A 71,655-nucleotide genomic window follows, 5' to 3' on the forward strand; every position below is an offset into this window, starting at 1 on the left:
GGGGGTGCTTGATTCCCCAGCCCCCAGCAAGCCGGTGGCAGAGATTGACCCCAAACGGGACAGTCTCCCACCCCCGCTGCCAGCACTGGGGTCTTTGTCGTGTTTATGCCCTTAATAGACTCCTCTGAACTGCAGCTCTTACCCACTCACTGTGCCCTCCCGGACGGCAATTATGCACGCCCTACTTCCCGCTGAATGCTTACTGCACAGAAGTGTTATTCCTCCAACAAGGGAGAAAATAATCACTAGGGAAGGGACCATGGCAACTACTCGTTGGGTATGACCTTGACCTTTTAGCACAGGTCCCTGGAGAAGGAAGAAGGCAGTGAATTGATGAGACGTAAAATGTCTGCTCCTGCATTTGCTTTTGAACAAACACACAGGCTCAGCCAGTCAGCAGTAGGTGCTTGTCTTTCGACAGAACTTTCTATGTGCTTGTCAATCCTCCACAAGACGAGGAGGTGGCAGCCGCAGGAAGAAACCATCTCCAGGGTCAGCTTCTGCAGGCACCAGGGCTCCACGTGTGGTGTCTGTGCAGCTTCCCTCACGCAGACGGCAAGCTGAGAACTCTGCCCCCAGTGCGGAGTCCTGTGGGCTCTCGGGGTGCTGGAGGCTGAGGCTGAGGGGTGCCGGTGCAGCTTGCTGAGGAAGCCCAGGGATGCCGACCTGGTGGCCCCGAAGAACTAACTGGCCCCAGTTTGCCTCCGGCAGAGAGTCCCCCACCTCACTGCTCAGCCCCCCATGCTCTGTCCCTCTGTCCCCCTCACGTCCCAGACAGAGGTCACTCATCCTCTGCTGGCCTGGAGAACAGCAGCTGCTGGATCCCCTGCCTCAAGTTCCCAGCTTCGTTCCCTGTACCTGCCTCCCTGCCCATCCTCATCCTGCCTTCCTGGGGGGATGGGAACTTTGGGGGAGTCTAAAGCCTGCCCTCCCCACCACCCCCCCTCCAGGTTTCCTGTTGGGGACAGTAAGCACATGGAGCCTTTCTGGTCTTAAAAAATCCTTCCTCGACCCAGTAACAGCAGCCACCTCCTCCCTCCCCTCACAGTCAAGCTTTGCCTCTATTTCCCCAGTGTTCCTCTCTCCACCCAATGTCATATGGCTCCTCTTCCCAGAAACCCCAAATGTCCCTTGGCCAAGGTTGTTGAAGAACTGCACCTTCCCGCAACCATGAGCCCTGCCTACCCCATCTGCCAGGCCCCCTCTCCTCTGTGGTCTCCAAGACACAGCTGTTTCATGCTTCTCTCTTTGTCTTTCTTTCTGGAATCTTCTTCAGCCTCCCCTCTTCCTCTTATCTATAAATGTTGGCATGACACAGACTTCCACTTTGGGAAAGAGCTCATGCCTGTGTGGAGGGGGTGCTCTAGGGGTGCCCAAGGTGCTCACCAGACCAGCTGTCAAACCCAGGGGGACTTTCCTGAGCCCTCTTCTCTTACGCATCAGAGGGCAAGTGTGAAGGAGGTCACACCTGGCTCTGACCCTCTCTATGTTACATTTTGCTTGGATCAAGTCTCAGTACAAAGAAGGCAAATTAAGGAAATTGGAACCCATAGAAATTCAGGCATTCAGATATTTTTTCACAACTGTATAAGGGTTTTCAAGATTTTAAGATTACACTGAGAGTAGCAGAGTTTTCTCAATGATTGCTTTGTAGTATTTTTATATGCACAATATAGTTAAGTCAGATATTTTGAAACATAAATAATATGGTCATTGAAAATTTTCTTCTGTAAATTATCATGTGATCATAATTGAGATTAGTGTGAATAGTAACTATAATAAGAACCTCCTGAAGGCTTTGGAAAACTCTTTATATAAATGGTTAGTTAGAAAATGGTATATATTATGTAAGAACCCAAAGTTTAATACTGACGGGAATTAAGTCATCCCTTATATAGGTAGGAAATCATTCATACTGAAAAGCAATTCCTATGAAAATATTTTATATAATATTCTTTTCTCAAAGCGTTTGACTTTTTAAGATGCCAGGAATTTTGTAAACATTATCACCTGTAATCCCTCAAGTAAATCTGTAATCCCTCAACCAACTTTCCAGGTGGAAACTATTCATCTACCATTTACAGAGCAACTGAAAAGAGCTTAAAAACTTTGTCCAAGATTATAAAATTGATAGATTATTATAAAAACATCACTCTATATTTTCAGAATGACTTTGCATATCCTCTATAAACAGAGAAGTGTGTGTCCAAAGGGTTCTGACTCATTATGTTTAAATTTATAGTGTAGAGCCAATAAGACATCAGGCTAAACTCAGAGAATGAATTAAAACCCTGAAAGTGGGCTATTGATGACTGTTCCAGTTGTCTATCTCTGTGTAACAAATTATTGATACTTAATAGCTTAAAATGACAACCAGTTCACTATGTTGCACAATGTTGGCATTAGAAATTTGGACAGGGCTCAGCGGGGTGATTCTTCTGCTCCATATGGTGTTAACTGAGCTGACAGGTGGAATTCAGCCAGCAGATCTGGTCAGAAAGCCCAAGGCGGCTTCCCTCACATAACCAGTATCTTGCTGGGGAAGGATGAAAGACAGGCTTGGCCAAGACTCTCGACCAGAGATCCTACACATGGCCTCTCTGGCAAGACAGTCTCAGGCTATTCCAGCTTCTCTTGTGGTAGCTCAGGGCTCCCCAAAACGGTGTTTCCACACACAGAAATTAGAAGCTGCCTGTTTCTCAAGACCCAGGTCTGATAACTTCTGCCACATTGTATCGGTCAAAGCAATCAGCAAGTCCAGCCTGTAATCAGGGGAAGGAGGATGAAATGCCACCTCTCGGTGGGTGCAGGACAGAGAATCTGTGCCCATCTCAAATCCACACACTGAGTACCAAAGCTCTTCTGAAATTTGGCCAAGCAAGGCCAAGCCCTTGGAGGTCACATCTCCAGAGAAAACGTGGATCCCCATCGCCAGTTCTGTGACATGTGCACTCATCTTCCTCATCACACTTTGTTTCACATGAAAGAACAGAGCTCCTGTTGTGCATTTGGTTTCCTCTGTAAAAACAAAGTGCCTTACATTGCATAATTAGGTAATTATACTCTCTCTCCTGATGTAAGTTCTTTGGAAGCCTCTGCCTTGGAAGAGTTTCTTCTCCTTGGAAGTCACATTAAATTTCTACCTCAGTGAATTTGAGACCACCCACTTCTATGCGCACATATCTATACCCCTTTGTTTCATACATTAAACAAAACAAAACAAAACAAAAATGCCTCCCAAGCCAACCTGAAAGAAAAGGCACAGTCCCACATGGGATCAAAGTGTGGAGCTTGGCCAATGCCCTCTCCAGCCCGGTTGTATGTGCATGTCTGCAGTTGAGGCAGTTGCTGGAGTGGTAGGTTTGGACTTGCGTGTGCTGGCTTGTCTCACACTGGCATACAGGGAGGAGCTCTGATCCTCCCCGGAGCAATTGTGACTGCTCTAGAAATAAGCCTTGTTAGTCTATTTAGGACACTCCTGAAAGATAAATTTCATAGTCTTTTTTTCCCCATGCATTTTTTCTACCCCCATCATTGGTAGATACTCACGTCCCTGCAACTGTGTCTCTATGTGTAATTAAACTATGTAGTGGAACCCTGACTATCTTCTGGTTCCTCCAATACATTAGTCTTTAGAGAGTCCCCCACCAGGGCCGACTCGGGGGCACGTGCCAGGTCCACAGAGCTGTCCTGACTATGCGACTCCTTCATGTTTATTTAGCTTCACCCCAGTCAAATTTCTCTCTCTTTTTTTCCTTTTGAGATAGAATCTCACTCTATCACGCAGGCAAGAGTGTCGTGGCATCAGCCTAGCTCACTGCAGCCTCAAACTCCTGTGCTTAAGTGATCCTCCTGCCTCAGCCTCCCAAGTGGCTAGGACTACAGGCACATGCCAACACACCCAGCTAATTTTTCTGTTTTTCGTAGAGATGGGGTCTTACTCTTGCCCAGGCTGGTCTCAAACCCCTGAGCTCAAGTGATCCTCCTGCCTTGGCCTCTCAAGTGCTGGGATTACAGGCGTGAGCCACCATGCCCAGCCAGCCAGTCAAATCTCTTATTTGTCTTCCAAAACCAATCTTATTTCCTGGATTACTAAGCCATCAACCGTCCAAGACACAAACTGTGGTGTCCAAGGAGACGTCTGTGCTTTCCAGGGAGAATGTGTTCTGGAATTTCCACTCTTCCTGGGGCCACCCTGTCATGGGCTTCTGAATGCACCAAGATACCCAGAATTATGACTAGAGTTCACAAGCTAACGTCTGCCCCCAGAATGGCAGAGGATGGGTGTGGACAAGGGCTAGCAGCCCCCACGTGCTCCAGAGGAGTCAGGTCTCACGTTGAGACGCGGTCGGTGCTAATGGGCCGCGTCTCTGTGCCGGGAGACAGGTGTGTGGGTTCTGCTGCACTTGGCATCTGCACAACCTGAGACTCAGCTGCACGCCCAGTCGGGTCTTTCAGGGGCGGCCGCCCCCTGCACCTCTAACGGCCCAAAGGCACCCGCCCCCACGGTGCTCAGTATCTGAAGGGCGAACACAATGTTCTTCCTAAAAGCAACCACTAATTTTAACTTATTACGATTTAAAAGTATGTGCCAAATGGCTTTTGGTGGTTGGAAATGTGGTGACACTAAGTAAGGATAAGTTATTGCAAAGCTAGACAAGACGTGAGTCTTCCTAAATATGGAAACTGTGACTTGTAGCTGGCGGGGCGGGTCACAGACGCGACACTAATGACGGCTGTCAGTGCCGCATCTCAGGCTTCGGGACAGGCTTGCCCAGGGGCAGGTACGGTGTTCTCCGAATTTTCTTCCAGTCTCAGTTTTAAATATGGAAAATGTATAGTTTCCCCCGTGTCTTAGCACAATGATGTTCCTAACATAAAATATGTCAAGACAGCCCCGAAAAGTTTGGGGGATTTGATTTTTTCTCTCTAGGACAGAGAATCCCCAGCTTACTGTGGTGCTGTGAGTTGCCTTCAGTCATTCTGTGCAATTTTCAATGCTTCTTTCTTCATAACAGAATAAAAATATCTTTAATTCAATAAAACAATTTTAAATGCATGCCACATATTTACAAGAATCAATTTAGTCTACATAAATGCAATCAAAATCTGCCTCAATTAAAAAAATTGTAACTAAAAAATTTTCAGTGCTAATAACAAAAACCAAACCTGGTTAGATTAAGCTAAGATGTATAGTTTATCGTAAAGGTTGAGGGTGACTTTATGGAACTTAACTACAGAGCTAGAAGCAGAAGTGGGAACTGCCAAAATGAAGGAAGGGCTGTCAGCCTCCCCTGCGGATACATGGGCTCTTGGTTAGGGTTGGGGTTGGGGTTGGGGTTAGGGTTGGGGTTAGGATTGGAGTGGGGGTTGGGGTGCGGGTTGAGGTCAGGGTCAGGCTCCGGTTCCCCGTGTGGCCCGGCCGTCTCTGCACTCTGCCCAAGCATGCGGCTCAGGCTGCAGCTGCTCCTGATGCTCCCTCAGTCCAGGGAGGCCTGCAGCTCCCTGGGATCTCCCCATCCGATGCCCACAGGAGTGGGACGCAGAGCCTGAAGGAGTTGTGGTGGGTGTCCACACGACCCAGAAGTTCTGCACAAAGCAGGAACTCTGGTGCAGCAGAGGCTGGGTGGGCCGTCCATGGCTCGTCCTTCTTCTCGGGGGAAGTCCCAGGCCAAGGACCCTCTGCCATGGAGACAGACGTGTGGCAGGGCCAGCAGAACCAAAGTAGAGTGTGGAGGTGGTGCGTGAAGATGCTGTGGCTGCCGTGCTGTGACCACGAGGCTACGATGGAGGACAAAGGCCAGCCTGCAAAGAGTAGGACGGGGCAGAGTGCAAGTGGAGAGCCTCAGGCAGTGGTGTGCTGGTAACGGCTAACAACCGGTTCTCTTTGGGGCTCTGGGGTTGGGGGTGGCCAAAGGGTGCCTAATTGCTAGTGTTTGCCAATGTTCATGGCTTTGCAACTGGGTCATAAAATGCCTGGAAAAGTCACGATTGGTTCTCGCCAGCCAGTGTGAGCCATTGCCAGCAGGCTGCCGTTCATGCCGTGTCCAAATGTGCAAAGGTTAAAAGTCAAGCCGACACTCTCCGTAACACACAAAGCGGCTTGGTCTGTCTTCCTGCCTCAGCCAGCACATCTTCTACTCACTGGAAAATTGGGGCTCTCGTTTGGAATTCTGTGAGCCAGCCCTGTCCTCACCCTCTGCTCCTCCCCACCCGAGGTGGGGCTGTGTCACACGCAGGTGGACGTCTCAGCTGACACTTCTGAGCTGGGACCCTCCCCACCCAGCAGCCGCCCTTGGCTACACATCGGCCCAGTGTAGACAGTCTGTCCCCACCCACAGCCCTGGGAGAGTCCCTTGGTGTCTCAGAGCCCAAGTTCCCTCTTCAGAAAAATAGCCATGATTCCACCTGCTCAGGCTTATTGCAAAAATCAGAGATGCAGTAAAGATCTTTGCACTTAGTGGGGACAGTAACCAGCAGCAACAGACCCTGAAAACCCTTTGGTTCCATTACCATTTGCTTTTGATAAGTCTAAGAAGAAAAAATGAGAAAACAATCATCAGAGGAAGTTCTGGTAGAAAAATGTTCCGAGATTCTTTGAGTCAGTCGGAAATACCCCACAGCACAGTGGCCGTGCAGACACGTGGCAGGGACGGCCTTGGCTCCCCGGTGGACACGGTGCCGTGCTAGGCCTGATGCTGTAGGATCTCTGGCGGGTCTGGCGGGTTTTCGTTTGTCTGCGGCGCTGCTATGGCGACTTCAGGAGGACCGTTCAGCACGCAGTGCGCTCGGGCCCCAGACGAGCCTGATGGCCGGGGTCGGGCTCCGTGGGTCACCACACTAGTCATTAGAAATTGGAGCCTATGACTCCGGTTTGGACATAATTCTGTTTCTCCCTCCCCAGGCTTCATGACTACGGCTGGGAACATGAGGTGGCCGTGTAATAATTTCCTGCTCCACAAAACACCACTGTCCTTTATGTTCAAGAATGCACAGAAAGACTCATCATCTGGGGGATTCTAAAATGTGAAGTTTCCTTTCTGATGAAGACTGAAAAGTTCCTGCAAATGTACACTTGCTTGTAAGTCCACTGGGTATGGTGATAACATCGTTCAATGCCTCCACAGTACATATTTGTAACATCCCTGTCCCTTGCACTGCTTTGTCAATAAAGCAAAATAAAATGATTGCAGAAATAATGTTTTTGATGCCAAATAAAAAAGAGGCACTTTTGAATTCTCAGAAACACTCACCATGAGGCAGAGCAAATTTCAGCCCGGCCTGGGTCTCGGCAGTGGCTTAGGCACTGGCCGGCCGTGGGGCCCTGGGCAGGCTCCGGAACCTCCATGTCCACCTGTGGTCCTGCCCCTCCCTGGCATTTGCAGGCAGCCGGGCACCACCCCAGGAGGGGCAGGCACCCACCAGTGTGCCCAGCACCCACCGGCCTTCACTGCCTCACGCGGACTCGGGTTGGGGAGCCCGTGTCAATGTGGAAACCCTTTTCCTTTTGCCCATACGGGGTTTTAAATCAACAGCAGGTGTGGGTGGTATTTAAATAACTCCATGAGGTGACTGAAAATGCTCTTAATTTGGATAGCAAAAATTCAGAAAAAATCAGAACTTGCAAACTCCCAAAACTGAAAGGAATCTGTAAGTAAAAATCTAAAATTCTTGCTGAACAATTTTCTCTGTTCATTAGGAATTTGCATTCACAGCCAAATGGTCTAAGAAGTATGGCGATTACAGTTTGCTTCAGGAGGTGTGAAGCCCCTGATCCCCCCCATCCATTTCCGCCCAGCTCAGCCTGCGGTGCAGCCGCCCCGCCCCGTGCAAAGCCCAGACATTCGAAAGGCTGGACTTGCGGTAGGTGGCGTCAGAGCTGGGCGAGATTTTCTTGTATTTGGGGGGATTTTGCACATGTTCTAATTGGTAATATCAAGAGATCAGAACAACTACGTTTCCATGGTTCTTTTGAGAAGTTTCATTTATTCAACAATTATTCATTAAGCACCTCCTGTGTAGCAGGCACTGTTCTAGGCCTTGGGACACACCAGAGAATGACGCAGACAAAATCTCTGCCAGAAGCCACACTTGCTAGAATGTCACTCAGCATCATTAGCCACCCAAGGGCAGAAGGACGCTCCATGGTGACCACAGCGAGCTCACAGCGGCAGCCTCCTCACTGGCAGTGTTTGTATCCTGATCTTCTGATTGTAAGAGATGATCTCTTGTCTGTTCTAAGTGTCAGGCGTGAGAGTGGCCAGCGTGCGCTCCTGAGAGAGGACACAGGCCATTGCTTTCATTCTCGCACCCTCCCCCACTGAGCTCTCGGCCATGTGCTTGGGAACCTGCTAATAGTACAGAATTATAGCATTTTGAACACTTTATGTGCCTATATATTATCTTTTGGGATTGACTTTGGGTATTGTATTATTTTGTATCTCACATAAGCATCATTAGGACCTAACCTATTCCACCAGATTTTATACCGGCTGCTGGTCCTTTCTACACTGCCTCCCCCCGCCCTTTTGTTTTAAAGTTGCCATCATGGTTAAATTCCTCTCCACCTGGACTCAGAAGCGTCTCCAGACGGTCTGGGGGCTTGGGCACGTGTGTGGCGGACGGTCTGGAACATGCATTCTCTTCATATGTGTGAGCGTGTGTGTGTATGTTTCCCGGAAACGTGAACAGCTTTTTGAGGTATGAACAGAATCTTTGAGATAATGGTTTTAGCCTCCAAACAAGAAGCTTTGCTGTGTTTTCCTCTGGCATTCATGTCGTAGATTAAAAAGTCTAGGCCAAGACTATTGTTGTCCCTTTAGAAAAGGACAATATCCAATATTTTATTTGTCCTCCTAAGAAAATTGTAGCAGTTTCTTCTTCTTCTTATGGTTTAAAAAGTCACCAGGAAATGGCCGAATACCAGTCGTTTCTCACAGATCGTCTGGAAATCGGAATGTTCCCGCCATCTGCGAGCTCCACGCCTGAGCCCAGAGCAGGGTCCTTCCGCCGCCTCCCTCGGGCTGTCTGTCCGACGGCTTCTCCCTCTCTGGGGGACGGCTGGGGGTCTGTGGGCCACAGGTGGCCCCAATCCCGGCAGGTGGTGAGCACCTCACCCCGTCTGCCCCGCTAACGGCGTCTTCTCCCTAGAATCCTGGGCCGGGGGCCAAGCCCTCCCCACGCAGGTTCTGCGGGGAAACGTGGGGCCAGGTGGCCGCCCTCCCGCGGTCCCGGCCACTCTTTCCCGCCATGATCGTCTTTCAACTGCACACACAACCGGGAGGAGCCCAAACCATTTGCTCTGAGCCGATTTGACAATAAAATTTTTCCTTTTTACAGAGTTGAGACGTACCAAAAATACCGACGCAATATATTGACAAGTTTAACACTGTTGTGTTTTCCTATATGCATTTTTATGACCAAAGAAACACATATTATTTATGAGTATGATATAGTCAAGCTCATTTTGGAAAGTTTTAAAGAAACATTTATCATCTTCTTAGCAAAATCACAAAAACGTTTTCTATCATGTGAGAAAAGTCCATTTATCAACTAAGATTTATCAACCACTTAAATTAATGGCTTTCCTGGGTGACACCTCAGTCGTCAAGGAAATGAGTTTGCGGACCTGACAGCGGCAGAGTTCTCGCTGACCTCGCGCTGAACACGCTCACAGTCGCGCTCAAGGCGCCGCCACTGCCCCTGCGTCCGGTCCCCCCTAAACCGCAGGCCGCGTGCCCAGGGCGCCGCCCCACTCGCCCGGCCCCGCCCCCGGTGTGCCGTCACCGCCGCACCTGGGAGTCTCTGTGGAGCGCTCACCTGCTGCCTCCATGAAGGTGAAGACGGAGAGTCTCAGCTGTGTTGATCTTGGGGTTCAGAACTTTCCGAAAAAGAACCCTCCAAAATGGAAAATCTCAGCCTACTTAACTGTGTGGGGTCGGTTATCACAGGGCCTGCTGCAGGCGGGCCCCCCACTCTGCAAACCTTCTCCATCCGAGCAAGGGACTGCCTGCCCCCCCCCCCAGGAAATGAATCCCCCTGAAATATGTCACATGCCTTAAACGAACGCCTCTATAATCGAGAGCCCAAAGCGATCGAGAACTGGGAAATAAGGGCGCTCGGTCTGCAGCGCCTCGCCAGGGAGGGGACCGATGGTCCCGACTGCTCTTCAGCTGCTGTGGAGACCTGAGGGCTGAGCCCCACCCCACCCAGGCACCCTCAGGGCAGGTGCAAGGGCCCAACACTTCCTCACGAGTGATCAGACCCGGCCCGGAGAAGCCAGGTCAGGAGGGACGGCCGCGTGATCCTTCTCCGAGGGTTTGCAGACACCCCGGGCTCTGTCAGATCCCACGTGGACGGACTCCCTGCTCCCCCACTCGCCGGTCAGGGGGTGTCTGGCCCATTGCGTGTGGGTGGAATGCATGACAATCAGGACTCCGTAGAAACACAGTCATTAATTACTAAGCTAGAATGTCTTATCAGATGCTCTTATCTTCTCCGTACATCATTTGACTTGTCATCAAACATTCCATACTTCTTGCTGTAACACAGTGAACTATTCCCCTAAAGACAGAAATGCAGGGAGTTCAAAGCGAAGGCTGAGCAGTTGTCCCTCTGGCCATGCATGGCACGCACAGGCCCTGCTGTGCTCTGTGGGGACCCCGGCCCCAGCCTCGCTCCCTCCCTTAGGAAACTCCAGACAGGTATCTGCGGCCTTGCCCCACCCTGCGCGCTGGGCACGTGCGCGGGAAGGTGTCTTTGCACCTCAAACTCCACATCCCAAACCAGCCCCGGGCCCTCCCTGGGAGCACGAGCCCTGTCTCCTGGAAAAGTCATCACCCTCCACTCGGACGCTCTTCTAAATTGCACCTGGAGTCCACACGTCCAAGTTCACCCACGTGCAGGTGACTCGCAAATCAGTGTCTGCGGCCCCCAGTTCCCCGCAGGCGGCTAACAAACACGGTCAACGCCACGGGCCTTCTCAGAGAGCTCCGTGACACATCCAACTCTGCAGGCCGAGGTGATGAGCCCTCTGTGGAGCTGGCGCCCCAGAGAGCCCCCGATCCTGGGGAAGGCGCCAAGGCCCACCCAACTGTGCAGCTGGGGGTCCGAGACGGGCCCTTGAAACCCCGATCTCAGCGCCCTGTTCCCTTCTCGTCCCCACCCCCACACCTCGCCATGAGTGGCACCACCCTGTGCAACCTGCCTGCACCGCGTGGGCTCTCAGGTGTGCCCGCCCTCCCTGCCTGGCCCTGAGTCCGTCCTCCGCAGGCAGCGAGGGGCTCTCGGAGACGCACAGCAGCCCAGCAGCCACCAGCCTGCCCCGCCCTGGGCTGCCTTCTATGGCTTCCCCAAGTTCTGGAGAGAAGACAAAATCCCCGACCGTGGATGGGAGGGTCGTGCCTGCTCCCCTCACTGCACCTTCCAGAACCCTCCCACTCTCCACACCCCCACCCTGTGTTCAAGGTGCCCCTCTTGCCACAGGGCCTTTGCACATGCCGTTCTTCCCCTCCCTCCGCACAGGGAGCTCCTTTAAATGTCAGCTTAAGTCCACTTTGACAGAAAAGCCTCCCCTGACCCGCCGACCTCCCCAGCCTGCTCAGCTCCTTCCATCTGTGGCTCCATGCAAGCTTGCGCCTCTGCTTGGTGACATTGCTCATGGACATAAGTGCACAAGAGCTTATATGACGGTCTGACATATGCCTGTGTCTCCTGTCACCTATGCATTCCAGGAGGGCAGGGACCCCAGACGTCCCAGCTCACTGCTGTGCCTGGAGCAGGGCCTGGCACACCACAGGGTTGACACATGGACATGGCAGGGGGACTCTGAGGTGCCCGAATCAGGCCAGACCCATGCAGGGAACCCCCATAAATGGGGGGCGAGAGCCGGGTCTACATCCTGAGGTAAATCATGTTTTTAGTTCCGCCAGCTTCACTTTCTTACTGCGAAAGCCGTAGGCTGAGAGTTTCACCCCACTGCTGTCTGTTAGGTGGAGATGACAATGACGTCTCTGTCATCACAGCCGTCTGACCATGATCATGTGATTGGGGAAACCGAGTGATCATCTCTGAAATCTTCTTCTCCAGGGTTTTCACCAAAGGCTTGAATGAAATGGTGGAAATGCTTTCATTTCATCCGTTGGCTGTTTTAAATGAAATGGAATAGCTGACAGAACAGCTCGAAGACAGATGAAGAATTTGAAGGGTTTGAATAAACAGCAACAGGAATCATTATTGCCCCGAGGTGATACGCAGCTGAGTGTGGACAAAGGTAAGATGGTCGATAAAAAGGAGAAATAAATAAAGCAAACAAAGAGACAGTGAGGAGAGAACACAGGGGAGAACCCAGAAGGGTGCATCCAACCAACAGCCAGAGTGTGTCTGCAACGCAGGGCTCAAACCCACGCAGAGAAGGCCGCTGGGTGCCAGGGCTTCAGCCTCGCTCTCAGGGATCATTGGCATTCAGAAGACAATCTCTGTTTTCTCACATTTTCCCCTCGTCATGAACGGTCTGTGCCACTTGACAATTATTGATCAACATGCTTAATGATTTAATCTGGTTTTGGTTGTATCCCTCAGAATAAGTTTTAGAAATGAGTTTAGTAATAATCTCAGCTAACAGGTACTTGCTAGGCTTCAGAACGACGGCAACGCTGTCCGTGTTTCTCGCATGCGGAGAAATGTGTGCGCTGACTTGGTCACCAGCGGGCACGGAGCCGGCCACGGCCACGGACTAGCTCTGAGGCACAGACCACACCCACATTTGCACACAGGCATCGGCCACACCTGGAGCAGGTGTCTGCGGGAGGAGGTTCACAGAGTGTGGGGGGCAGCAGTTTGCACACACTGGTTGGGGGAGCTCAGTGCCCGGGAGCAGATCCACCGGCCGCTGGCACCGCGGCACCCGGCTGCCCTGCGGGCACACACAGGGCGGTGCTCCTTCAGGAATGAGGTGGGCTCCGAGCCCTAATTTGAAAGAGTTGGATCATGATGTTTGCTCATCTAATATACCTTGAATTTAACGTTCACTTTTATCTTACCTTTTTCATTTCATCCCTTTACTCCTTTGAAAATTTCTAAATTTCAATTTGCTGCCAACCCCTTTTTCACCTGCAGAGAACTAGTGGTGGCCACAGCAAAACACAGGGGTCCCACATCTTAATATTTACCCTGTTTGCAAAGCGCTTAATTCCCCTTCCAGTATTCCGTCGGCTCTATCCCTCACAGAGCTAGAGATTTTATTTGGGCTTATTGAGCCTAAGCCCACTGCCGTCCTCTCCGCGGAGTGCTTGGGGCTGCGGAGAGAAGGATTCTCTAAGGAAGCAGCGGTTCACGTCTACACCACACAGAGGAAAGTTACAAATCCATCACGTTGCCGAGCACTGAGCTTGTTAACGTCCCAAAAGGCATTTATCTTAACATTTAGATTACCTTTTGCATGCTTAGAAAAGTAGTTTTGCTTGTAATTACCCCCTCATCAAAGGTAATCACAAATGACACCACAGCTCTGAAATAAACCAGATGAAACCAGAACGTTTTATGTGAAATGGAACATTCTACTGTGCTCTTTCTCACGGTACAAGCTCAAATAACATGTCAGAGATTAACTCGACCATCCTTTACTTTTGACTTTGTGCAGCAGATTTCACATTATTTAAAAAGCTTTATATGAAAGTCATTCAAACATGAGTAATTGAAATTATTTTTAATGATTGTGCCCTTAGACCCCAAACTTACATGGATCTCTGACTGACCTAGTTTTTTTTTCTTCCTTTCGTCGGTTCATTTTCCTGGTGAATTTAAACAGATTTATCTCTAATTAGATATGTACTTTTCAGACAATACTGGAGAACAGGTACCTCCAACATTTGTTCTTTGCATCTGTCATGCTGCGCTCGTCGGAGAGCAGGGCGACGCGCCTGTTCTCAGTGCGGCGGGTCTTCTCCGCACGTCCCTGTCAGTAACCCTGCCAAGAGGCTCTTGATGGCTTCTAACCTTTCATGGGGAAGAATGCACATTTAATTACCAGGAAAACGGCTGTGATGTAATAGGTCAAGACACACCCGGGCCCGCACAGGAGGGCTCTGTCCCGCGGCGTGGTGAGCTGGGGGGAAGGCGCCGTAGCCCCCGCACCCCCAGGAGGCCCTGGGTCCCGAGTACAACGCCAGGCGCAGATTCCTCCCAGCTGCAATGAGCACCTGGTTCATTAGCAAAAATAAGTGAATCATAAAGGCTATAAACATGCTTTAGACATTTAAATGCATAAATCTTATCCAATCACTAATCTTGATATAGGATCAGAGACTTTTCTTTGGATTAAAATGTCCTCCTAGCAGCAGCTATGATGTCTGATTTTCTATGTGTTTTTGTGCAGTCTAATGATTCATTAAGATATTTGCAAAGCAACCTGAGTGTAGGTACCTAGCAGATATTTTTTCAAATCTCGTGGAGTTATATGGCAGAATGTTGAAATGATGTCTTTAGAAAATATTTACAAAGCAAGCAACTTAGGTATTACAGGGGAAAAGTTCTCCTCACACTTGCTTATATTAATATTTTGTATTAGCATTATATTAATGTTGAGGATTCCCTTATGTGGTATTTAATTAAACTGTATAATTTAATAACAGGCATAAGTGGTGTGAATGGGTCTAGGAAAATCACAGCGGACACCTGGTGAGTGTTGACGCCCCACCCCTGGGGCAGGAGGGAAGTCCCCGAGCTGCCTGGCCCAGAGCCGTGGCCCTGACAGGTGCACGTGGGGTGCAGGGTGGGGGACATGGAGAGCTAAAGTTAAAAACCAGAAACTTCTGTGGTTAGGACCCTGTTTGATGTGCTCTCGCCGAAGTTACTGCTCCAGCAAGCAAAGCCCCTTCTGTTCGCCCAGGATGATCTCTCCCTGGAGGGTCAGCACACACTGGATTCCAGGGACACTTTCTTACCGCGAATCCTGCTGGGCGTCAGGCTCTAAGTCAGCGAATCACAGCTGCACGATGCAAATGCAACGAGTTTGCGCTTTGTGTACCGGGCAGGTGCAGCTCAGGGTGGACAGAAGGAGGCACCGAGACGAGGCCGCCCCAGTCTGGCCGTCCTGCCTCTGCCCTTCTGCAAAGTCCAGTAGCTGCCCCACGGCCGGGCCAGACACCGCGAAACAAATGCTGGATGGGAACGTTTGGGTTACCCTGAGTTTTGTGTATTTGACTTGTGTATGCTCGAATTCCTTTTAGGTTGAGACTAATAGTAATAAATATTTGCGTGCCCTGAAGAGCATCAGAGCACGTGGTCTGGGACACAGAGGACGTGCCCGTCAAAGGAGCCACGTGGCCCCAGCACAGGTGCTGGGGTGCAGCAGAATGCAGGGGGTCGGGGTTCACGAGCTGGGAGTCGAGTGAGCGCAGGCCGTCCGCAGAGAGGCCGAGGGGCGATTTTCAGTCGTCCTGGAGAACTGGGAGAGGTGAGGCTGCCTTTCCGTTTCCTGGGAGTCGCCCCCTTAGCCGTGTTCAGAGGGCAGAGTAAGCCTCATGCCCCACCCGTTTGTTTTCCTAAAACACTACCGCGGGTCAGAATTTAAGTGAGAAATATCAGAGTGCTGCAAAATTTAAGTGATAGATACCAGAGTACTGCAAAAGCACGTTGAGAATTTCTGAAGACTCCCTATAAAACACGCTTTGCCGGGGAACCACAACTCTGCAGCGTGCGGTGTCTTTGGTGGCAAAGCAGCACTTGCATCTGCTCGGCCCTCCCGCCTGCTCCACCGGGAATCTGCCAGCAGGAAGCGAGCCCTGTGCCCGGCTCCAGGCGTAATCACAAACACACTGCAAACCGGGTGTTTATGTGCTTGTTGAACAAGAATGTAAATCTTTCGGGAACCAGAGCTCACCATAAGGTTTGGAAAGTGAGCCCGCCCCCGCCCCTGCGGTGCCCCTGTCTGCTCCAGTCTGCCGCGCCAGCGAGGAGAGGCATGGCGGGAAGGCGTCCCAGCCTCTGAGCCTCGCGCGCCCGCAACTTGTGGAGCTGCAGAAGGCGGGCGGGAGGGGGCCGCTCTGACACCTGCTTCCCAAGGTCTCGCGGAAAACCTTGTGGCCACCTGAGCCCGTGGCGCCTGTGACTCATTTGGATTTCATTTGCTCAATCACTGCCACTTCTTGCTGGGTTTATTTTTCCCCTCCACAAGTTGCACAGAATCACCTTGAACATGAACCGTGGTGAAGTTTGTTTTTCCTTCAGGCCTCACCTGCTACCCAACGCAGGTGCGTTGTGTTCTCTGCCCCTGTGCCGTGGCTTCTCTGCAGAGGGGAAGCTGTCAGACTGGGGACTGAAGACTGAGTCCAGCCCAAAGAGAGCGGCTAAAAACAAGAGTGGGAGCAACGCTAGGTGCACATGTGCTGGGCTCGGCCTCGCACTGCACCCCGTGCCGGCCCTGCCTGTCTGGTCTCACGTGACCTCCACAGCACCAGCACGGAGTCAGCACTCGTAGGTCCCCGCTGCACAGAAATGACACCTACAGCACGTGTGCGGCTGACTGTCCAGGAGACAGAAGCTCCGAGCAGTCACATTGGCCTATTTCCATGGTGTAAATATCCCCACGATGGCCAGTGTCAGGCTTCCCGCAGGGCGTCACTGAATGGGAAGTTGGCAAGTGACGGGTTCAGCCGGCTCCAGCCACCACTGGCAGAGGTCAAGTAACCAAGTAGCCCGAGGGTGACCAACCTGAAATAGACATCAGGGGTCAAGGCCAGCAGGGCTGTTGGGGGGAGGGGGCCCCTGGGTCACCTTTGCCGGGGTGAAGCTCTGCCCAAGTGAAAAGGCAGAGAGTGGCTCGGTCGGCATCACGCCCACCACTCGGGCTGTGGTGAACCGCAACCCAGCGACACCAGCGCCGTGTGACTTTCAGCAAACCTTGGTCGGCACTGGCGGGGCACGCCACACTTCCAGAAGGCAGGAGCAGTCCCGCCTGTGGGTAATGGCCTTGGCTAACGGTGGGTTGGCAGCCTGCACATGTCAGACATGTGCCTGCCCGGGAGCGGCAATGGCAGTAGGAGCCTGCCAGATCGTCCCACGCTGCAGGGACATTTTCCCCAACCTCCTGAAGAAATGTCGTCCTCTGCATCACACGGGTGACTCCGCTCTCAGAGGGAGCGGAAAGGAAGCCCCGGGCTGAAAGTACAGGGTCCGCGTCATTTCCACGGGCAGAGAGCCGGTGGGCAGGTACCGCTGGTGCGGGCAGAAGCTGTGCGGTTAGAGCCATTCACCACTGTCTGTGTCCCCTGCTCCTCGCGCGAGCAACTTCCAAAGGAGAAATCAAGACGCACTCGGTCTCCCCTACCAGGGACAGACACCTCCCTGAGGCCGGGCTCCCCCTGCTGCCACCTGCGGTTGACACGCTCCCTGTTTAGCTGCAGAGCCACCCACGGTGTCTGGGACCGAGCAGGTGCCCCACCTGCAGGGACGACCACAACCCAAAGGTCGTCTCTCTCCACTCTACTCCCTGCCAGACCACTGAACGCAGCGGTGTCCCTGCGTGAGCGGACGCCGTGGAAGCTGTGAGGACGGAGGGTCGGTGGTAGCGAGGTCGTGACCTCGGGAGGAGTCGGTGTGCGCTTCCCCGCACTGGCCCCTCTGCCCTGCCGCTGGGTTCTGCAGGGGCCGTGGGGTTTTAAGGACATGGAGCAGGCAGAGCTCGGGCTGGGGGACCACGGGCACCAGGTCAGATGCCCGAGTTGTCACCTCGGGGTCTTGGGGAGAAGGGTTAGCTTCTCTGAGATCGAGTTTCTCCTTGGAGAACACTGAGTCTGTCATACTGAGCAGAGTTCTGGGAGGATGAAGGGAGATGCGCCACGTCTAACCCTGCGCCAGGGCTGTCCCGCTGTGGGGGCCCCAGCTAACAGGTGGCACCTGAGGCTCAACAGGGGACCCCAGAGGCAGGGACTCGGGAAGAGAAGCCCCAGGAGACCCTGGAGCAGTGTGGCCTCCACCTCACGTCCCGGAGCAGAGCGGCTCCAAGACGCAGGAAGACAGTCTGGGAAGTTATGCTGGCTTGCGCTGAGATGGGCCCGCAGCCAGGCTGTGGGTTTACCCTCTCAGGAAAGGTCGGAGGGCAAAGGATAACTTTCCTTCGAAGACACCATAGGGTCAGACGGGCGTCCCTGGGGCACCACCGAGACTGGGATCATCACTTGTCTAATGGCTCCGGAAGTTCGGTGACCTGACTCAGAGGTGGCACGGTGGGCGCGGCCCACGCATTCCTCTGCGTCTCCCTCTGCAGGGCTTGCAGTGGACTCTGTGGTGTTGAGTCTCTTTGGAGACCAGCGCTGCGTGTGGCAGACTTGACTGTAAGAGTCATTCCACACGAGGGATACGAAATTCCCACCCGGGGATGCTGGACATTGGCTAATTCTCCCATCACTTTCTGCAAATGGATAGGATGCGCTTACACAATAAATCCGTCTCCCGCAACAGAACCACCTGAAAATGATCCCAGCTTGCATAAACCAAAGAGATGGCTTTCCCATCTGCCTCACCCTTAAACCGGCTGCTTTGTTTAGTGCCAAATAAAACGCAGCTTTGTTAACTATCCCCTTATCCTCCTGTCCGGGGAGACCGACTGATTGCTTCTTGAAGCCGTGAATAGACAAAGTAAAAATCCATAGCAACATTAGTGGCAGGTTACTGGTCAATAAGTGTTCATTAAATAGTGCATTGGTTCTATTCAGTCTGTGGTGTCATTTGTTTTCTATTTTTTATTAGCTTTGATCATACAATAAGGCTTCTCTTTTTTTTTTCCTGAAGTAGTAAATCTGCATCAATACGCGTAAATCTCTGCCTAACACGAGCCGTTGCATCTTTATTAGTGTCGGAGAGCAGGGCTGCCTGCAAAGTCCTCCTCTCTGTCACGGAGAAACCCACCTGCAGGAGGGAGACGGCTCCCCAGCACTGCGTCCTGTCAGGACTTGGAGCTCCATGTGGCCTTGGCTGTCCCCAAAGGACGGTCACTCACCTGCTTAATTCCCAACACACCCGGGGCCTCGTCTGGGGGCTGTTCTTGGTCCCCCATCTTTCTTCCAGGGACTGTCAGGGCGATGCCCCCTGAGGGGAAACCCCAGGCCCCTTCTGGACCAGACTCAGACATGACGTCACCCCGGCACACTCGGGGTCTGCGTGTCTGTACCTGTGAAATGAGACTGTTGATACTCATAAGTCTCACCGTTCAGCGTGGCCAGGAGGTTAAACGAGATCGTGACCTGGAAATCAATACCAGCTTCTATCCGCTCACTCTTGGGCCTCCTCCCAACTTCACTGTGCACAGCTTGATTGTTTTTTTAAAATGAGGTGTGGTCACTTCATTGTATTATTGTATTAAAAAGAAAGATCTTATTATTTTTAGGAAAAGTTTCCTATTGTAGCACTTGAACCTCAGTTGGGAGAAATGGACATTCTTTGTTGAATGACCAGGTCCCAGCTGTTGGGTGAGTGACCCGGGACAGCGTGACCGCCTGCGGGGAGAGCTCCTCCAGGACGTGGAGAAACCACTCCGAGACCAGAGGTGAGTGTGAGCGTCTGCGTTTGGAAACAACGTACTTTTCATGTGTTCATCAAATGCCTATGTGGTTATTTTTATTATTCCTTCATTGATTTTGTTCAAGTTTCTAATGCTCTTTTGGAAAAAAAAAATAATTTACTCATTCAGGGAGACTGTAGAGCCCACAAAAATTCCGATCGATAGGAAGTGAAAGTTTTTCTTAAATGACGACCCAAAGCCCTGGGGGAACATGACTCTCTCGAGACCCTGAGGACTCCGGGAGCCCCTGGGGTCCGGGAAACACCTTCCCCACCGGAACCCCAGTGCTCCTTCTTCAGGAAGAAATCACGGCTCAAGCCCAAACTCAGAAGCGTTTTGTCACGGTGCTTACTCATCTGCTACACTTTGAGCTTTAACCTTCACATTTAGGGAGGTTTTGTCTTCTCATTTCATTGTTTACACTTTTGGAAAATTTTAAAGTTTAATTTTCTTCCTTCATCCTTGTCTCTACGGCCCCCCTATATTCTAAAGGAAAGTGCCGCCCCGATGTTTCCAGCTCCCAGGACAGGAGGGGCATCGTGGAGAGTCAAATTCTTTGGCAACGGTACCTTTATGCTTAACTTAATTTGTTCCTGTGATGCTAAATTACAAAATAATTTGGAAATTTCAGAAAAAATAACTTCTCTGACTTAAAGGTTTGATCAACTCCCGACTGTGGTGCGAAGTTATTTCTGCTCAGGAGGAGCCGCGCACTCATTAGCCTGAGTATCCGGACACATGGCTGACAGTCAGCAGGAAGAAACTCCTTAGAACACGGTGCAAGCCAGATGGGGTTACTGCGCCGTCGCGTGGTGCCGCGGCTCCATTAGCACGGGCTGCCTGTCCTGGGATGATGTCATCGCTGGCCTTAGGAAGCATTCGGCCCATGTAGCCACCCACTAAAACTGAAGTTCTGATTTTAAATTGCCCCATGCTTTGGCCTAGCAAAACACAGTTTTTAATTTTTACAAAGAAAAAACACATATGCTGGAAAACTCAAAATGCCCTTTTAGAGAGCGTCACACTTGCATGGTCTCACGGGGACAGAGGTTTATAATCCTAGCGACACCAAAGTGACCCTTTCAAGCTGGAGAGATGGTCTAAAAAGATGCGAGCCGGGTTTGCACAGAAGGAAAGGGAAGCAGCAAGTTAGGGGTGAACAAGCCACTCCCGGTGCTCCCGTTTCCCACCCGAGAGAAGACACGAGAGCACGCAGCCAAGTTTCCCCGCCCAATCCCAGCGCAGGCCGTGACCTGCTTCTCGACGACCACTGCCCGGGGAGAGTCCTCACAGGGTGAGGTGACAAACCCACCCAGCAAAGTCCCAACACGACCCTTCTGCTCCCTCAGGGCCACACGGGTTTACGTCTTCCACGAGGGGCAGGAATCAGTGAGCAAAGGTGGAACATGCCGGGCCCCACTCCCGGCTCTGGACGTGGAGCACCTTCCCACCGAGTCATCCCGAAAGGTCAGTGCTGTCCCTGTTAGCACAGGAGGAGGCTGAGCCCTGGGGTCCCCCGACGTGGAGCCCTCGAGAGTGCCGGAGGCGCCTGGTGTCTGGGAAGCATGTTCCTCCCACCCATCTCCCAGCCTCCTGCACGTCTGGTTTTCTGAACCTCCGTGTGGAGCGGAGGGTGGGAAGGGCCAGACGACACGGCCCCAGCCAGACGCCTGCGTGTGTAGCCAAGCGCCAGGGGTGGGAGGGCTCCCTGGGGGGCTGTGCCCCCGATGTAGGAGCAGGGCATGTGTGAGACCCCGCTTGGACCTCCACAGCTCCGAGAGCTCCTCCCTCCAACCAGGCTGCCCTGCCCTGGCTGTGGACAGCGGTGTCGCCAGGGCCACCCCCATGCTGCCACCCCAGGGTCCAAGGTTGACTCTGTGTCCACAGCCTCGGTGCCAGCCCGGTAGGCGTGCTAGTCTGCAGCCGCCAGCTGCCTTCCCTGCGCGTGGCCACCACGCTGGACAGCATCCCCGAGCTCCTTCTGCAGGAGCAGGTGCCCTTGGGCCACTTGCTGAGAGCCCCCCGCAGACCCCCTGGAGGCCTCCCCCTTCAAGCTTCCCCTGACGCCCCCCCCTTAGCCGGGTCCCGCAGGTCCTGTCACCCACCCCACCCATGGGTTCCACATGGTCCAACCCTAGCACTGTCTTGCACGTTTGTGCTCAGAGAGGGTTTGGTCCATTAGTAACGATGCCTTAATTCGGAGGGCAGCCTTTACTCCCTGTACGCCCGGGAACGTGGGCCCTGCTCCCAGGAGACCCAGCGTGTCTCTCTCGAGTGGTGTTGTACTAACAACACGTTGTGCTGCGAGTTTGGGCAATGTCCAGATAACCAGTTGTGACTGGCCTCCTGACTTGGGGGCTCCTTAGTGCCCTTTCCCGTAGGACTGTGCACTGCCAATCCCTCGGTGATCCAGCCCATCGTGGACCACGAGCCCCTGTTTTGAGGACCGCGCAGTGGAGCACCACCCTGCGGCTTGCGCCTGGCTGAAGACCTGCTCATCCTGCAGCTTCTCATTCGCGCCACACCCCAAGCCATCGAGCATCACGGTGACCCCCGCACACAGGCAAAGACCTCGAGGTGGTGGCTGCCGGCAGGTGTCCTCTGCTCTCAGACGGATCGGAGGGCAGAGGCTCAGACCTGGGGGAGGCCCACGTGTGGCAGCTGCATCTGCCACGTGCAGCGAGACGTGGCGCCACGGAGCCTCTCGGTGCCCCTGCTGTGCCCCCTGGGCCGCGCTCTGCCTCCGCCACCGGCTGGAGTGGCTCAGATTCTCTCTGCAGAGCAGCGGCCAAGCGGTGCCGTGGAGGTGGGGCAGGGGCGGGGCGGCACAGCCGCACTCGTCCTGCGAAGTCCCCCTGCTCCAGTGCAGAGCCGAGGTCCACGGGCGCCGTCCTGTGGCACTGCAGGTGGCGCGTGGGACCAGGGCAGCCGTTCTGGAGGGAGGGCGTGGGCTGTTCGGGGAGACCACAAACGTCAGCACGCAGCCTGCTGCCCCCACCTGAGAGCAGTCCCGCCCCCCAGACCCTATCTAAAGCCTTAAGGGGTGCAGTGCTCGCTCACCGCAAGTGCAGGGCAGACGGCGCAGCCTCCGCAGACCTGGGTCCCCACCTGCCGTGCAGGGTCCGGGAGCTGCTGTCCGGCAGCCACGTGACTGAGTGTCGTGGTCCCTGCCACATCGAGTGTCTGCACTAGGCGTCGCTGTTCCTGGAGGGCCATCGCTCCTGGAAGAAGGAGACCCCCTGCTGAGGGGCATCCTCGTGGGGCCCTGGTCATGTGACCCTCTCCTTTTGCGGCTGTGCTGCGCAAAGACCTGTCCTGCAGTCTGCGCCTCAAGGCCACGTGGCCGAGCCCGGCTGGACTCGCATCAGAAACAGTGTTTCAACTGCAGATAAAATTGAATGTCCTGAACTCTTAAAACTCAAGGGATAGAGTCGCTCAGGCATCCCTCTGAGTTACATTGAGAAGAACAAAGGAAACCCTGCTCTCCAAAGCCTTCCTTTCCCCCTGAACTTCACGATGGAAATGTTTTCAGGGGCGTTTTGGTGGGAGCAGACGCAGCCCCTCTCCAGGGCGCCGGGCGCGGCCTCAGGCCACAGCGGAGCGCGACCTGGCGTTCACAGAGGGTGACGAGCGCAGGCTGCCGGTTCTTCCGCGGAGTCGGCAGCCCCAGCCCCAGAGATGTGTCCCGAGCACACCACGCGTGAAGACATGGCTGTCACCTGCCGCCGTGGACGCGGGTTCCGTTCCCAGGGCAAGTGTGCCTTGATTAATGGCCAGCTGCGTGCGTCCCTGCCGCTGCGCCCGCGCCCGCTGCCTGGGGTCTCCGGAGACGCGGCTCCCACCTCCGCCTCTTCCCTGCCCAGGAGGCTCGAGCTCAGGTCAAAGCAAAGGCAGCGCGGCCACGCACGGCAGAGCGCGGGCTGACCGCTGGGAGAACCATAAACCTCGCAGTGTGAGGACCGACGGAGCAGTGAATTAATTAATCATCATTTTATGCCTCATCAAGCACTTTGCCGAAGCTCTCAACAGGGGCCGCGGGTGAGCCAATGGGAAGCAGACTGTTTTGTTTAGCCGGGTGAGCCTTCCATAAACAGGGGCGGCTTTGACAAGCTGATAAATATGTCATTCGTCTCTGCCGCTGGCAGCAGCTCCGCCCCACCTGCAAAGCGGTGGGATCCTGCCCGGCCTGGTGGGCAGCGAGCGACGGCAGAGCCAGGCCCTCGGAGGGGGCGCTTGGGAAGCTCCCCAAAGTCCCTTCAAGCTTCGCGGGAGAAACGCCGCACTCCTCACTCGCCAGCTCCCTCGCTGTGTCCCCCCAGGGGCAGAACGTCCCGACAGCCGTCCTTCCAGTCCAGCCTGCACCATCCGTGGTCTGCAGGGCCTCTTTTCCCTCCTGACGTCCCTCGACCTGGGGACGGATGTTCATATTAATATTGTAAGGGTGTCCAAGCAGACATCGGTCTAGTGGTAGACGGCCAATTCCAGGGCTTTGCCTCTCCTCTGAAATGCATCCCAGCAGCTCCTTGGGAAAAAGTTTCAAGGTAACCTCAATCCGTCCCCATTGGGAAAAAACCCACCAGTGCGGAAACCACCAATATTTAGGAAACTGGGTTGTGCAAAGCTAAAGAAAATTTGGCATTTGGGTGATAATGCCTGTGACCTTTTCATACGTTTGGTTCATGTCTTTAAAGCAAAATGCAAAATCCAGTACTGTCAGGGCAGATCTAGCAGCACCGAAAAAACACAACTGCAAGTTCCGCACGGATCTCTCATTTGTCAGTGAACTTTAACCTGTCCCCTACGTGGGTTTAACACGCCTCGGATGTAGTTTGACGAACACTCGTGTCAGACACGGATTCGGAGTTTCTCACCTGCAGTAACAGGGACAGCAGGTCCCACAGGAAGCGGCTTCATTCCAGGGTCATTTCTTTCCAGGATAATAAAGAAAACCTGGACAACCACAAAACCACGGTGAAAACAGCACCTCACGCCTCCTCTGCCCTCTGAGTGTAATCTTTTAAATGTCACCTTAAAGGGCCTCACGGGCTGTGTTGCTTACATTTCCTATACATTTATTTATTTTTTATTTCATCTATTTCATGCATTCTCGATAGGAGTGCCCAAAAGGGGGCTAATAATGGTTCTTATGGGGCAAAAGGAGCCTTTCTCTTTTATATAGAAAGCTTGTATCTACAGTGTATAGAATCCATCAGTAGACATCTTGTAGGTCTATAATAAAATCTGGCTGGGCATGGGCCCACCTGTAGTCCCAGCTCCTCGGGAGGCTGAGGCAGGAGGATCACTTGAGCCCAGGAGTTAGAGGCTGCAGTGAGCTATGGTGATGCCACTGCACTCCAACCTGGGTGACAGAGCACAGAGGGAGACCCTGTCTCTAAAAATAAAATAAAATAAAATAAATCTGTGTGGTTAGCATTGGGGGGAAACTCTAAAAATGAAAAAGAAGCTTGAGAAACACTGTTCGATTTGATTTGTCAAATTATGAACCAAGTGTGATTGAGACTCCATCGTAACTGCTCTCACACGCTTTCTGTGTGTCCGTTTACATGCACATGCTGCCTGGCTGTGTCACTGCCGTGCTGCTTGCTGAAACATCCCTCAGATGCCAAGCTCTTCATACGTGACATGTCACCACTATGTGATGTGGTTAACATGTCCACGTGTGGCCTTCACGGCCACTGTGTTAGGTAGAAATGTTTCCACTTCTGCTTTGATGCTGTCTGATTCCTGTGGGATATACTGACCTATATTTTTATTTTTAATCTTCTCTCATCACTTGATTTTGATGAGTTTTTCTGCAAAAAAAAAAAAAAAAACCAAAAAACAAGAACAACAACAACAAAAAAAACAAAACCAGAGCTGGACTTCAATTTACAATCCAGTCCACCACACCCAACTTTCACGCGGAGATGCAGCCCACGGCAGGTAGCTCGATGCCCTGACACCTGACAGGCAGGTCCCCCTGCACCTGTGTCTCTTATTCACCGCGGCTTTGCTGCATCTTTCCTCTTTTTATTCTGCTGTCTGGGGAGACTCCTGCCCACGCTGCTGTGTTCCGTGACCATCAGCCTGAGGTGCAGCCCAGTTAAGGAGCTGTGTCCACCCCACGTGCATTCCCCCTCTGCCCTCTGCCTTCCTAAATCAATCATCTAGAAAGGGTCACTTCCCAAATCCCTCCAACTCCCGCATTCCTGGGTTTTTCCAAAGCACTTAAACACTTGATTCCATCCCAAAGCTGCCTGTGGGTTTGTAGAACAAACCAGAGAGTGAGCTCCACACTCTTTCCGCACCTCTTCCTCTCGTCCTCTCTTGAGATTTCCCACCTGTTCGTCATCCGGCCAACGGCTCCTTGATTCCCTTCCCCACACGGCAGACAGGACGACATTCCCGCCGCCTCCTCCAGTGTCCAGAATCATTCCATGTGGCCGAGGATGCAGAGTCCTCATCACCCCGCCCCCCATGTGGCTCCGACGTTCCTTCCCTCGGAGTGACCTGCGCTTTCTGCCTTGAAACTGCCACAGCCTTTGGGGGATATAACGGAACAAGAGTGACTGAACTTTAAAATTCGCCCTCCCTGTGACCTAGCATTCCCGTCTGGGGAAACTTGCTTTATATAAATTAAGTCTCAAGTCTGCAATGATATATATCTTGTTAAAATTAACTTGAAATTAACTTAATTAATTAAAATGAATGAATTTCTTGTTTAAAGTTAACTCAGATATTGACCAATAATGGCATATAGATGCTATTGATATAAAATACAATTCAGCCTTGTTAAAAAGAGTATCTTAAATCTCTACGCACTGCTATGCGGCATAGCCAGGACACGTTTTGTGTGGGAAGGGAGGAGCTTCATCGTCACCGTGTGCAGGTCACGGGAGGATGACGGCTGTGTGGCTGTGGGCAGGGAGGGAAGGACACAGACCCGGGGCCGCTGATGGGGCGAGAGGGGCTGGGTGTTTTCTCTACATACTGGCGGGCAGTTCCCTTGCTGCAATAAACATCTAATTGTGCAATTTAAAAAATAAAGTGAAAGAAATCAAGAAGCAAATAAAGTCCACTTTAATCACGTGATTCAGCATCTGAAAACAACACAATTAAGTAGGAAAAGTCACAGCTTGTCCTGCAGGATCACTTGTGTCTGGCTCCTAACTACCTGGCCAGCCTGGTCCCCAAGCCCGTCCTGGGCTCCTTTCTCCTGCTTTTGCTCACGTGACCTGGAGTACTTGGCAAAACTGTCCACATAACTGTCCACCGCCTCGATCGAACGTTGTTTCACTCTCACCTTCTCCTAAGCCCGTGTTAACGCGCTGGCCTGACCGGGCACCCTCGGAGCACTTAGAGGATTCTTCATCCACATACTTGGTCGTCAGTTCACCCCAGACTGTCCTGTGTCCCCTGCGAGATACAGACAGCTGCCCGCAGACTATGTGTGACGTAAGTGTTCATGTGTCAAGCACCTGCCTCTCTGACCACGTTGAGTTCATGAGGACAAGGACTGTATTTTTTGAAATATCCTAGCCATAGTGATACATCATAGATAAGGGAACCAATGGATTGATGGATCGGTCGTTAGTTGCTGATGTGCTAGAACCTAGACCAGAGAGCAGGGTCTACAGTACAGGTGTTTCCTCGCATAGGGCTTTCTTGGATCATTACTTGTGCATTGCTGGGTGGATTCAACAGCCATAGCACCACCAACTCCTCTTCCCTGTGTTTCCAGCTCCAGAACACGTGTAGGAGCACGTCAAACAGGCACATTCACGCACAAGGAACAGCTATCCACCCACTAAAACCATAGGTGGATGTAGAAATACATTGATAGATGGATGGATGGATGGATTCAGCCTCTAAGATATTTTTAATTGCACAGAGAAACATAACTGCAATTTGAGTAAGCTATTCCCAAACAATACTAAATATCTGGTTCACATTACTTAGCCTGTAGCCAAAACACAAAATGGGTCAATGTCTTTTTCTTCTTTGTAACTTAGAAAAACTACATTAAACCCTTGAACTTAAAAATCTAGAAAGGAAAATAAATCAGCAGTATGTAAACAAACTAGCAAACAACTAACCACAAACCAGAAATAACAATTTCTCTAAATAAAATTCTTTGTAACCTGCCAGGGGCACTTGGTTTCAGAGGCCGAGGGACGATCCACTTGCCCCTAACTGACCTGCATCCGGGTCAACATGTTCTTCTGCGGCGTGACTTTCCGTCATGTGACTTCATGCATGACTTCTGTCTCTGATGGCTACCGAGTGTCTGTAAGTACTTCCTTTCCATGAAGAGGACACAGGGGGTTTATCTTCTGAGGCTTTTTACTGTATATGGGAATGAAGTCTGGGGCCAGCAACAGGCTTTCCTCGTGCACCCCTCGGCAGTGCTGGCCCAGCAGCTGGGACTGCAGAACAGACACGTGTGTGTGTGTGTGTGTGTGTGCGCGCGCGAGTGTGTGTATACCTTTGGGCCGCGACAGATCACCAGAGCCTGTCTCGGTGTGGGCGTCTCCAGACCGGGAATCCGCTGGTCACTTGCCCAGAGCGCTGACGGCTGGTGCTGTCGTGTATGCGGCTGCTCTTTGCATCTCAAACCGTTTTATTTTATCCGCGGCGTTTTGACGCCTGCCCTGGCGCTGCTTCTGCGTCCTTCCCTAGGCACGCCCCGGCCTCAGGTTGGGCCAGTGTGTTCCACTCTCCACAAACACCGAGTTCTGTTTTGTCATCATTTTACTTCCACTGCACCTTTCTCTGCTCTCCTAGAGACACTCTCACATGCGTGCGCTGGAACCTAATTTAATTTTTCGTGGTGTAAATTCCGTGTCTAGTTTCCTAAAGCACAGGAGGTATCTTTCCTACCAGAATTGTACTTTTTAATATTTTTAACTCATCTGCTTCTTTTAATGCCAGCTGTAAGCATGCTGCCCGCCCCACGCGTGCTCCTGTTCCTTCACGGCTGCGTTCCGTGCGGGGCGCTGTCCCGCTTCCCTGGCCGGGGGTGCTCGCACTCCGCTAGGAGTCCCCAGGGGCAAGCCAAGATTTCCTCCGATTCCCATCACAGGTCATTCTCTGTCCCCTTCCCTGTGCGGTTGTTGCAGCCCCCCCCCCACCCTGTCCACCTGTTCGCTCCGGTTCTCCACACGGTCTGAGGCCCGAGTGGGAGGAGGATCAGCCACGGGGTGCAGAGGACTAAATTTTGACCTGAGAAGGGGATGGCTACTGTGCTTTTGGTTTGGTTGTGGGTGGGTCACTCGCGACCCCTTGGTGCCATTCCCCTGGGAACCAGTGAGTCCTCTTTCTAGTACCTGCCCGGGAGCTCCTAGCCCAGAGTTACTCAATAGAGAACAAATAAAATATCTCTTTGTCTTTCAGAGCCCTGTGTTTGCTGTAGATGGAGACAGAAAGATACTGAAATGCTTAAATTGGCTGCAGCTGAAGTTTCTCCAAGAGCTGCTATAAGTTTTCTCCCTTTTCTGTGTCTCCAGTAATGCTTTAATGGAAAGTCTTGGAGGGGTGAACCGATCTAATTGAGTCCTGGTCCCTCCCCCAGACTGGCTGGTAATACTTCTTTGCCACTCACACGGACTGGTTTCCAAAACTGAGACCACTTGCAGGAGAGACCACAGCTTGCTTTAGGCCGTCGGCCCACGGACACCTGTGATGCCACCTGGCCCTGGGCGAGGACTCACTGCGCCGTTGGAGTCCCTCACCTGGCTCGGACTTTTCTTCTTGCGTCCGGCTGTGCACACCTGTCACCCAGCCTCCGATCTCGTCCTCTCGTGGAATAAGAGACAGGGAAATAGAAAGAACCGCTGATACGGTTGGATTTTGTCCCCCAAATCTCACGTTGCAGTGTGACCCCCGTGCTGGAGGCAGGTCCCTCAGGACGGGCTGGGTGCGGCTCCCAGTGCCTGTGGGACGGGAGAGTCCTCACTCTGAGACCTGGAGAACCGGGACCCGCCCTCCTCTCTCTTGCTCCTCTGTCCCCATGAGACACACCTGCTCCCCTCCGCCTTCCACCATGAATGGAAGCTTCTGGAAGCCCTCACCAGAAGCAGATGCTGGCGCCATGCTTCTGGTGCAGCCTGGGGAAGCCTGAGCCAAATAAACCTCGTTTCTTTATAAATTACCCAGCCCCAGGTGTTCGCTTCCAGCAGCACAAGCTCAGTGTGCTCACTTTTCCTTCCTTTTCTCTTTTCCTTCCTCCCACATTCATGCTCCCTCCTGGGACCACCCTCCTCACCCCGAGACCCCTGAGATGCCACGAGGGGCCGACCAGAAGGGGTCCCATCCGCTTCTCTCCTGTGTCCCACCCAACAGTCGGCATGGCGCAACCTCAGAGAGCTCTCAGCATCCACTCCCGGGCTGCGGTGGGGGTTTCGCTGAGACACAGACACTGGTGACCCTGACAAATAAAGACCAGCCCATCCCTAACTCTGACAGGGCTCAAGAATGTTACCTGCAGTTTCCATAAACCAGTGGTGTCAGGATAAAAGGAGGGATTCACATAAGTATCTTTTAAATAGAATCAAACATTGCTCAAACATCAACTGTCATTGTGTTCTCCTTGGTTTTACAACCATCCCATGATTAGATCTCAGATAAATACCAAAAATGCCTCCCTTTGGGTCAAAGGACCCGTCCTGCCAAGGTGCCTGAGCCCCCACGGTGGCCGGCAGAGCAGGGCATCTGGACACAGGCTCAACCTGTCGGGCCAAGTGCCTGGGATGCCCCGTCCTGCTTTTACTCCAGGGAGAACAAACCCTGTCCCCCACAATGCTGTGGGGAGCTGGGCTGTCCCCCTACCACTGTGGGTGCTGGGCTGTCCCCCTACCACTGTGGGTGCTGGGCTGTCCCCCTACCACTGTGGGTGCTGGGCTGTCCCCCTACCACTGTGGGTGCTGGGCTGTCCCCCTACCACTGTGGGTGCTGGGCTGTCCCCCTACCACTGTGGGTGCTGGGCTGTCCCCCTACCACTGTGGGTGCTGGGCTGTCCCCCTACCACTGTGGGTGCTGGGCTGTCCCCTACCACTGTGGGTGCTGGGCTGTCCCCCTACCACTGTGGGGTGCTGGGCTGTCCCCCTACCACTGTGGGTGCTGGGCTGTCCCCCTACCACTGTGGGTGCTGGGCTGTCCCCCTACCACTGTGGGTGCTGGGCTGTCCCCCTACCACTGTGGGTGCTGGGCTGTCCCCCTACCACTGTGGGTGCTGGGCTGTCCCCTACCACTGTGGGTGCTGGGCTGTCCCCCTACCACTGTGGGGTGCTGGGCTGTCCCCCTACCACAGTGGGTGCTGGGCTGTCCCCCTACCACTGTGGGTGCTGGGCTGTCCCCCTACCACTGTGGGTGCTGGGCTGTCCCCCTACCACTGTGGGTGCTGGGCTGTCCCCCTACCACAGTGGGTGCTGGGCTGTCCCCCTACCACTGTGGGTGCTGGGCTGTCCCCCTACCACTGTGGGTGCTGGGCTGTCCCCCTACCACTGTGGGTGCTGGGCTGCCCCCCTACCACTGTGGGTGCTGGGCTGTCCCCCTACCACTGTGGGTGCTGGGCTGTCCCCCTACCACTGTGGGTGCTGGGCTGTCCCCCTACCACTGTGGGTGCTGGGCTGTCCCCTACCACTGTGGGTGCTGGGCTGTCCCCCTACCACTGTGGGGTGCTGGGCTGTCCCCCTACCACTGTGGGTGCTGGGCTGTCCCCCTACCACTGTGGGTGCTGGGCTGTCCCCCTACCACTGTGGGTGCTGGGCTGTCCCCCTACCACTGTGGGTGCTGGGCTGTCCCCCTACCACTGTGGGTGCTGGGCTGCCCCCCTACCACTGTGGGTGCTGGGCTGTCCCCCTACCACTGTGGGTGCTGGGCTGTCCCCCTACCACTGTGGGTGCTGGGCTGTCCCCCTACCACTGTGGGTGCTGGGCTGTCCCCCTACCACTGTGGGTGCTGGGCTGTCCCCCTACCACTGTGGGGTGCTGGGCTGACTGTGCTCCTGGATGGACCAGAAGAAACTCTCGTGTATTTTAATTACAGGACTTAAGTGATAGTTAATGGAAATCTGTTATTCTGCTAGTTATCTGGGGTATCAGATTAATAGAGTGCGATAAATAATTCGTGTTTTAAGGGTTAAGAAAGCTATTGTGGACATGTGATGTGATTAGATCCATATTTTATTCAAATTGTATAAAGGTGAACCGTGTATGGGCAAAAATAATTTGTAGACCATGTTTCCAACACAAAAACCGAGAGATTGTCTGAAACGAGAATGTTGACAATGAGCTCCCTCAACTGTCCTTGTGGTTATGTCTGTAAGTGACTTTAGACACCGGGGTTGGGGGTGCAGAGAGGAGGGCAGGGTGCCTCAGGGCAAGGCAGCTGAGGAACCCTCACGGATAAGGACAGGACTTCTGGTTTCAGTGGCAAATGACATCACCGAGAACCTGGCGACTTCAGGGAATTAATTGCTCCATTGTTTCAGAGATGACTGCTTCTGTTTACCAAACCCGGAGGCCCTTTCAGTTATACCAGGTAATTTTTAAAAGATGAAACCGACTTCTGCCTGTACAAATTGAGAGGGAGTGTTTCCGCCTTTGTTCAGTAGTTTAAGCCACTTGGTTGGAGAATCTTCCGTCAAATGTGATTCCTTTTTCTCAAGTGAAGAAACTTCCTCTACAGCCAGGTGAAAGGAGGGGACAACAGAGCTTTGCTTCAGTTTTCTGGACACAGTGAGAAAAAAAATCTCCTGTAAACAAAGTTTTAAAAGAGGAACTAAACAGACAGTCAATATATTGGGGGACACATTCGGGAAAGCTGCATGTCTGGGGACGAAGTTTGGAGGTGGTCCCTGAACACCTGTGGTTTGGAAAGAGACAATGACATCCTGGGCGGCCTGAAAATCTGCGCTGAGACCTGTGCGTTCTTCTTGGGATCCAGCTAAGAGCTTGATCTTAACAGGTCAAAGGAGGCCGGAGGAGGCCGGCGAAGATCTCCTCGCCCGCAGGAAGTCACAGTGCTACTATTTCCGACAGTGCCACCGGCAGCAGCCTCCCTTGTGAGCACCTACAAAAATAGAAATTGCAATACTCGCCTTCCGAGGCGTCGGAGGCGTTGGCTAATAAATTGCTGTTAACAGATGTCACACAAAGGCACCGAGCTTCAATGGGCTGGCTTGGATTTCTGGCCGGGGACGGTTTCACTCTGCCGCAGAGCTCGGCAGATGGGAATCTATGCAAACAAGCCCCGTCAGAGGCGTCGGCAACGGCTGTGCCAACTGCAACCCACGGCTTCACCAGCCTTCCCGGGGGCATCGTCACCCCGACGGCCTTCGGGAATTTTCCCACCCCTGAGCCTCTGACTCATTTCCTTCCAGAAGCTTGTGCGTCGATGTGAGATCAACATCAGCTCCACAGTGCAGAGGAGCAGCGACTTCAGGCTTCAGCGCTGGCCTGAGCACTCATCCGACAGGCATTTCAGCTGCTTTCCCGAGGAGCAAAGTGACTTACTCCGGTGCCCTGAGAAGGGCAGAGAAAGAAGCTGATGGAAAGTACTGGAAGAATAGCAGCGCCTTACACTGCTACGCCCCTTAGAAATTCAAATCCCAGTCCTGTTGCAGATTCATCCGTCATCCCCAGTTAAGCAGACAGTGTCAGGTCCCCATGGTACAGATGGGGACACAGGGAGTTAAAGGTGATGGGGACACTTACTGTCCCCCCTGTGTGACCCACCAAATGCAGTCATCGAACCTCCCCTTCTGGCAGGGCCATCAGCTCAGCGTCCTGCAGTGCTGACCTCGGTGGATACGATACTAGGAAAATGTCTGGGAACTGGGTCATTGTTGCTGCCACTGCTGATGTATTTTATTTTTCCTACAGAGCATGGGACATGCCATCGAGCTCTGGCAGGGACACTGCGTATGGGGCTGGCACCACAGCAGAAGGGCCCGGGGCCGAGGCGGCCAGGCGGACCCTTCAGGTGGGCGACTCCCAGGAGTGATGCCAACGCCCTCGGAGAGCGGAGGGTCTTCTGTCCCGTCTCTCTGTTCCCGAGCAGGACTCGACCCCACCCCATTGGGCCCTCCCCAGGGAGACCAGGGGACGGAGCCCCCGGTGTGGAGCAGATGTCCAGGAGGGGGGCAGGGACCCCACATCCACAGAGGAGCTGTGCCCAAAGTCCACAGGGACGGGGGGAGGGGGGGACTCGGAAGTGGCCCTGCTGCCGGTCTGTTAGGGCAGCTCTGTCCACTGAGATCAAAGCCCAGATTACTGCGACCATCCCGCCGTCACACGCACAGGCCCGGTGTGCGAGCCTGGCGGGCTGGCGGGCGTGCCTGGGGCGGCTCCACGGAGCAGCGGGAGAAACGGGGCCTGACCGCACGTGGGACTTGATGTGGCTTCTCCACTCTGCCCAGGAAGCAGGAGGGTGTGACCCAGGGACAGCCCCCTGGCGCGCGTCCAGCGTGTGGTGCAGCATCTTCCTCCCGAGAGGGCGTCGGGGGTGCGGGGACCTTGCCTTTCCCGCCCCAGCAGGCGGGCGGTGCAGGGGGAACCCGTGGTTGCGGGCCCGTCCCCCACTGCAGACACCGCTGCTGCCCTCTGTCCCAGCAGGGCTCTCCCGGAGGGGTCTGGAATGTGACACGGCGAGGTCCTTACTGTGTCCCTGAAAGCCAAATCTAGATGTGCGTGGTTTATGCTGAACTATTTCAGAGTTCTGGGAACGGTCCTTAAATTTTCCAGTAGAAAGGAAAAAACTACCACTTTTGAGAATTTAGTAACACTGACTCACTGTTCTAGACGTTTCTGCACAGGGCTTTTCATATCATGCCCCACAGCCCTGGAGGGGTGTCCTGTCTTTCCACTTTGGAGGTGAGTGAGGTGAGCGTCAGAGAGATGGGTACCCCAGGGGCTCCCCAGTGGAGGGAGCATCCCCCAACCTCGGTCTCTCCACCCATGGCTCCCCGACGGCCACCTCCGACTGGGCTCCACGGTGGACTGGACCCCAGGGCTCCCCAGTGGCCCCCAGCTTACCAGGAGACTAGCCAAGACCCCAGAGCAAAGAGCGCCCCCATCTGGGCTGTGACAAAGACACTGCTCCTCCGGACCTCGGCGAGCGGGGTGCTTGGCGTGGAACGACTCACATGGAGGACAGATGGAAGGAAAGAAAACGAACTGATTTATTGGGCTGAAGTTCCATTTCCCTCTGCTTCATTGATTTTGAACTTGTTATAATTATGGAAAATTCTTTTAAACAGCCCATAAAAAGACGCGGTTTCCTCTGAGTGTGAATACCGTCCTGTTTGGAGCCGGTGGTGCCAGGCCGCCCTGGGAGGGGCTGGCGGGCGCCCCTCCCCAGACACGCAGCACCGGTGCCCCCCGCGCCGGGGGACTGACCTTCGCTGGGTCACCCCCAGACTCGCAGACTCCCCAGCCCTGTGCTGAGCACAGCGTCTTAGAGGCATAGCCATGTCTTAAGGATGAGAAGAAGAGGCAGGCACTGAACGCAATCAGATGGCCGCCGCGGTGTGGGCGGTGCAGCCGGCAGCCCAGAATGAAAGCAGATACCCGACTCTTGACAGTCTGTGCACACAGAGGCGCGCGTGAGGATTCTTACAAACAGGGACAGCAGATTATATCTTTCCAATAAAGCGAGTTTCATCTCCAAACTACCACATACCGCGACATAGCCACCCCTCTCTAATAATGGGGCTAATGAGGAGGCTTCAGGGTTACAGGGGGCCAGGAGGGGCCATCAGGGTGCACAGGTCAGAGCCGAGGGTGCGCTCTGAGCTGAGACAGCTGGTTTGATCTGATCTGCTATCCCGGCGTGTTTTCAGGAACACTAAATTGAACCCAGATTTTACAGGACGAGAAACGCATCCAGCAATTAACTGGGTGATCTGGCATTGGGTGTGCCTTGTGCGGCCCCTTCCTCTCTCTTTTCTGGAAATATTAGCCCTGCTGGGGACTCAGTCTGCGTGTTGATCCCCCCGTCAGGACGGGCTGGGGCGGCTGCAGCCGGGACTTTAGCTCCCAGAGTGGAGCCTCCATGGGCCTCGCCCCAGTGATCCAAGAGCTGCCAAGGACTGGCTTGTCAGAATTAATTGTTGTCTCGAATGTTATTAGTCGAAACACTAAATTTGCTCTTAGGGTAAAGTTCCTCCTTAATGAACTGCAGTTCTTGCCCAAACCCCCGCCCCCAGGCGTTCTCAGCAGTGCGATAGCATCGGCCCAGGTGCGGCAGCAGCCTTTAAAAATCGTAAATCTTAACCTGTCACTGAAGGGAGGGGAGAAAAAAGGTTAAACAAGTTTGTGGAAGAGGCTTTCCCAGGTGTTATTTTGCAAGAAGAGGGCTAATTGATGGTTCTGCCGTGATAGTTCCCACCGATAAGCATCTTGTAAACACTCCCTTCTCTCGAGCCAGTGTTCTGGGCTGTCCCAGGGGAGCAGCGCCCCTGCACTGAGCTGTCCCCCACACGCACACATGCACGCAGGGAGAGCACCCCCGGATCTCCTGACGAGCTCGAAGTGCCCGGCGCCAGATCCGATGGGACTCCAGGTAAAGTGGCATCCACACTGAAAACAGAAATCCGAGTCCCCAAACTCGGGAAAAGCTCCCGTCTCCCATTCCGTTCTCCAAGGTCGCACCCAGGGCAAGCAACCCTCCTAGAAACAACCGGTCTATCAAGCAACTACCTGCAGGAGCCTGAGTTTACTCTCAGGACAGTTCATCTCTCCTCATCCCAAGTTTTCTCCTAAAAGGGCTTAAGATCTGTCCCCTTTCAATTTTAGGGCTAATAATTCCTTTTTCAAGACGTAAAAGGAAAGGAAAGCCTCCCCATGGCCGCCTCCTGGAAGCAGAGAAAAGCATTTCACTCGCGGCCTCTCATCTCATCCGCAGCCTCCCGCACACGGCCCTGGGCCGCCTGGACCACGCATATAATTGGATTCGGGGGAAGGGTGGGAGAGGAGCGATAAAGCTGGTGAGAATCTTCACACAAAAGCACACAGCCCATTTCCATTTCCATGGGCTTCACAGGAAGGAACACAGAGCCAGTGGAATTTTTCTAATTTTTGCCATCATTGAAAAATTAGCATTTGCCCAAGTAAAGATCACTGTGCTCACGGCTGTGATACGGTCCGTAACCTAGAAGGGGTCGGGAGAAGCGAAAAAAATAAAAAGTAAAGATGGTAATAACATTTTCATTTTCGCCTTTATATTTTTGTAACCCGGTTTTAACTGCATTTAACTGCATTTGCTTGGGGATTTTTTCCTCATGAAAATAGTATCATGTGTGACATTCAGGCTTCCATAAAAAATGATTAAAACCACAGTGTCTTTGATGATATGTATTTGGAATCTATAAATAACACCAATACAAACAAATCCCGAAGCAACAATGGGCAGAAACGCGTCATGTCAGAGTCCATCCATCGCTCGGCCAAACTGCGTGTCTGTTTCAGGGTCTGGAAATTAAGGAGCCAATAACTGCCGGGTTCGGTGGGACGGTCGGAGCCAGCCCCGGCATTGGCTGTGGTTGCACACCTTATCCAGAAAGATCTCCTGTCCTTGCAAGAGGTGGCAGGACCGTCCTGGCCAAGCCTGGCTCCCAGATGTGGGGACAGCAGCACTGCTCCAGCTTTGGGGCGAGCGAGAAAACACGCTGGGGTCCCGAGTCCTGCGGCTCTCACCGTCTCTCCCATTCGCCTCTGGAACTCGTTGCCCATCTACCCCGTGGGGCTCGAGCGTCCGCTCATTTCACACGTGAGGGACCCTCCTGAAAAGCCGTGATTAGAGGTTCTAATTCTTTTTTAAGAGTTGAACCTTGTCTTCATGTTATTCTCATTTCCTTGGGAACAGAGTGGCCGTTTTCACAAAATCCGCCTGTTTGGGATGATCGCTAAGGCGGGTTTGCAGGGAGCCTGGGAAACGACCGCGAGGCCAGTCTGTGAGGTCTGCAGGTCACCTCTGTGGGGCCACAGGGTCAGACCGTTAGGAACTTACGACTTAAGGTAAAACCACACAATACCCGAAATGCTCTCCACACAAAAGCAGAATAAACCCGCGGCAGCCGCAGCGACCCTTCCCTTCCCTTCCCCAGTGAGAGCCGGTGACCGGCGGGTTCACCCGAGGGGCTGGGCCTTGTGGGGTGGCGACGGGGACCGTGTCCCGAGGGTGGTTTTCACTTGAATAAATGGTTTGTGAACATTTTTTTTTTCAGTCAATGTAGGCCCAAAGTGATGTTGGGGCTTCTTATTGCTTCGACCTGTTGTATGGACATATTTGTGTTCGGGAGCCCGTGAAAGTAACGAGCCATTTACAAGCGCGGCTACAGCAGAGGCACCTGGGCCGCCCCGCGCTCGGAGAACGCCCAGGCCCGGCCCTTCCTGGCAGGGGAGGCGCATGTCTGTGCGTCTCTGTCCACAGCCAGCACCCGGGAAAGACCGGGCCAGGCGTCCTCCCTCCGCCACCTTGACCTGGGCTCTGGCCCCGCCGCCGACGACAGGGAACGCGGCCGTGACGTGGCCTGGATCTGCCGGGCCCCCGCGTGCCCCTCCCAGGGCCGTGCAACATGTGTCATTCCCTATTTTATTCGATGGACTCGCCTTTTATTAACTTTAATGAAGTCAGTGTCAGGCAACACTTTATGTTGTTACGGTAACCAGAATCAGTTGGTGTCCATACAAGTATATTTAAAACAAAACAATGTTATTAAATCCTAAAATTAAAATTAATGGTAACTTACAAGGAGTAATAAATTGAAACCATTTATAAGACGGTCCCATTGAGGAAAGTACTTTCTCAGGGGAACAGTGTGGCTGTCTGTGGCGCGTCCTGAGACAGGGTGACTCCAGGCAGAGGGGCAGCTCCCTGTCAGTAGGGCCCAGCAGAAACGCTGCGTTTGGGAGTTTGTCCGTCCGCGCCCTGCGGAGCGTGGGGGTGGGTTCCAGGGGCCGCAGGGGACACGCAGCCTCACACACCTCCTGTCTCCTGCCTGGATCGCAGGCCCTGCTGCAGGCCCAGTGCTCCCGCCTTGTTTTCACGGAGGGTTTGTTCTTGGGGGCTCCACAGAGCCCCTTTAATTCGCCCTCAGTGGGGTCTCCCACTCCCGTTGCTACACAGCTCCTGACCCTGAGCCCTAAATTTGGTGAGAACACACAGGCACCCGCCAACACTCGCACGCTTCCTGAACCGAGGGAGCCAGGACGTGCAGACTTTTTTAACAACACATAATAAATGTAATTGTCAAATCTTCATTATAATGATCTCCAGAAGCTGGGAGATGGCAACTCAGCCCCGTGGATTTTGCGTGTGTTCCTCACACCTGTCTACTGGCTCCCTCCTACCCTCCTCCCCCCTCCCCCCCTCCTCCCCCTCCTCTGTCTCTATCTCTGTCTCTGTCTGTCTCTCCTTTTCTTTCTCTCTTCCCCCTTCCCAGATGAGAAAGGTTCTGACGATCTGGCCAAGGCACCTCCCGAGCTGCCCCTGTCACTGCATCTGGTGCTGCCAACCTCGGCAGGCCAAACACCACGGGCGGACCAAACAAATTCCCCAAAGAAGCCTCAAAACTCGACCCTATTTTGCATAGTTTCTAATATGAGTAAGTCAAAGTAGCATCCAAAAATTGAACAAAAGAGCAGCAGAATCCTTGATTTGATAACTTTACTATAGCCAAAATATTTACATTAAAAACAGATCCTTTGGCCACTTTAACAAAGTCAGACCCCCTGAACATTTATTTTAACGGTCTAGGCATGCATAAATTTCTTCTAATTGGCTAGAGACCAGAAATTGTTGGTAAGTGTGGCCAATCCCATCCCAATTGCCAAGGAAACCCAAGGCTTTGCATTCCAAGGCTGAACCACTAAACCACCGCGAGCGTGAGCTGGCCAGGTGGGCAGGCCCTGAGCACCTGCTTCCCCGGGTGGGTGGCCCGCCCAGAGCCAAGGCACCCTGAAGCTCGTATTCTACTGTTTAAATGTCAGTGAACAAGGGGGGAAGTTGATGGGCCTTTTCAGTCAGGAACTCAAGGAAAATATAGCTTTGCAAAATATTACTCAGTCTCTTTTGTTACTTAATTTTCACCAAAAATTACTGTGAACACAGGAAGTGGTTGAATATATTTGTGAGTGAAAAAGTTTTAAACTTGCCACTTACTAAATACTTACTCCAATTTGATCATCAAATGGCCAAAAGACAGCCCTGTGTGCGCAGGCGTGTTTCCCTTTCTTGCGGAGGTCTACGCAGGAGCAGGTTCGCAGGAGAGAAGAACATCTTCACTGACTAACCACACTGTGCAAACCCCAGACAGAGCGCGTTTCCTTTCGTCTGTGGAGATTTAAAGACCAAAACCATCGGCACCGTTTCCACTATGTTTGTGTCTCGCTCTCAGTTGGCAGGGGCTGGGCTGGGGGGAGATCAGCGAAAGGTCCACAGTTTTTATCGGAAGAACTTCGCTACCGCGGGTCGCAGTGACACCCCGTGCCTCTTGCCAAACCAGGTTTGCTCCGGGACCAGCACGTCCAGAAACCCACTACGCTGGCCCCGGGAGAGGAGGAGAGACACTCGCTCGGGAGAGACCAGGAGGAGAAGGCTGCGCGGGGCCGCAGCCTTCGTCATTGTGAAGTTTATCAGCCTAGAAAGTCTGAAAACGCCTCTGCTCAAGATCAAGGAAGCAAAACCATCGGCTTTCGCGGTTTATAAGGTCTTTACTGGCATCACACACAGATGCACGGAAGCACGTTTCCTCTGATGGAAAATTACTAAGTTCGTTTATTAAATTTTATTTCCTTCAAAGTTTGGTTTTCATCCTTTTGCCCCCATCGTGTTCAGGAAATCCGGAGAAGAGCGAAATCATAGGTAGCCGTTGAAGATACAGACCCAAAACACGGCCTAATGTTTTGGAAATTTTTGCTTTCATAAAAGGAAAATTTTGCTTTCAGTTTGACTTATGAGGGGGGTTCATTTTCACGAAAATATAATGTTAAATGTGTTTTCTTTTTCGTGAAATCTGAATGGTTTTAAGTTATTTGGAGACACAGGCTGTGTTCTTGAAAGGACTGGACAAAGAGATTTATTTCCCCAGACACCACGGCACATGGAAATCTCACTTCGAGGATGGACGGTTCTCTCCCCACCCGGCGCCTGCCGGCTCTGCCTGAGAAAAGGCCAGTTCTTCCTTTCTTTCTGGGAGGCATCCGGTTTTGCTCTGGGGGAGACCGAGTTCTCCTCCTACGAGACTGATGCTGGATCAGACAGATGTGCTCCAGCCCGGGCTGGGGGAGTGCTCCCTCCTCTACTTCACATCGTCTCTGTGCAGTGAGAGCATCTCATTTAATTAATAGAGGAAGATAAATTATAATCTGTGACTTCTGCTCAAAGTAATATTTCAACAGTTGTTCCTGTCTAATACATTTTCTTTATTTTTACAACTGTTCCCAAATCTGAAATAGTTTGCAGTGTCAGCAATGAATAAGAGCTAATAGTGATTGCCTTTTGTAGAGAAAAGGAAAAAAAAAAACCATAAATCAGGCATGAGAAGAAAATTAAAAACTCGTTTAATAAGCAAGAGTTAGAGAATTTCACAATATTGGGTGAGTTAATGTATAACAGCTAAAGCCTGGGGAAATAATCTATTGAAATAGCGACATGACTTTGTCCCCAGCATTAACCGTAAGATCCCCGTAATTTTGACGACTCCTTACTTTTAGTAATAGTTACTAAATTTAAAAAGCTCTTGACTTTATACATTATTAAGTGCTAGCTACGTACATTCTCATGAAAAGACATAGGTGGGCTAATTAACAGCTCTGCATTTTGTGATGTTAGAACCTCCTGTGTAGACCAAACATCAGGTGAGAATAGAAAGTCCGGGAACAAAAATGTGCTAATTGGCAAAGTTAGTTGCTCACATCACTGCTTTGAGGAACAGATTTTTTCATAGATAATGTTTGATGTGTCATTTGGATAAAGATCAAATTTGATCCATTCCTCACATCACACACCAGAAAGAACTGCAAGTGGATTAAAGATCTTAATATGAAAAGCAAAAGCAGAAGTATTAGAAACTGTTAAAACACAGACCGATTCCAGTCTCACATGGGAGTGGCGATAAACTAGTGATTATGGCTGAAAATTCAAAAACAATAAAATATTGAAAAATTCAATTATAAAAATTATGTTTAAAGCAAAAATAAACCACCATAAGGAAATTCAAAAGATAAATAACAAACTGAGAAAAGAAATATTTTCTATTTATGTTGTAGGCAAAGAGGGTAATATTTTGATTTAAAAAGTTAGTTTTTAAGAATGGGGAAGAAAAAGACCAAAAATTTATAGAAAAATAGGCAAAAGATAAGATACACTCAACTTCACTCAGTGTAATTTAAAAATCATTCCAACATACTATTTCCTATATATTGGAGTTGTAATAATTCCCAAAATTTGGCAACACACTCTGTAAAAATGGACACTCTCTTAATTGCTGGCCATTGGGAAGCATTTGCAAAGGATAATCCTGTAGAAATTGAATCCAAATAGCAAACATGAAATATATATTAAATATCTAAGATTCTAATCCTTAAATAAGGAAACTAACTCTTTCCTTTGCTTTTAATTCTCAGGATGTTTGTAATTTTTGTGAAGTGTTTTTCCTACCAACATAGAACTGATTTCTGAGGTTCTAAGTGGGAGAAAATAGTCTTTTTCTTAATCAATCCTTTTTAATGTTTTATTCCATAGATCTGTCAATATACAACTTCAGAGGTGTTAGAAATCTTGGCCAAATTCTGAAAGACTTAGTCTTCTGCCAGGCCCAGCAACATGCCCAACAGAGCAAAGGCCGGCAGAAAAGTCACCCAGGAGCTCATAGGAGCAGAAGATCAGCTGTGACCCTCAGCCTCCCCAGCACCGCCTCACCTGCACAGCCTCACCTGCACGGCCTTACCTGCAGGGCCTCACCTGCACAGCCTCACCTGCAGGGTCTCAGGACTCACCTGCAGGGCCTCACCTGCAGGTTCTCAGGCCTCACCTGCAGGGCCTCAGGACTCACCTGCAGGGCCTCACCTGCAGGGCCTCACCTGCAGGGCCTCAGGCCTCACCTGCAGGGCCTCACCTGCAGGGCCTCACCTGTATGCATGGTCTCACCTGCAAGGCTTTACCTCCCAGCTGCACAATCCCAGTGGTGCTGTTCATATGGATCATGTGAGGCTGTTACGGATTAACAATGAGCCAATTCCAGCTTTCTTGTTAAAAATTAGGTTGCATTTTTTCTAATTGTGAAGTTGTTTGGGGACTAATAGATCTAGTCTGGGGAAGATTGGTTTGCTTGCGGCTTAAGAAAATCGGGAGTTAACGCTTTTGTTTTCCCAGCCGTGGAGCCGACTGATGCCGCGCTCACTCTTGAGGGTGTCTGTGGCACTGCCGGGGTACAGGAAGAGCACGTCACAGCTGAGTCACAGAGTCGCATCTCATCACCAGAGTGACCAAACGGCAACATCCCCAGCTGGAGAAGCCATGGCAGCGTCAGGAGTTGAGTGCATTGGTTGAGGCCGCAGCCTCGCCACTCCACAGGCTAAGCCCCCACTGCCAAACGGGCCCAGGGAGGTCCCAGCAGCCGAGCGAGCACACACAGTCCTGGCGTCACCTTGGTGCCCACATGCTGCTCCTCCCTCCCCTCCACCACCTCGGCCCACGGGACCCTGGCCATGCCTGGAGCTCACCTCCCTCCGAATCCTGTCCCAGCCTGTGTCACTGTTGAACCGAGCCACACACCTGCCCAAGGTGCTGCCGGCTGGTGCTGGCAAACACGTTCCTTCCACGAGAACACGCGTCCCGGGGAGATAACTTCAGCGATGCTAATATGCAGACCCCATCGTTTGCATTAAGATCATCAAACCCAGGATGGGATGACGTCATCACTTACAATAGCGCGTTACTGGGGTTACCTTTGCTTTTACTCATGGCCTGGCTCCGACCCAGCTTCCCACTGTTTGCAGGACAAAGACACAGGTGAGGGGCTCGGAGGAGGGGCTGGGGACACGTGCACTTGGTGGGGCCCAGGAGCCCAATCCCAGCTGCCCCCCACGGCGTCCTTCCTGCTCTGTGCCCACCTCACCTCCCAGGCCTCCTGCAAGGAGCACCGGGCTGCCCTGGGCCCCTCCCCAGGCCTCCCCACACCCCCTTGGAACTCCTGGGTCCTCCCTCCAGCCCTCCTGTGCCAGCAGCAGGGACTCTCCGCACCCACCACGCCCAGCACACGGCTGGGGACAAGGCAGGTCCCCAGTGACCACCCTGAGGGATGACGGGAGGAGCCGCACTGTCGCTGTGGCTCCCAAATCCTGCCCGTCCTTACACTCACTTCCTGAGACCAAGGGACCTCCATCAAATTCTTGCCCTACTAATGGCATCTTGGCATGTCCAAAAACAGAACAATAAATCTGGCAGTAAAATAAATAAGACATGGAAATGCCCATACCTTAAATTTAACTGCCTTTGTCCTTTTTATAAGTGTTTTTTGCAAAAATTGAGAAGGAAAGGAATGCTGGGGCTTCTATCTTATGCAATTAATGTATTCACATCAGAGTCCGGTGAGGTTTAAAGTGGGAAGTTCCGTTTTAGAAAGAAGACCCCAGTCCGAGAGTGCCGGGACCCAGGTGCAGGACCCCAGCAGCCCCAGGCCTGAGTGCAGGCACCCAAGGTCGTCCAGGTCTCCTTTCACCGTCTCAGTTCCCGAGAGTGGCCCAGATGGCCTTGCCCAGCTCCAGGAAGCCCCCGAGGCCCGGCGGCGAGGGTGGCTCTTCCCGCCGTGGGTAGGAACGGGATTCCCGGGTGAGAGGCGCGTGGTCTCCGGCTCTTTACCATGACCCTGCCCGCGGCCTGAGACCCTTGCCCGGGGAGTGGGGCACCTGGGCCCGGGCGGCAGGTGGGGTGTGGGGGGCTCCCCCCAAGCATGCGTAGAAACCCGCATTTGGACAGGCTCCTCACAAACACCGGTCCTCCCCTCCCACGGGCTGCCCTCATCGCCCGCCGACGTCTCCACCGATGTCACCGCCGGTCACACACGAACTTCGTGCTGCAGACTACGTGGGAAAGATCTGAGTAGGTTCACAGCAATTCTCGGTTGTGGATACTTTTAAAGACAGGCAATTTTGTTATTTTCAAGAATTTACAGTAATTACTATTAGGCTTAAGGCATATTAAGTAATCACAGTATTCAGATGACTTAAATTAAAAAATATGTTGTGTGATTCACAATGCCTACCACAAAGCTGAAAATGGAATGGACAAGAAAAAGGTTAGCAGTGCGTAAGTGCAGCCACCGGGTAGAGCATTTTCCTGCTAACAGCTTGGCTACTTCCCTTAAAAATCAGGAAGGTTCTGAACTTTTAACTTGCTCAATTGGTAAAGAAAGGCAGGAAGCTTGGAAACCCTGGAGAAGACGTGCAATTTTCCTCTCCATGGAGGGTTTTACAGCCTCACGAGCACGGCCGCTAACGGCCTTGTCACTGAAGGCTGACAAGTCAGCGCCTCAGCGCACCGGGGCACACCCGAAACACACCCCAGCAAAGCTCAGGGGATCAACCCGCCCCAGCAGCCTCAGACCTCGCGGTTCCTTAAGGGGAACCTTCAGGGGAAGAAAGCAACTTCCCACCAGAGGCGACATCTGTCCACGCGCAGAGTCGCAGCGGCAAAGAATTGCTCCTGAAATCTTGGCGTCCTCCCATTGTGCTGGCACGCAACCTGCCCCTCTTGCCAGAATATTCCCGGGGTCTGGATCTAGTAGAAGGGACATTCTCAGACGTCAGGAGGCAGACGCCAAAGCACAGCTGGGGAGAAGGAACTGACCCAACCCAAGCGCTGGAGGCCACAAAGCCAGCGCTTTTCCGACAGCAGAGGGGCCAGCACAGCAGAATCCCAAGGAAAGCTCAATCCCTGAGAAATTGCAAAGCTGCACTTCCAGGAAATCATCATCAGAACAATACAGAGCAGATCATTCCACAGCAAATAGTAAAAGCCCACAGCCGCTGGGCACTCTGGGTGGACACGATCAGAGGTAGGACGTGGTCTCTACCCTCCTGGGGACTAGAGTCTGGTGGTCCTAGTGGACCCCATGAATCAACAATGATGATCAACTCTCAGCCTCCCAGGCACATGCAAACTGAGCAAAACTGTGACGCCTTTGCAGGCTGCCTTGAGAGTGGAAAGCTGTTTCTCCCTCTGTTGCTCGTGGGTGACACAAGCCAACGTTCTTCATTCCTCACAACGCTGTTCAAACTCCTGCACAGACTCCGTGGCCATAGGAAAGCCTCTGGGCCCCAGCCCAAGTCTGCAAGGCAGGAAACGTGGTAGAAAGCAAGGCACTTAGTTCCCAAAGCCCTGGACACCTGTGTCCTCCGGTCCCTCCCTACTCAAAATGTGGCGTGTGGATCTGTGGCCTGGCAGGGCCTGGGAACTTCCTAGACATGCCCAGGCCTCCTGAATAATCGAAACCAGCTTTTTACTAATTTCCTGGACGATTCTTGGCTTGCTCAAGTTTGGGAAGCACAGCTCCGGTCTGCCCGGGTAAAGCCTGCTGTGCGGCACTGACAAGCTTGCGCACAGAACAGTGTTGCCACGCGTGTTCCCGTCCTGTGACCTCATGGCACAGAGGAGACAACGCAAGTGCCTTGCGATATGTGCGGGAGGCCGCGTGTTGCCGCCTGGCAGCGTTCTGTAGGGTTGTGTGTCCGCTGAGCGCCCTGGCAGTGTGCCCCGACCACGCCCCGCCCCGCGGGCACCCAGCTGGATCAAATCCTGGCCGCCCTGGACCCGCCGTCTGGGTCTGTGCACAGACCGTGCGCACGCTGCAGCGTCACACGGAAACGCTCCCGAGACCCTGGTGCGGGGCTGCAGGGAGGGGGAACAGGTGCAGGAGGGTACCTGTGCAAAAGACACCCTGCGGGTCCCCAAGACCACGGGTCCCCCCACTTCCAGGACCCGGCAGCCTGTGGAACTTACAGCTACTGCTGATCACAGGTAAAGGACGAAAACAAAGTCAGCAAAGGGACAGGGGACAGGAAGCAGAGTCCAGGGACACCAAGTGTGAGCTCCCACGATGTCCTCGCAGGGGAGCCACACCGGACAGGCTAAATGCCTCCAACACTGAGCTATGACAACATGTGTAAAACGTTGTCACCACGGAAGTTCATCAGGGACTCTACACCCAGGTTTCTACTGAGGGCTCGTCACATGGACACCCTCTGCCCACATGTACCAAAATTCCAGACTCCCGGACGGAAAGCAGGTGTGGCACAAACGGTGTGGGCACAGCGAGCGCCTCCTGCCAGTCAGGGGCGGGGGGCCTCCAGAGACCCCTGTTTCAAGACACCAGCCGGGGGCCAGACCCGCAGGCCGGCCTTTCTGAGTGACTGGTCTCGGGCCTGCCGTGTGAACCATTTTCTGTGCAGATGATTTTTTTTTTTAAAGACATGTTGGAATATAGTGATTGTTCTCTACTAACCATGCCATTTTAAATTGAAATTGCAGGAATTAAGTTACATATGGCAAAGAACTCCTTGATAAAAAAGGGTCCGTGAGAGCAAGAATGCTTAGAGTGAGTTCTCTGTTCTGTGCTGTCTTCCTTCCACAGCCACCATCTCCTAATTTATAATAATTCCACACGGGTAATAAGACACAACTCTGCATACTAGACAGTCGCTCCGGCACCCAGGACTTCCTCGGCTCGGTGAGGGGCATGTGGACGTCCTCAAAGCTGTTTGTCGGGGGGAGACGCACCCTCCACCCACGCCCGGTCCCTCAGCCCCTGAGCACAGTCCCTGACAGCCATCAACAAGCCCAGGCCCCAGGGACAGTAATTACTCAGTCAAAGGTATTTCTGCAAAGTTTGAAATTAACTGCCATTGACCATACATGTTAAATCTTAGCTCAGAATAAAAATCGACCGCAATTCCATCGCACACTTAGAGCCGCACGTGGGGTCTTCTCCGCAGCCAGATCCTTGTTTTCACTCCATTACGGGGGACCCAAGACCACAGACGGACACAGAGAAACTGTCACCAGCACCCCTCACTCAGCAGATGCAGAAGGAAAAGTGACATGAACCTATTTTAATGCCTTTTGACTAGCCAAAGGATTAGCATAATTTGACAAGACCTAAGCCAGAGAAGACGGAGATTGGGTAAGTTAGAATTTTAATAAAAACCAAAACTGAGCCACATTCCGCAGTTCAGATCCCCCCGGCGCCACTCACGTTTCAGTCACCGCGTGAGGAATGTGGGGACTTCGGATGAACCTGCGGCCCTTCCCAGGGACCGGCACATTTTGTCGTTCACCCTCGCGGAGGTCGCCTGCGAGACTCTCGTTCCTCTCCCCGCTCACGTGGGGTCTGCCGTCGTCAGCTCAGCTGACACGCTCTGGTGGGACGTGAGCGGCGAGCCCACCCGCGAGCCCTGCGCCTGCGGCCCGTGTGCGTCAGATGCAGCCCCTGCTCGGCTTGCGGGGGGCCGGGAGCAGCCTCCCGCGTCCTTCCGTCTGGAAACGTTGCCACCTCCGTCCGCGGAGACCGCCCAGGGCAGGGAGGCTGGAGAGGACATCGTCCTCCCTGTGGGGCAAGGCCAACCCACCGCAGTGGCCTGAGCACGGGGAGAGGTGGCCCAGGGGACCCGCGGCGCAGCCCGACTTGCGAGCTCGCGCTGATCGACCTCAGGCCTCCAGCCGGGTGCCCGGGGTCTGGCTCACCGGGATGGAAACGCACCCGGGGCCACGGCGTCATCTGAAACCCTGAGACACACATGGGCAGAGCCACTCCTGGTCAGGCTGCTCAGTGGTGCCACCGCCGCAGGCAACGTGGCTCCTCTGTTAACAGATGAAAATGTAGCTATGATTTAGCCAAGGTTTTTTTGCTTTGAGATTAAAGACTCAAAATTTTCTGCAGGTGTCATTTCTCTTGAACGAGATATGTTCTGTGCCCCTGGGGGTCTCAGGATGAACCTTCAGAAAAGCTGTTACCCACAGTCGCACAGGGATGTGGCGTGCGTTGCTCTAACGTTCTCTGTGCCCCACCATGTTTGTAATTTGAAACTTACACAATTGAAAATAAATATATTTTCTTTTTAGAGGCATTCAAAAAAGAGAGTGCTTCCGGACGATTGTCAAGGGCTCGATTTTCGCGTGGCATGCTCCGGAAAAAACCGAGCTCTGATCTCGAGCTCCGAGGCTGCTGTCCCGAGGCTCCCCGGCTGTGGGCATGTCGTGGCAGGTGTTGGCCTGCTAGTGGGTCACCAAAAGCCAGGGCAGATCAGGACAGTTCCCCGAGCTGTACAAATGAACCCCATCAAAGCTCGGAGGCAGAGATATCTATCAGGATGGCAGCACTCTGTGTACAGGGTAATCGCCGCTCCTGGAGCTGGAAGAAAAACCCGGTGGCTGATTCAAAAAGGGACAAAAATCTCATCTAGAGGAGACCCTGGTGGAGCTCTCGATGCAGTGTCAGACCATGTCCTTGAGGGAACCTGAGAAATCTTCCAAAATGCAAACAGCAGGAGACTTTCCGCAGTGGCTCCTCATAGCCAGGAGGTTTTTAAATCCACGTTCCCGCAGCCCCCAGGCACAGGGCTGGGAGGTCCTTAGAGGGTCCCCCTGAGGTCCCACAACAAGGGGCAATGCCGGGGAGGGTGGGGTCGCAGAGCACCCCACGGCCGCTCCCGCAGCAAGCCCTCCGTGTGTGTGCACAGCCAGCCTCCAAGCAAGACACCATCTGAGCAAGGGCTTGTGTCCAGCAACAGTCCATGACCGCATTTTACACGTGACTAAAAGGATCAGTGTCCCCGTGCAAGGAGATCTGAACTCAGCTCTTTCCCCTCTGCCCCGAGGTGCCTGTGATGACAGCACCCCGTGCTCGTGTCCCAGCAGGACGGGCTGGAGGGGAGGTCTGGGGACACGTCCGTCCAGGCTGAGGCCAGGAAGGCACGCACGATCATTGCTGGCACTGGGGCTTGTGCTGTTGTATTTATTCTTCACCTTTTCTTCCTCCGGCCTGTGACCATGTGGCAGGCCAAGTGACAGTCCGGAAGACGCCCAGGCCTTCATTCTCCGGAACTGCGAATGTGGTGTGAGTAGCAAGAGGGAATCTGCAGGGTAATCACGGTTACAGCCCTTGTGACAGGGAGGCCACCCTGTGTTGTCCTAGTTTGCCGATCTCATCCATCTCATCGTAAGAGCCCCTGAAAGCAGAGAACCTTCTCCACCTGGAGGCAGCTGGAAAGGACGCTGGCGAGGTCTGAGGCAGCGGAGGGGCCGCATGGGAGGCAGGACAAGGAGTGTGGCCCCTTTAGAGCAATGACTGGCTTTGGCCTGCAAGGCAAGGGAGACTTCAGTCCTATGATCAGAAGATTCCAAATGCCACCAGCAACCTGCAGGAACTTGGAAGTGGGTGTGTTTCTAGAGCCCCCAGTGAGGAAAACTGTTCTGCCGACGCTTTGGCCTCGCCCGTGAGACTACACGGAGGACCCAGGGCCCCCTTGTGCCTGGGCTCCGGGCCACATCATGTGAGTGACAGACCTGTGTGCTCAGCAGCCTCTAAGGTTACGGTGACTTTCTTTACAGCAGCAACAGAAAACTAACACCGGTGACTGTTTTATTTTACCTCTCAAGGAAGTAAAAGTCCTAGAGACGCTTCATAAGGGGCACATCGTAGATGCCGCGGGGGAATCCCAAAGAGACCCCGTGAAACACCCAGGCTGGTTCTTGGCTTATTGAAAATAAAGCAGCAAAGGGACAATTACTAATCCACGAGAAAGGAGATCATGGCCCTGAAGAACTTAGTAAAGAAGAAAACGAAACAGGTTTAGCTTTAGTTTTAAAAGATGGGCAGTTCTGCCCCGCACTGGCGAGTTGGCAGAATTCTTTCCCACCGTTACTCCCTCCGTTCTCCACAGTTCTGTGAGGTGTGATTATTTATATTTTATGTAAATGTGCCGTGAGGCTACCAAGCATCGTCAGGGGAAAGCAGAGATAGAACGGGATTCACGAGCACAGACCTAAAACCCGCCAGGGTGGTGGCCCTTGTGTCTGGCAGAGTCCCAGGCCTTGCAGTCTGCAGGGGCCCCAGGGAAGGCGTCCAGGCTCCACATGCTCCTGTCCCTGTCCCTGTGCCCCTGTCCACCCACATCCCGGCCGCGGCAGAAACTCACCACTCACTGCTCAGGCACGCTCGCTCCCCAGCTGTGGGTCTACCTGCCCGGCACCCTCCCACCCACGCTGCCCTCCCTGGTCACCCTCGTCAACTGTGCCCAGCACTCTGGAGTCCCTGGCACCTCTCCTCTGAAATGGCTCCTGGCGGCTCCAAACATGTCCCCTCTGAGAGCCCACCCCGGCGTCACGCACCTGGGTGGAGGCTCTGCTGTATCATTTAGGGACACGTCTGCCCCTGGCCCCAGCTGGACTGCAGAAGCCTTGAGCAGAGAGCGTTCTCACCTCCTGTCCCCAGACTCTGGCCCAATGCCGGCCACTAGCGGACGTCCAGCAAGTAATTATTAATACTTTCTTTGTTGTCGTAGGAGGGCAGGGCGGCATCCCAGCCTTTGTCCACACCTTTGAGTTAAGGCTCTGTGGCAGGTCATCTCTCCTCTCTCCACCCTGTGAATTCCAACACAGCTACTGCAGCCGCAGAAACTTCTCACACAGCAGTTACCTGATGCGCTTGTGCCTTGACTTTTTGACCACTGGTGAACCGTCAGACAGCATGGTTTGCAGTGAGGATGGCATGACAAGTAATTTGGAAGGTCGCAGGAATCCTAAAAGACACATACTGGTGAGGCAAAGCGGGGAGAAGGGATCCCAGCCGGGAGTTGCAGACCCATGGCTGGCGGGTGCGAGCAAGTGTGAGGCGGGTGAACAGTGGTCTTCAACACGAGTGTCCCCAGGCAGCCTTAGGAGCGTGAGGTGGGGGCATTTCCTTCCCCAGCGACGGATTCCGGCAAGGAGTCGTGGGCAGAGAGCCCGGTGAGCCTCCTCTGAGCCGCGGCGAGTCACCTCACAGAACTGCCGCTTTCTTCACCGCATTTGGAGACATTGGAGACTGGGGTGGGCTCTCCACCAGACGGGGTCCCTGGGAGATTACGCTGCACTCAGCTGGCCAGCACTCCCTCCATGAACCTCCAGTAGGAGGTTTTAAACTACCGACCATTTAGAATTGTTTATTACCACAAAACAACTTAGCTTATCATTGAGGATACCAGAACCGGTACCAGAAGTGGGGCGCCACCACAGCACACAGCCCGGAACACATGGCCTTGGCTTCGGGGACAGGTATAAGCCAATGAGAAAACTGGTGGTTGAGCCTGTGCGGGTGTTGGTTCATCTTATGTAAGAAGCTGTAAAACATTTAATGAAGCTTCCCCGTGGTGACCCGGACGGCATACGATGCACCTATCTGGGCTGCTGTCTACGGGAAGAGAGCCTGGCGGTCAGCCAACGCATGTGCCAGTCACTGCTGACCGAACGTGACAAGACGCTACAGAAGAGATTGCAGTTTATAAAAGAAAGAAGGGAATAGAGAAATTAGGGGGCTTTCAGAGTTGGAAGGTATAATTTCGTCCCATCAGAGACACGGCCACCAAGTCCTTTGTTAGAACTTCTGAATAGATTGGGATATCTCAGGGCGAAGGTCACGCTTTCAATAGCCAAAGTGTTCAGGGGACAAGAAGGAAGCTACGCTGTGTCATCAAACCAGGTGAGCTCATTAAAGGGAGAGACCGTGGCTCAGACTGAGAGACTAGCAGGGCACAAAGGAACACAGAATCAGAGCACATGTAAAAAGGACATCTAGGATTGGAAAAAGAAGAGAAATGTGTGCAATTTATCAATTTTTAAATTAAATAATTTTTTAAAATCATGGCCCAGTGTGGTTTAGTCCAGAATTTCAAGGTTACTTTAATATCCAAAAGTCATTTATTAATTAATATTAATTATTAATTAACTAACTATTCACATTAAGAGGCAACAGAAAGTGATCTCAAAAATGGATATCTGGAAATATCTGAGTCTGGTAATTGGCACATGGAGTGGACTGTAATCCAACAGAATAGAAGCCTGTTGTGTTGTATGTGTAGTTTTTGTTTTTAATTTTGGTAATACACACACATATATACACACACATATATGTAATTTACCATTTTAACTATTTTTAAGTGTACAGTTCAGTGGCATTAAGTACCCTTACGTTACTGTGCAATCACTATCACCATCTATTTCCAGAAATTTTTCATCTTCCAAAACTGAAGCTCTATCCTCATTAAACACTCACTCCCCTCCCCCTCCCCCAGCCTGGGCATCCACCACCCCGTGTTCTGTCCCGTGAGTTTGGCCACTCTGGCGCCCATGCAGTGGAACCCTGCCACACTCGTCCCTTCACAACTGGCCTGCTCATTTCACCTGCACGAGGTCTTCATGGTTCATACATGTTGTAACGTGTCAGAATTTCTTTTTAAGGATGAATAATATTCCAGTGTACAGATATACCATATTTTGCTTGTTCATTCATCTGTGGACGGACACCCAGGTCGATTCCACTTTTTAGCTATCATGAATAATGCTGCTATGAACACGGGCACACAGATATCTGTTCTAGTCCCTGCTTCCGATTCTTTTGAATATGGACCAAGAAGTGAGACGGCTGGATCCCACAGTAGTTCCATCTTTACGTTTCTGAGGCAGCGCCGTCCTGTTTCCCATAGCGGCTGCACCACGCTACATTTGCACCAGCAGTGCACAGGGCTCCCGCTTCCCTACATCCTGGTCAACACTTATTTTCCTTTTTGGACAGTGGCCATCCCGACAGATATGCAGTAGCACCTCCTTGTGATTCTGATTTGCATTTTCCTGATGGTCAGTGATGCAGAGCATCTTCAGGTGCTTATTGGCCATATGTACATCTTCTCCAGAGACATGTCTGTTCCAGTCCTTTGCCTGTTTTTTTTGTTTCCTTATTGAGTTGTAGGAATTCTTTATCATTATAGGTATTAGTCCCTTACCAGCCATATGGTTGCAAGTAATTTCTCCCATTCTGGGTTTCCTTCCACGCTTGAGTGTCCTTTGATGTACCTAGAAACTTGCTGTGTTTGTGAGATACTTCTGTCCTTCCAAAGAAACCATGAGCTGGGATGAAAAGACTCCATAGAAATAAATGAGATTATGCACGTATGACACTGGGCACAACATCCATGCACTGTTGTTTTCAGTGGGTGTCAGTTTTAGTGTACATTTGTTCTAATGGTGCAACCATTGGTGATAATTCTACCGTCACTTCAACAATTTCAGAGATTATTTTCTTAATTCTTTTTGGAACCATCTTACAAAACACATTTTAAAAATCTCAAAGATAATCAGTCTCGTTATTTATAAATATATTTTACATTATGCTCCTAAATAAATATTATAGTATTTGTTTGCTGGTTATTGGGTTTGCATTTCAATTTCTTTCACCTTCCAATTTTTACGAGACTTTGGGCCACTTCTACATAGAAAAACTACCCTCGGCAAAAGAATATTTGTCGCCCAGGAAGTACCTAGAACGGGAGTTTCGTGGGGATCCTAAGGATTCTGAATCTTTACTACCATGGCTTAAAAGAAGCCTTGTGTTAAAATGGGCCTCCCAACTGAAGATGTCATCTTTAAGAGAAAAAATATTAACTTAAAAATATGCCCATCGTGAAAACAACCACCTTATCACTTGCCTCGGGTAGCTCAAAAACTCTACTGATCCTCAGTATTGTGACTGTGGTGTTGACACCCTCCAGTCTTCTGACGCAACTGGACATGGGCCACACTCTTCCTCTGCGTCCTGTCTGTCACCACGTCAGACAGCCGGCACCACCCCTGTGCCTTCTGCAGGATGGCGGGACCAGCCAGACACACTGGTGGAGAGGCTGGAAACCCATGGGCGGTTTTGATGCCACGCCACTGTGGAGCGGTGACTGGCATTCATCGCCAGGGACAGAGCTCTGTACTAAGCAGAAGAGGGAAAAAGCCATTCATTTATTCAGCCAAGAACTCTGAACACTGGCAAATACCCCATCCTAAAAGTCAAGTGTGCCTGGGTACGCAGCGATTCGACGGGGCCGAAAACCACGTATGTTGTGACGGGGACCAGGAAGGTCTGTGCTCCTCCTGTGTGAAATCGCTACAGAACGGGAGCAGCACCGTTTATATTTGCCAGCTCAGGTTGGATCTTTTCACCTGGTTGGGTCCATCCAGCCTGTCCTTCAGGTATGTGCTTCCCAGGTGATGGTTTGCATAACTCAATCTGAAACACAGAAACCAGTGAAGTTCTGACAAGCTGATGGTTTGGTCTATGTTTTCACGTGCAGATATTGCTGCACTAGCTTCAGTACCTGTATTTTTGCAGTGTCTTAAGCTCCAATCCTGAAATAATGATGCCCTGTGCGAGCACCTGGCTGGGTCTCGGCGCGGACGCAGGGTGCTCGGCCAGAATGGATTCAGACAAAGACATTAAAGTCTGCGTCCCCCAAACGCTCTGCGCCGCGCGGAGCCAGCGGTGTGTATAAATTACAGACTCAACATCACAAAGTTACTAAAAGCCAAAGAAGAATGAGAGAAATGCCAAAGAACACATCTCCTATCACATGACATTCCCAGGGTGGTGGGTACAGGGAGATCAAAGCAGAACCTTGAGGGATGAAATTTAGTTTAATGTGGAAGTTGGCAAACAAAATTTGAGTGAAAGTTAAATGGAAAGATTCTTCGGGAAGCAACTCTATTACCTGTTTATTTTTAATCCATTTCTAATGGACAGGGAATGTTTGGGGAAGTTTCTCAATTTTCCGTGCCTTGAGACTGAATAGCTGTGGTAGGGACATGACACCAAAGCAAGCGTGTGTTGGAATATCAGGGCAGGGTCCCCAAACGCTGCTCAGCCATGGAGTTCCAGCAGTCTCGGGGTAAATACAAAATATAAAACAGTGCAGCATACGTAGGCTTCAAGCTGATAACCATGCTTGGAAAGAATTATTCCTTATTCCTTATTCTGAGACTATATCTTTCCATGGTTTGAAGGTTACAAATGATCTTTCTTTTACAGAATATGTTGATAGTATATAGTAGTAATTGTGGGGGTTTTGGTTGTTTATTTTTAATGCCTTTTTTTGCAAAATAAAAGCTGACAGAGTTCTGTGCAGCCTACAATTAATCTATTTTAATTAATAGTTCATAAACATTTAAAAGTTCCAATCCACTCTTTAAGAAAGCAAATTAGGCCGTGGGGCAGGAGTGCGGTGTGAGCAGACGTGGGTGGAGGGAGAAGCAGGTGGAGGCAGAGGTGCAGGCGGGGCTGGGGGAGACGGCAAGGAAAGGCTCTGTCCGCAGGGGCTGCGATGCCTCGGCCAGTTCTCACCCTCAGGGATGTGGCGGGACCCTCTCCCCACGTCCCTCCCTCCATTCCAGCCGAGGTGAGGAAGTGCCTCGCTGGGGAGAAGGCGTGGAGTCGGAGCGCAGGGGTGGAACTAGAGAAGTTTGATGCATTGCTTCAGACAGCTGAGGATGTCTGACAGGGGTGACAGGCCTCTTCGTTCCACGTGGAGTCAAGGACATTTGTCTATAGACTCTGCTCTTTAGGCGTCACGGAGCTGGCAGGTGATGACACTCCTTGGCTGTGCGCTGCCAAACGTGAACAAACCTGGTGGGGCAGGTGGAATCCAAACCAGGAATGTCAGCCTCTGCTTTGAAAGAACAATCAACTCCTCCGCTAAACGCGGGATCTTCAACTGGAAACGTGTAGTCCCGCAGACCACGTGATCAGCTCGCGACCCGCACCCAGCAGGCCGACAGGAAACAAAATGGCGTAAGATCAGCGCCTTCCAAACTCAGCTGTGTAGGAATAGTCTCTGCTCTGCGGCTCGGCTGCTCTCAGCCCGAAGGGGGGTGCATAGCGTGGTGGCCGTGCAGCAGTGATCTCTGGAGGCCGACACAGGTTCGCCAAGCTCTGGCCAGAGATGCACCACCTACACCCAGCTCACTAATGCTGTCGTGCCCTCAGACTTGCCCAGAGTCGCTGCATGTACCATCTCAGTGGTTGAAATAAAGAAACGAGGCGTGAATCAGAGAAAGCTAAACCAAGCGAGGAACTCAGAAGACTAGACTTAGGTTTTTTTACCTTCAAGTCCTGCTATCAGAGACGTCTCCCCGATGGGTAAGTCACCAGGGGGGTGCTGTGCGCCTTCCCCAGCCGACAGGGTTGCAGATGCTAAACCCTGAGATGGACACAGGGCCCAGGCATCTGTGCCCTGCTGGGAGGGCCACAGCGGCCACAGGGGCCAGCAGGGACCACCGGGCTCCACTGGATGTCGGCAGTGGCCGGGGGCAGCATAGCCCCTCACTGAAGAAGTCTGTGGCCCCCACAGTGGGAAGTCCTTTCTCCCCTCAGGTCACAGAGAAGTAGAGAACGTTCCTCATCCACCACTAGGACTGCGCCCGGAGAAGTCCTGGGAGGAGTCTGGACTGTGCCCAACAAGGACAACAGCGGTGCTTTGCGTAAACCCTCCTTTCCAAGTAATCTCCTGGACACATTCATCAGATAACATGTTTTTGTTTTGTTTTGTTGTTTTGTTTTTCCCTTTAGCCCCTGGAAAGCAGAAAGTGAAGTTGTGTGAGGCTCGTGCACTTTGGCCTCACCCCGGGCTGCACCTGCTCAGGCCTGGGCTCCCCGCTGGCCAGTTCCTTGCGAAGGCGCCAGGTGCCATTTTGCACTGACTCAGAGGCCCCTGTGACAAAGTGGGGCTGAACTAAAGGGGAACTGCCACTTTGCAAATTTGATTTTAAATGTTTAGGGCTTAAAAATGCATATCTGCAAAGAAGGAATATTTAATTTTGAAACAACTATTTTTCTTATTATGAAAGTGCTATGTGTTTACCAAAAAATAATCAAGTAATACAGACAGCAACAAAGAAGAAAGGGGAAAACTGTCTGCTTGAGGACTTGACACATTTTCAATTTAAATTTTGCTCAGTGTCCTCCAGAAAAGCTGCAGCCTTGGAGGTGGGCACCCACCCTCAGCAGCCCTCACCCCACACGCTGCCGATGGGCAAATACTTGCCAGTTTAAAATAGGGACATTTTATTTAAATTTGATTCATATTTTCTACTATCAGCAAGATTAAACACCTTTGATAGGGTTAACAGGCCGTGCATGTCGTTGCTGATGTTGCTATGAATGATCTGCTCTTTTTTTTTTTTTATTTCAGCATATCATGGGGGTACAAATGTTTAGGTTATATACATTGCCTTTGCCCCACCCGAATCAGAGCTTGAAGCGTGTACATCCCCCAGATGGTGCACACCACACCCATTAGGTATGAATATCCCCATCCTCCCTCGCCCTCCACCTGCCCAACACCCGATGAATGTTACTACCATATGTGCACATTAGTGTTGATCAGTTAAAACCAATATGATGGTGAGTACACGTGGTGCCTGTTTTTCCATTCTTGTGATACTTCACTTAGCAGAATGGGCTCCAGCTCTATCCAGGATAACACAAGAGGTGCTAGATCACCGTTGTTTTTTGTGGCTGAGTAGAACTCCATGGTATGCATATACCACATTTTATTAATCCACTCATGTATTGATGGGCACTTGGGTTGTTTCTGCATCTTTGCAATTGTAAATTTTGCTGTTATAAACATTCGGGTGTAGATGTCTTTGTTATAGAATGTCTTTTGTTCCTTTGGGTAGATGCCCAGTAATGGGATTGCTGGATCAAATGGTAGTTCTACTTATAGCTCTTTGAAGTATCTCCATACTATTTTCCACAGTGGATGCACTAGTTTGCAGTCCCACCAGCAGAGTATGAGTGTTCCTGTCTCTCTGCAACCACACCAACATTTATTGTTTTGGGACTTTTTGATAAAGGCCATTCTCACTGGGGATAAGTGATATCTCATTGTGGTTTTGATTTGCATTTCCCTGATGATTAGAGATGTTGAGCATTTTTTCATGTTTGTTGGCCATTAGTCTGTCTTCTTTTGAAAAGTTTCTGTTCATGTCCTTTGCCGATTTTTTCATGGGGTTGTTTGATTTTTTCTTGCTGATTATCCTGAGTTCTTTGTGGATTCTATTTATCAGCCCTTTATCATTCTAGAATGATCAGTTCTTAAACTCTAATTTTCTATTTGGATGTGTATCTCTCCTTCTTGATTTATATGGCTCTTTTTTGTCAGAAATATTGCAATTTTTTCCCATTTTACTATTTCTTTTAACTTTATTTTTTTGTTTGCCCTCCATGAGCTTTCAATTTCTATTGGTCAAATTTTTTTTATTCTTTTTGAGAATAATTCAGATTTATACTTGGAAAGCCCTTCCCCAAACCAATGCATTTAATAATACAAATTCTACTTCCTTTTCTTCCTGAATTTTTGTGGTTTTATTTTCATATTTGGATATTTTTTTCACCTTAAATTTATTTTGGGGAAAAGTTATATTTGTATTTTATAAGATGAATTTTTCCCCAGTTATGTATGTTTTGCGTAACAGTCCTTTTCAGGATGGCTGGCCGAGAGTCGCACGGGGCAGTGAACATTCACCACCCTCTCACCAGCGCCAGTGTGCCTTCGTTGTGTTCTGTTTGTCAGACGCCACTCCCTGGATCATCCTTCCTGGGACCAGGAATTCAATCCCACTGGCTGTTTTGACTCTTCCTAGATAAGTGCACCATGACTGTAATGACTGAAAAATTTTTGTACAGTATATGACTAACTCTCATAGGAGAGTTTTTAAAATAAGTCATCACGGATAAAAATATGCAATGACTTATGTAAAACTCACACTAAGCGAATAATAGAAGACGAAAAGAGAAACATTTGTATCGACAAGTTGGAAGAAGATCTAGAAGACAGGCTTACCCAGTGTCATGTTGACACAGAGCTCGCTCACACCGGCGACAGACCCGACTTCGGGAAGCGCGGGGATCGGAACTAACCAGCCAAAGCCGGGTGACTGCAGCGTGCGCTCACGTCAGCAAACCTGCTCTGCTGGCGCCGGGCGGGGAAGCTCTGGGTGACCACGGCCTCTTGTGAAAGCCAGAGAGGGCTGCAGGGGGAAGGGCAGCCCCCAGTGGAGTCTGGGGACACCGCATGTGGTCTCCTCAACCAGCAGAGCGTCCCCGGGGGCTCCCTACTGCCGCACGGCCTCTTAGCACTGTTCCCCCCACGAGAGTTGACAGCGACTTGCGGACAGGGGTCCCCTCTGCACAGAAGTAATAATCTGAGTCTTAAGTCTGGACTCTCCTGCAAGCGTTCTCTTAACACTGTTTTTAGAAAAACAATCCTTTTACCAACCAAAACAGTTATATTTACCAAGCAGACCACCAACCACTATGTGAATACTTTTTGCAAAGGAGCTTCTAAGAACATTTGAATTTTACTTACGTCAACTGAGTTGAGTGCAGGTGGAGGGGAAAAAGAAGCCCTTAAGTTTCATGAAGGAGGAATGCACACGGCTCACCACTCTGAAGTTAGGGGCATCTCAAAGATGAAAACTGCACGGACAGCGCGAGAGGCTGGAGCTGATCGTGAATCTAAAAGGCAACGCGGAAAAAGACAGTGGGAAGAACACAGATCTGAAAATACATCTGGGTCATTTTCCAGAAAATAAAAGGTGGAGACTAAGGCATGTTCTCCCCTCAGTTTGGGAAACGGAAAGAGGTGGAAGGAAGAAAGAAGAGGAAGAGGGAATGGAGGCGGAGAGGAAGAGGAGGAACCTGGGGGAGGAGCAGTGCCCGCTCGGGCAGGTGTCTGAAACGCCAGGTGAACACGGAGACCATAGGTGTGGCTCAGCCTCCCGAACCTGGGCCCAGGTCCGAGCCCGCCCTCAGGTGGGCAGCCCTGCACCCCTCTCCCAGCGCAGACAGCACGGAATCCCCGACCTCCACGGCGGGGAGCAGAGGGGCGTCCCCTTCCTCACCACAGACATCCCCACCCATGGCAAGGCAGGCGCCCCCATGCTGAGTTGCCCTCAGCGCAAGTTTTCTCCTGGAGTCAGCGCTGGGCAGTGCTGGGCAGAGAGCAGCGGTCGGAAGGCCTGGGGGGAGGGGGCTTTCCTGCGAGGGGCCGGCACCTTCCCAGGGTGTAGAGCTCCGCACAAATGGGCGTCCAGGGTGAGGTCCTCTCCCGAGCTGGAGATTGCCCCGTCTCTGCCACGACGGAACGCGCCCACTCCCGGACGGAGAGATCAGAGCTATAGAAGGCCCCTTGGAGGGAGCCGAGGGATTCCAAATGCTGCCTTTTGTGAGCGGCGGCCTGGGAACGCGGGGCGAGGGTCCCGCTCGGGGCCTGGGTCTGCTCCTGCCTCGCCCCTGCGGTTGCCCTGAGGCCTCTGAGCCAGCTGGAAATGTGAGCACAGTTCATCCCAGATAAAGCCACAGAACAACCACGGTAGCATCTCAGGGGCCACGTGCTCACCCCACCCAGGCCACTATTTCAGCCAGTGCTCCCTCTGCCCACCCACAACGATTTTAAGTGACTGATAAAAGTAACACCACTGCTCGTTTACTTGTCCAAACACAGTTTGGAAAGTGCCGGGTTATACTTCAATGTTTAATTGCTACCAAAATATTTGTATGTCAAGTAAACAGTTATAGATAAAAGAAAGGCATTGTTCAGAAAATGAATTAATTAGTATTTAATTGCTATAACTTGCAATTAATCTGTTAATATGAGGAACGCAAGCTTGTAACAAATTAGTGACAAACAAAAGAAACCAAGGTGGAATGAAGGATCCATGGCCAAGTCCATAACCCAGGAGAACGCTGACCTCCTGAAGCTCTCAGTGGAGCTCCGTGTTGGAATCTCAAGGTATTTACGTGGGTTAAAGCTCAGTTTTTCTTTCTAACCTCAAAAGTCTTTCTCAATGGCCAAGGTGCCTTCAGTATTAGTGTTGATGACTCACTCCGAGGTGATGCAAACCCCTTGGCGGGAGTGGGTGTCTTCAGTTGAGAGCACATCTGACAATCATTGGCTCACGGGAGCAGGGAGGGAGAGGGGAGGGAGGTGTGTTTGGAAGGACACAAACCCCAGATGTTCACTGCCTGCCCTGGCACTTCCTGGCAAACCTGAACGTTCCGGCTCAGCCCAGGCCACCTCTTCTAGCAGCTTCTGTCCAGGAGGAGCGGGGTGACAGAGTGTGGGCTCTGGCCCAGGCGCCATCTGCCTTGCTCTGGTGGAGGGGTCCCCTTCCCGGCCTTCTCTGACCACCGGAGCTTGGGAGCCCTTTGGGGCAGACACATCCCAGTGCCCACGCCTGGCATGGCCCGGAAGACTCGGGCGGGACCTGACCGAAAGTCCGGTGAAGGCAGCTGGCTTCGCCTGGCAGGGCCCGGCCCAGGCCGTCCCACCCCCGCACCCCAGGGCACTGGCTCCGGCTGCTAATTAGGAGCCGACCCCACAGAAAACAGGGCTGCTCCTGCGGCCGGCGGCTCCCTCCCACGCCCGTCCACCCACCGCCAGCTCTAAAGGCCCCTCTGAATTGTTTGCTGTCAGCAGAACAAGTGAGTGCCCCGAGATCCCACAGACAACAAAGCCCGGCAGCGGCGTTTCACGCGGGTGATGTCACCCAGGTAAAATTGTACTGACAAGCTTTTAATTAAAGTTTTCCCACACATCTTTCCGCGGTCCCCGGAGCGATTATTCATTATGTGCCGACTGCCAGCCAATTGTGAGTCGGGAGGGAAGTGTTTTATTTTCAAAGCTCTTGCTGACAGCTAGAGAACACTTTGTTATACAATCTGTTTACGCTTTTTCACACATACACTCGCACACGCACGGCCGCTCTCGCTGAAGGGGATGGCTGCGCGGGTGTAGCCGGGCAGCAGTGTTGAAACGCATCTGGTGCTGAAGTAGCCGGGTGGAGCGGTGGGGGCAGCCAGCTCCTCTGTGAACCGTCTTGGCGAGACCCCCCCGGCTTGTCAAGGAGCCGCGACTCCGGGGAAGCACAGGTTTGGACAGGTGCAGGGAGCCGCGGCGGGAGCCCCCGGGAAAGTGGGAGCCCCACCGGGCACGTGCACGTGGCAGCCAGTGGCCACTTCTGGAAGAGCAACGGGAAGCTTGCATCACGCTCCGGCCCACACCGAGACAGCGCCCCACGTCCCTCTGTCCCTGAGAACCTGCCTCTGGGGGACGATCTCAGGAGCCAGCTGCACAGCAGGGCCCGGGGCTTCCTGTGCTTGTCGGGTGTCTGTGGGGAGCACGGGCCCTTCCTCAGTCCCTGCGTCACCAGGACAAAGACATGGGGGTGCGGAACCTGCTAACCTGCCCTGTCACGGTGACCACTGGGCATCCTGGCTCCCCCTGCCACGGCCTGCCTGGCCCCTCCCGGGGGTGGTGAAGGCTCCAGAACTGGCTCTGTTCAGGCCGTGCCCCCGCTAGCTGTCAGCCTGCACATGCAGCTCACTCTCTGGCCTCAGCGTCCCCCATGAACAACAAACTGAGAACAGGAGCACCCGACTCAGGGGGTGCGTCACAAATGACTCAAAAAGTGCCAGTTCATCAGAGTCCTTCAGTCATGAGAGGGTCCACGACACGTGTCCCCAAGCCTGTAGCACAGACCTGCACCCCCAAACCTGTAACACAGCCCTGCACCCCCAAACCTGTAATACAGTCCTATACCCCCAAGCCTGTAACATCACCCTGTACCCCCAAACCTGTAACATAGCCCTGCACCCCTAAACCTGTAATACAGCCCTGCACCCCCAAATCTGTAACACAGCCCTGCACCCCCAAACCTGTAACACAGCCCTGCACCCCAAACCTGTAATACAGTCATGCACCCCCAAATCTGTAACACAGCCCTGCACCCCAAACCTGTAACACAGCCCTGCACCCCCAAATCTGTAACACAGCCCTGCACCCCCAAACCTGTAATACAGCCCTGTACCCCCAAGCCTGTAACATCACACTGCACCCCCAACCTGTAACACAGCCCTGCACCCCCAAACCTGTAATACAGCCCTGCACCCCCAAACCTGTAACACAGCCCTGCACCCCCAAACCTGTAACACAGCCCTGCACCCCCAAACCTGTAATATAGTCCTGCACCCCCAAACCCATAACACAGCCCTGCACCCCAAACTTGTAATACAGCCCTATAACCCTAAGCCTGTAACATCACCCTGCACCCCCAAACCTGTAATACAGCCCTGCACCCCCAAACCTGTAATACAGCCCTGCACCCCAAACCTGTAACACAGCCCTGCACCCCCAAATCTGTAATACAGTCCTATACCCCCAAACCTGTAACACAGCCCTGCACCCCCAAACCTGTAACACAGCCCTGCACCCCCAAACCTGTAACACAGCCCTATAACCCTAAGCCTGTAACATCACCCTGCACCCCAAACCTGTAACAGGCCCTGCCCCGGGTCCTTTTCCTCCCTTTTGTGGTGGCTGCACACTGTGGTGCAGAGCTGGTCCTGGGCGCTGGGGCGGGGACTCGGACGCTTGAGGAACACGAGTGTGGATGTGCGAATCAGCAAGCGGAGGGAGGGAGGGATGGTGGACGGGTGGAGGGATTCCACTAACAAACTGGTAGAAAATCATCTATTCTCAGTTTTCTGGCAGGTTCACTACTTGTAATTGGTTTGGTTAATCTAACTTGGCATAATGCATGAGGCAAGTTTTTTTAAATGGCCAAAGGTGTTCGATGCTTCTCTCATTGAGTTGTGGGATCTAAAGCCTTTTCCCTTAAATCCTGAGTGGTTTTTGAGTCCCCAGCGCACACAATATGACGGAGGCATGTCCCTGCACAGCTAAAGCATGTCTGGACAGCCATGCAGTTTCCACCTTGCTCTTCCGAGCCATGTGCTGGGCCCTGAATCTCAAAGCCATGGGATAGGGAGCTTGGCCACATGCAAATCTTCTGGCTGACGGTCCCAGCTGAGCTCAGCATTTCAGCACCACACAGCTTCGCTAAGTTTTTCTTGAAATAGTTTTGTCCCCAACCTTGGGAACAGCCCAGACCTCATGTATTTCTACATAAGGCCCCAGACACTGCAAATCAGAGACACACTGTCTCCTCTGTGCCTGTTCAAATTCTTGATGCCTGAATACACGAGCCAAATGAAATGGCTGTTTACGCCACTAAGATTTGGGTGATTTGTTTTATATCAATAGGAACTGGAACAGAATTTGGCAGCTGGACGTGGGATTCTGCCATAACAGAAAACTTAAATACGTGGCATTGGCTTTAGGGCTGGAGGGAACTGGAGAGGATCGAGGAGACTTAGCAGAAGCCAAGAGAATCTCGTGGGAGGTGTCAGTGAAAACAAGATGAAAAGTAGGGAATATGTTACTAGAGGAAAGATGACTCTTACTACACAGTGGTGGAAATTCAGCAAAACTGTTGCCTGCACTGATGTACAAAATAGCAAATGTAGGCACAGAAATGATTAGACCAGGAGATTTTTAGGCAAAATGTTGAAAGTGTCAACTATTTTCTAACTGCACATCGTAACGTAAGGATAAAGAGGGATGGGTGGGTTACAGAAAGATTTATTCAGTTTGCAAGGAGAACTTAGAGAAAATATAAAGGGGGGGGGTGCCGCCCTGGACTGGAGGAGGCAGGAAGGACCCTCCCCTGGAGACTCTGGGAACAGTGAGTCCCTCCGACTCCTTGAGTTGGGAATTTGGCTTCTAGACTGTGAGAGAACAAATTTCCATCGTCTGAAGAAACACGGTTTTTGATCACGTGTTACGACAGCCACAGGAAGTGGATGCAGTGACCCTCCTGCATGTGTGTGAGGGTTAGGGTTAGGGTTTGGGTTCGGGTCAGGGTCAGGGAGGGCAAAGTGCCCCGTGGAGCAGGCCTGGCCTGGCGGTGGCGGAGGCCTGGTGGGCCTGGGCTGGGATCGCGGTTGGCTGAGCACGGCGTGGCCAGGAAGGGGCAGTGGGATGCCTGGCTCAGAGCCTGTGACTTACGCCTGAGGACAGGTGACGCACAAGTGGAGAGCGGCACGATGGCAGTGACGGGGACAGGAGTGCGGAGTGTGAGAGGGAGGGCAGCTCTCTCTCCTTCTCCTGGGACCATCCTTCCCCTTGCCTTGGACGGGTGGGGGCGTGTTTCCCAGGGCTGCTGTCACTATTCACACAGACTGGCCTGAAAGACACAAGTCACTGGAGGCCAGAACTGCGAGACCAAAGTTCCAGCTCGGCCGGTTCCTTCTGGAGGCTCTGAGTGCGCGTCCATCTGGCTCTGGCGTTGCTGGCGCTCCCCGGCGGTCCCGGCCTGTGGGCGCATCACTCCGGTGTGGTGTCTGCCTCCACCAGCACCCAGTGTTCTCCTGCAGGTCCCATCCCCCTCAGTGTCCCCCCAGGACACTCCCCAAACACGTAGGGTCCGTCCCAACCCAGAATAAGCTTTCTTGACATCCTTATTTGCACTTGGAAAGTCCCTTCTCCAAACGAGGTCACACTCTCAGTTTCCAGTGGCCGTACCTTTGGAGGAGACACTGTTCACCACTGTTGTCAGGCTTCACTGAGTGATGCCTGACTCACATGTCGGAAGGTCAAAGGTGTCCGGATGCGGCAGGGCCACCACTGGGGCGGGTTAGGGTTAGGGTTAGGGCTCAGCCACGCTCCAGGTTTGGACAGACGCCTAGGCGGACGCTTGCCCTCTGACGCGCAAGTGCATTTTGAAAGAACCCAGTGAGAGCCAAGTGAAAAAAGGTTTGTTTCACCTCTTGCATGTGTATCTTGTCAATATGTTAAGCATTTTATAACCCAGTCAACATGGATTCTAAGGTGAGGGCAAAAATTTAGTTCACCAATTCAAAACCCAGTGTGCAAGGGATATTTTTTAAAAAAGAAGTATGGGTATATTTTCTCAACATTTTTCTGGGGGCTTTATTTTGCATTTTGTCTTAGGAATTGAGACTCTGAAAATTCCGTGAGATCACAGATGCATCTTAGATTAGGAACCACCGCTCCGAAAAGGTCTAGTCCCCGACAGCACAAAACCTTCCTGCCTGAGAGAGTTACGCAGCCTCATTCCAGATATCTCAGTAGGGCCGAAGGTTTGACCTGATCATCTTCTGTGTTTGGCTTTCTTTGCATTTGAAGTGTGAGTTAATAAAGAAGGAATCTCTCTGCTCCACCATCCGGGTGTCAGGGGCATTGGGCAAATGTACCACTAGGGCACGAGTTAAATCTGCTCAGGGAGAGGTTTACACAAAGGTCACGGGGTGGTCCACGCTGGTCTGGAAGAGCCACAGCTGTGGTGTGTTTAGTGTCAGGTGGGAAGACGTGGAGCTACCTGGCAGGGGAGGGAGCTGCTTCCCCTGAGCCGGCTGTGACCAGCAGCAAAGCTCAGTGGCGTCTGCTCCCAGGCGTCCCTGCGTCCCTGTGCCGCTGGGCACCTACCCCCCAGTGACTGGCAAGCGCTCGGAACACTCCTTGGCGCCCTCAGAATAACTTTAGAGAAGAGCGTGAATTTGCCGGGAACATCCAGGACTCTGTGTGTCTCGCCTTTGAAGACTTTGGGAAATTTCGATTGCATGCCTAGTGCTGTAATTCATACTTCAGAAGATAAAGCTGATCTGGGGAAACGTAATTTTGACTAGTTCATTGGCAGGAGGTTGACTCTTCTCTCTGTGACACATCTGCAGACAATCTCCCCTCCAGGATCTGTTCTGGGGCTTCCCGGTTACCAAAGCCCGGCACATCTGCCCCGCATGAGTGGGGAGGACCGTGTGCGCGGTGCCAGCCCCCGCACACCTCTGCGACCCCGGCCCGACGTGGGCATGGAAAAGCTCCCACACGCAGACGCGGGGCTGAAAAGCCCTCTGGCTGCTGTCCTGACCCCACGTCCTGTCCTGATGAATCCTGAGGGCCCTCGTCTTGCTTCTCCCATTTGCTGTCTCAACCGCAGCTGGCTGGAAACTCGCTCCCGGCGGCCACAGGACACCCCACGCTCCTGCCTGCCCTGCGCCCCTCCCAGGGCTCCTTCTCTGTTTTCTTTGCTGGGTCCTCTCGCTCTGGTCCCTGGAATGTGTGGGCTCCTGAATGCTCCATCACCCACAGGGCCACCTGCTATCCCCCGAATCTCCAGTCTCTGCAACCCGCACCTGCACGCCAGGCCAGCCTCCCTCCCTGGACCTTTGGTCTGGGCGGACGGGACGGCCCTCTGCTCAGTCTGGTCACCACACTGGACCCCACCCACCTCCACGTCGCATGTTCGGCAGCTCTCCCGTCCCTGCACGCGCTGCCTGCCCCCCCGGGTGGCCAGGCCTGCACATCTCTGGACCACAACCACCGCCGCCCGCTCTCCCACCCAGCCCTCCCTGCACGTGAGCCCCGGTGTTCTGAGATGCTGGGGAGGTCTCGGGACCAGCTGCCCCACCTGCCTGTGGTCAGACCACTCCCTTGGGATGAGAACGTCAGGTCTGCCTCCCTGCAGGACACCTCCTCCAAGAAGCCTTCCCCATCTTCCCCACGCCCCAGCAGGACCTGACAGTCCCTTCCCCACTGTGCCCCTCTTACCCCGCGCATGCCTCGTCCACAGCACCATGTGCCAGCTTCCAGGGCCACAGGGATGGCGTGGTTTCCTCCTGCGCCCACGGCTCTCTCAGGGAAGGAGCACGAGCTGTCCATGGCTGGCAGCTCTTCATTCGTTCGTTCACTCACCCGCCTCACGGAGCTGGTATGTGAGCAGCTCTGCAGCCGCAGCCCTGGGGGGGCAGATCTGAACGCCGAGGGGTCGCGTGCCCATCAGGGCACATTCTCACACTCGTTGTCAGAGGTGGCACCATCCTGCATAAAAACGTGTGACCCTGATTAACCCAGAGGCCCACATGGTTGAATTCGTAGCAGAATCATGTTCAAAAGGCAAAAAATGCCCTGTTCCCAAGGGGGGAGGAGGAGGAACTGGGATGCTACGCTGGGCGTCCACGGGGCCCCCCAAGGAACCTGCAGATGGAGCCCAGACCGCCTCTAGGCAGACCACCTCCTTCCCCTCCATGGTCACTAATTCCTGGTAAACTCTCCAGGCTGCTGCCCCACGTAACTGACCCCGTTTCCCTGCCCCTCTGCTCCTCTGCGTCCCAGGGCTCAGCCAGGACACCCAGCCCTAAGCCCCCGCACTGTCCCCATCTCCCCACTGTGCCCCGACTCTCCGGGAGCCGGGCTGGCTGTGCTGGGCCCACGGAGGCAGGCACTGAGCTGGCCAGAGGGGAGGGGGCACCACTGCCAGGAGCCCTCCTCAGCTAACATTTCTGTCTGTTACTCAAACAGCAGGATTTTGCGAGGAACACGGCCACGGTGCTTCTGAAGTTCAGCCACTCCTGCCCATCCCTGGTCTGCCCCACACAGCCTGGCTTTGCAGCGAGCAAAGCCCGGAGCACCCCCAGCCAGGCCTCCCCACCGCATGGGGCCCGGCTGTGGGGCCCTTGCAGACAAGGTGTGCGGGAGCCCCTGCGGGGACCCCGGGAGCCGTTCTGCCCCATTGCTTCGTGGCGAAAGGAAAATAATAATAATTTCTAGGACTTGCAGATTCAGTCTCCCAAAGTGCTTTTCCAGGAACACGCTTTGAAAGAGCTCTATAGAAAATATGATCCCGGTCACACGCAACTGCAGACAGCCTCATGATTTAGGGGGCGAGACCACTGAAGGACTTCTGGAAGAGTTTTTTGTTTCTGAAATTTCAGAAGAAAAAAAAACACACATGCCTCCGAGCTGAGCCTACACCAGCGGCACTGAAAATTCCACGAGCTTTGCCGGGTCCTGCTAGCCCTGAGCATGGAAGACGGTTTGCTGTGAGGGTCTTCGGCTGAGCATCCCATGGTCAGGGGGTTGGCTCTAAAGGGCGCACATACAGCACAAGGTCCTGTACATTTTCTACAGAACACAGAGGAGGTATTCTAGAACAGTCTAGAACAGTGTGCAAGTGAACAAGCGAGTCGCCAGAGCATCTTTGGGGGACACACGGAGGTTGTTTCAGAACAAGTGTGCAAACGCTGGGTACTGGAGACCATAGAGTTGCCCAAGCAGGTTTCTGGGCACTGAGCAGCTCTCCAGCACCCACCGTATGCCCAGCCAACATTAGGCTCTGCAGAGAGAGGAAGAGGGCAGCGCGTCTGTCCCCACACGGCTGACACACGGCAGGGGCACACAGGTCTGCCGCAGGGGCCCGCGGTATGTGCAGAGTGTGGGCACCGTCACCCTGCAATGTGCCCAGACCCGAGGGGGGCACAGGAGCCTCGAGTCTGGCGAGAGGGGCTGCGTCGTGCTGGGGGAGGAGCCAAAGCTGTCTTTTTCTCACACAGAGCGGGGTGCCCCGAGCTGCTGCAGAAATTGACCGCAGAACTGCAAAATGTAAGAGGAGGAGCTAAAACCGCAGCCTTCCCTGAACAGAGTAACAGTTTAGCAAATTCAATTTTTTAAAAAATGTTCCAGTAAGCTGATGAGGTTTCAGATGGCTATCGATCCCAACTCTCATCTTTATCCACAAATTCTTAATAGCAAAATGCCGAAGGAAATCGATGTCTTTCCCGCCTCCTCTGCTGTCCTTGGGAACTCAGCATCAGACAGTGAAGAATCGTGTTTATTTCCTTCGAGGAGACACAGGAGACAAGCCCACCAGACCGCTGGAGAGGTGCCCGCTCGCCTGTGTCCCAAGGAGCACGGCGTAGCCCGAGCTGGCTGCGGAGCTGATCCCGTCGCAGGGACACGGACCTGCTCTCCCGCCCCCGCATGCCGGCCCGCCCAGGAGTATTTAGGTGCCACGGTGACGGTCAGTGGCCGCGTTCTGAGCAGCCGGCCCTGAGCACGTTGATGTTTCATTGAAGAACTGCCACAGCCGCATGACAGTTATACTATATCTTACGGGTAAGGAGACAGGACGATGTGCTAGATTAATACTTTGCCTTTTTAATCTATTAATCTACCACCTCTGGGACATGATTTTAAATCCACTCCAGAGCAAAGTGACTGAAAATCATTCTGGTCTGACAGCTTTAAAAGATCACAAGTGAAATGTGTTAAGAAGGTCTCAACCCATTGATAGCAAACAAGGACAGCTATCTGGGAATTCACCTGGCCCCGCAGAGAGCTCCACACCCTCCTGGTGAGGGCCTGAGGCCGGCGTCACGTGCCTGCAGGACGTTCCGTTGGATGGTTACAGGACGAGGGTCACGTTCCATCAGGGGCCCTGCGTGTCCGTCACTGGTGCATTTTGAGGATCGTCAGAGCTCCTGGGGCAGAGCTGCCCCCTGGGGGTGGGCCTGCGTGGCGGGCACCGTGCGGGCAGGTGAGGGGGGAACATGGAAGCCGGATGCTGATTGCCGGAGCCCTGCAGCAGGACAGGCGTAAGATTTATTTTTTTCAAAAGCTTCAATTTTAATGAAAGTGGAGCTGAATGTGTTTGGAGGTCTTGCTTCTGTGTTTGCTGGTCAGCGGAGGTGTCAGGCCACCGCTCAGTTCCCAGCGGGGCACCTGGTCCTGCTCTGTCCCTCTGAGTAGGCGAGCAGGGTCCCACGGCCTACAGTGGGCCCCCGACATGCCTCGGCCCCCGGGTGGAGCTGCTGCCCCAGCCGGGCCTCCTGGCTCCATCAGGCTCTGCGCCCTGTGTGCCCGCTGCCTCACGCTGCCCGGCCCCGCCTGGCCTGCGAGCGCCTCCCTGGAGGTCAGGCACCTTCTGCCCAGGGAGGGAGGTGCCCACACTGTCCTTAGGGAGTGTCTGGCCTGCCCAAGGTCCCAGGTACTGTCACAGGTGGCGGCTCTGCCTCAGCCTCCACCCTCTGAACTGCAGGATGGGACAGAGGTGCAGGAGGTCACCTCCCTGCCCACACTGGCCACTCCCGGAGAGGCCAGCTCCGTCTCCCTCCAGCTGGGTCCGCCGGGCTCCTCTCCAACGCCTGTGCCATGTGGTTGGCACCTTTGCCTACTTCCGGGGCCGACAGGTTCTGCCGCTCCCCCCACTCCAGTTCGGCGCACTCCCGCCACTTAGCCCAGTTCCCAGGAAAAGGTTTCTAGAGCCTTCTTTACACAATTACTGTCCTGGCCCACCGAGCCTGCACCTGCCCAAGGGCAGCAGGGGGG

Source organism: Eulemur rufifrons, chromosome 17, assembly GCF_041146395.1.
Source record: "Eulemur rufifrons isolate Redbay chromosome 17, OSU_ERuf_1, whole genome shotgun sequence".
Lineage (NCBI taxonomy): Eukaryota > Metazoa > Chordata > Mammalia > Primates > Lemuridae > Eulemur > Eulemur rufifrons.